The sequence below is a fragment of the Saccostrea echinata genome, unplaced genomic scaffold, assembly GCF_033153115.1.
Source record: "Saccostrea echinata isolate AGI-Se365-2 ecotype Australia unplaced genomic scaffold, CSIRO_AGI_Sech_v1 ptg000022l, whole genome shotgun sequence".
Taxonomy (NCBI): Eukaryota; Metazoa; Mollusca; class Bivalvia; order Ostreida; family Ostreidae; genus Saccostrea; species Saccostrea echinata.
In genome coordinates, this window is record NW_026889771.1 from 14,641,750 (window position 1) to 14,702,697 (window position 60,948).

General features: G+C 33.9%; 3 protein-coding genes across 9 annotated transcripts; all 3 read left to right on the forward strand.

Annotated features, from left to right (window-relative positions):
• Positions 1–17,895: 17,895 nt before the first annotated feature.
• On the forward strand, positions 17,896–20,121 carry LOC133190949 (uncharacterized). Its single transcript, XM_061326628.1, has 5 exons — positions 17,896–18,015; positions 18,181–18,260; positions 19,222–19,327; positions 19,593–19,696; positions 19,911–20,121. The coding sequence occupies exons 1-5, from the start codon at positions 17,910–17,912 to the stop codon at positions 20,076–20,078; spliced, it is 564 nt and encodes a 187-aa protein (XP_061182612.1). The 5' UTR covers positions 17,896–17,909; the 3' UTR covers positions 20,079–20,121.
• A 14,340-nt stretch (positions 20,122–34,461) lies between these two features.
• Positions 34,462–41,855, forward strand: LOC133190950 (peroxiredoxin-like 2C). Its single transcript, XM_061326629.1, has 7 exons — positions 34,462–34,714; positions 34,904–34,940; positions 35,520–35,551; positions 35,711–35,764; positions 37,107–37,218; positions 39,729–39,851; positions 40,390–41,855. The coding sequence occupies exons 1-7, from the start codon at positions 34,508–34,510 to the stop codon at positions 40,515–40,517; spliced, it is 693 nt and encodes a 230-aa protein (XP_061182613.1). The 5' UTR covers positions 34,462–34,507; the 3' UTR covers positions 40,518–41,855.
• Positions 41,856–45,319: 3,464 nt separating this feature from the next.
• Positions 45,320–60,693, forward strand: LOC133190497 (dual specificity protein phosphatase CDC14A-like). 7 transcript variants are annotated; one of them, XM_061326153.1, is made up of 16 exons: positions 45,320–45,660; positions 45,812–45,902; positions 47,524–47,599; positions 47,972–48,064; positions 48,309–48,388; positions 48,566–48,632; positions 48,845–48,907; positions 51,811–51,898; positions 53,260–53,490; positions 53,687–53,825; positions 54,041–54,212; positions 54,642–54,757; positions 55,076–55,267; positions 55,774–55,821; positions 57,090–57,222; positions 58,762–60,693. In XM_061326153.1, exons 1-16 carry the CDS (start codon positions 45,612–45,614, stop codon positions 58,786–58,788), a joined length of 1,665 nt encoding a protein of 554 aa, XP_061182137.1. In that variant the 5' UTR covers positions 45,320–45,611; the 3' UTR covers positions 58,789–60,693. The 7 variants fall into 7 exon arrangements, with proteins under 7 accessions (XP_061182137.1, XP_061182136.1, XP_061182139.1 ...); XM_061326152.1 differs by lacking the exon at positions 51,811–51,898 and adding an exon at positions 51,590–51,677 and having other exon boundaries at positions 45,321–45,660; XM_061326155.1 differs by lacking the exons at positions 51,811–51,898; positions 57,090–57,222 and adding an exon at positions 51,590–51,677 and having other exon boundaries at positions 45,321–45,660.
• Positions 60,694–60,948: the final 255 nt, after the last annotated feature.

A 60,948-nucleotide genomic window follows, 5' to 3' on the forward strand; every position in this document is an offset into this window, starting at 1 on the left:
TTTTAGCCCCACCCCTCAGGTCCAAGGGGGTAGGGGCCATGAAATTCACAACTTTTGTTCCTTTTACCGATAGATGCTATATGCCAAAATTGGTTTAAATTGGTTCAGTGGTTTCAAAGAAGAAGCTGAAAATGTTTAAAAGTTACCACACGACGGACGACGACGGACGAAAACAGATAGCAATAGGTCACCTGCGTAAATTCAGGTGACCTAAAAATAGTAAGTCATATATATTGTTTAATATCATTCATATGCAATATAAATTCAGAATGTAGATGGACACTGCGTCATATTCCTCATGCAGTAAGCCACTAATTAAACTTGGCTTGTAATTAGGATCCCTTCTGCATCTGCTGTAACCAGGGCAGTTTTTGATGCTGGTTCATGTAGTTGTCCACCACATTATCAATTAGGCCATGAAGCGTCTGGGAATTTTGTCCGCAGTTTCTTATGGCGTACTGAACGTGAGTCCTCGTCGACGAAACTTTGTCAGCAGGTTCTGACGATGCACCCTTTTCGGTCCCCTTGCTACTTTTTATATTTCCTTCTCCACAGACTTTGCTGCGTGCCAGGTGTTATTCTGGTTGATGGTTTCTGGGCGTTGTTCTCATAAATTTATTTACGCTTGTGTTTCTATTGTGAACATGATCACACTCTGGCCCGCCGATGAAGAGAATGTTGCTTTTAAAATGCTCATACAAACGCACGGTTCCTAACAGTTCATGCCGTTGGGTACACTGGTCATCATTGCTTGTAATGTTTTCCTTGCGGATGACTTTGTGGGTCGAATTCCCGATACAAACAACGTTCGTGTCCTTTGCGTTTATGCGACAGCCATGCCTAGCGTCTGTCAGAATACTGATTTCCCCACTATCATCAAAAGAGCTTGCTATTTCCTCTCGAATTACCTCGTCACAGGACTGCTTTTTTCCTCTTTGACTGCAAAAGAGTATTTTAACATTTGATCTTTGGCATCCTTTGGATGAAGTGGTCTGCATCCAAAGGCGTCCTGGAGGCGGGTGACTTAATTTGGCAGTACTCCAGTGCTGAAGGTCGCATGCATCCAGCGGGCATTAGCAAGGAAAGTCGCATTAGGCAAGGATCCGGAGCTAGACCAGGAAAAGGAATGTTCACAGACACAAGTGACAGCAAAAGCTGCAACACATCGGATAATAATGGTCCGTGCCGGCCTAAACATTAGTGTATGTCCACAGTACTGACTATGCTGGTAGGTGCAATTCAATAGGGGGCTATGGATCTGTCTACATAAAAAATATGACGGGTCGTAGGTACAGGACAGACTCTCAGATACATCAAGGTCAGTATGGCATGTTCGATCCTCACTCTCAGAGTGAGGATCGAACATGCGAAACTGACCTTTATGTGATGGAGAAGGCCCTAAATCTACTGCTCCAGAGTCTGGAGCAGTAGATTTAGGGCCTTCTCAATCATGTCTGTGTTGTTCAGGCGCTGCTGTTTTTCACGGAAAATGTCCTTCACTAACTTTATTTTCCTATGGATACTACTGAACACGGTCTCATTCCCGGGTAATTCCAACTTGGCGCGTTTACGGGCACTTCCCGGTGTCCTCAGAGTCTTTGGTGTATTTGGTAAAGTACCCATTAGAATAAGTTACAGAACGAGACACAACCTTTCTCAAAGAATTCAACAAAGCAACTGTAATGTGCACAGTTCAATGTGTACTGTTTTTACAAGGTAAACCCCACATCTTCTAGATACCACAACCCATGTAACGTCAGCGACTGTAGGATATTAGTTCCTATAACCCTCTTTCTCTCTCTCTCTCTCCGCAGACAATTTGTTATCTGTCATTGCGAAATTTAATTTTGTGATATATACTGCAACGCAAAAGAAACGAAACATCCTATCTTAGGGGGAAATATTATATATAGGATATAATTTTGTATCTAAAAAGTAAGGACATCTTCAACTTTGTAAATATCGGTAATTGAACGGTTGAATGATTTTCATACCATTACCGGAAGTTAAGTTTGAGTCCGCTTAACAGAAATCAAAAATTGCATGTTTAACAAAATATTTGGCAATAATATGGGGTTTTAAGAATTTGTATCTGTTCATCATAAGTAATGAAGCAATGTTACGAAAAATAAATTCTCCTTTCTTTTCCGTAAGCGATGCCAAGGCTTCCTAAAAATCACTTAAGTACGCATTTCCAGTGCCCTAGCTGGAAAATCTCAAAATAAAGGAGATGGAGAGTTGCAGATGCAAATATGCAACACATCACGCCTCAACAGGTTTTTACGTATCATTAGCATGAATGAGAGTCCTTGGACCGGAAGTCCAAGGGTTACTACACTGCGCTTGGCTAGAGAAAATTCGAGCTTTCCAACAGGCACTTTAAAATGGCAAAGAATATTTCTTTCGCTCAGATCTCGAGACTGATGAACCTACTGCATCGTAGAAGTCAAGCTGCAACATGTACATGGCTGTCTTGCACGCTGTAATTGAATGGCCGGGCCGCGTGGGGGTGTTTTCACATTCATGTGTTACTTTCCAAAGTTAAAAGATTATAATTTAACATTTTTATCAAATCTCTGATGTTTATAAATTTTACCTTACTGTATTCGTTTTTGAAAATCATTAGGTAAAAAATTCAAATATTTGTCGATTACTGCTTGTTGCTTTTCTTCTGCGTTTCAGTATAAATGCTACGTTAAAAAATGGTGGTTTTTATTTGAGTGTATCACATTGTGTGTAATTTTCATGTCAATATAAGGAATTATTTATACTACACTGGACCAAAAATAGACAGGGAAAACCCTTCGTACTGAAACCTGTGTGCAGGAGAAAGAAAATTCATCTACTAGGGAAAACCCTTCGTACTGAAACCTGTGTTCAGGAGAAAGAAAATTCATCTACTACAAGCTATTTCGAGGCATCTGAAATGAAACTTGAACCAATATCAGATTCACTGTGTGACATTGACATTGTACTGACAGATTTGATAAATGATACCCATGAATTTGATTCCATTTTAGGTACTGCAGATTTTGATTTTGGCATTCAAAATATGGGGGGGGGGGGGTCATATATTTCTGATACAAATGCACGGTCAAATGTCAGTACTTGTAACTCAGTGAGTAAGGGTGGACAGACCACGGTTACAGAGCACGTTGCGATGTCGAGAACATCTTTTCAGTCTTGCTTCAAGCCTTCCAGTTTTGACAGCTGTGAACAATTCATCCAATATAACAATCAATTATAATGTAAACTTAAAGTAAAAGGGTAAAAAAGTTCTGTGATAGACCTGACACATTAAGCTGAGAATTCAATATTTTAATTGTGCCATTTTTTCTGTTACAATGTGTTATTGTTGGAATTTCTTGTTAAAGCTTTCAATTAAAGCAAACAACAACAAAAATGTTTCCAGCTCCCTTATATAGAGCCACTTTTTTGTGTATGTGTTTGGTGCAGGAACTTGAACTAATTTCAGCTATCTACATGCAGTTATTTATTGTCATCATTCTTTGATCAATGCTTCAATTGTCCAATATAAGGTTGACCTTCAGCATTTGGGTACCATGCCCGGACTTGCTAAATGACAGTCTGGCATAATTTCCTTCTTGTATCCAGACATAGTGTTTTCGACGGGAGTCCGTGCGCACTGCAGCGGATTTTCTGGCGAGGTAACGATCATCTACCCACACCCCACAGCATTGTCCAGAATTTCTTATAAAGTTTCTTTCTATTTGAATTATTTTTGCGGGATTGTACAGAAGAATTTTCTGGACACCATAGTTGTCTGTGGGATTCATCCATTACGCATGGTCTGCAAAAACAGTCAGGGCATTCGGGGATTCCAACAGTTACCTCAATAAGTGGTCCCGGCGATGCGGGCACTGCATCAGAATTCCTACTTTCCTCTACAAGATCCCAATCCCAACCATTATATGCAAAGAGGGCCGTGATAGCAGCTAATTTCTCTTTCGATAGGTTTACTGTAACTCTAGTCGCCATGTCTCGAAAAGTTACGCTCATAATATTTCAACCAAATGAACACAAGATTTCAATAACGCTTATACATATAGTTAAGAGTATTGAGATACATAATTAGGGCCCAGCTCTGCGGGTGCCCTATAGTGAACAGTCTGTCCGTCCGAGATCTCGTGTTCGGAGAAAATCTTCTCTCTCCTTGGCCCAATGTGGCTCATTCTTCACTCACAGAGTGTTTTTGGATAAAGTGTGTGCATATCTTATCTCCACTTGGTCCAATGTGGCTCATAGTTCACTCACAGAGTGCCACTGGTCAATGGATGTGCAGTGACCTTGAACTAAGTTTTTAGGTCAAGGTCAAAAATAGACTCTTGTCCGGAGCATATTTTCTCTCTCTTTGGCCCAATCTGGCTCATACTTCACCCACACAGTGCCTTTGGGTACAGGGTGTGCAGTGACCTTGAACCATGTAACTAGGTCTAAGGTTAAAGGTTAAGGTCCTAGCAGAACTATATTAAAAATCCTTGTCTGAAGCATAACTTCTCTCCCCTTGGTCCAATGTGGCTCATACTTCACTCACTCACTTCACTCACATAGTGCCACTGGTCAATGGATATGCAGTGACCTTGAACGAAGTTTCTAGGTCAAGGATCAAGGTCAAAAATAGCCTCTCTGTTTAAAATCTTTGTTTGGTGCATAATGTATTTCCCTTAAGTCCAGTCAGCCTCAAACCTTACCAATTGACCTAGGGTGCGGAACATTTGAGATTTTCCTTCCATATTTCTGATAGAGGATATGCACAAGTTTTCATACAGGATATGCAGCATTCGTGATTTTTGTGCCGTTTTTTGATAGAGGGTATTGAGCACTCGTGATTTTCGTGCCATTTTTTTTTTATTATAACAAGGATAACATAGAAGCCCTTTAGACTCAAACAACATATCCCTTAATGGTACACGACTGTTCCTCTTCAAAATAAACCCTTTTCAGCTACCTTACATTTTCATGTTCGTTGCTGAAAGCGGAGCCCTTTGAGATGGCCACCATCTCAATGATGTCTAGTTATTAATAATATATATAATTACAAGACTATCTAATAATGAGCATCGGCAATTTCTGTATAGCGAATCCATGAAGGTGTAAATTATGTTAGAACGATTCAGAATTATCGTATTCCGTTTATTTCTATTCTAATTTAATTTTTTTAACAATATATTTATTTTTATAAAATATATTTAATTATTTACCAGAAATGAATTTTACTGAGCGAAAAATTATTTTCCTTTATTTCTTTCTTATCGCGCTAATAGATGCGGTAAATATAAAAAGACCGCAAGTTACTTTGAGGATCGGCATGATCGCCAGACCAGGTGTTCAAGGTATACACAAAAACTAGTAACGGAATGTCAATCATTTTCTAGCAACCAATCCAAGACTGTCATTATTTTGATTGACATGGGTTGTTAGACCAGGTGAATTTGAAGGCGGTGCTTATTATCTCGGGTTTAAGTAAGTTGGTCGTGAAGCGACATTTGAATTCCTAAGTTTTTCAATATTATATTTCTATCAAAAATTGAAAAAAAAATTACGCATGTAGAAAATGGCCTTCGTTGAATAATCAACTTTTAGTCAGCATAAACGAGCAGGACCAAAAACTTGTGTAACCAGGGTTATGTATTATTGAAATATTAAATGCAATTTGCGCTGCTTTCGTATATGTAAGTATGTGGTATGAAAGACTTTGTGTGAATGTGGTATTGTTATTTTTAGACACTGGACAGACGGTCACATGACTTTACAATTCCATTCACTAAATTCCCGCTTTCTTTTACTAACAACGGGCACTCCTTGCCTAGCCATTGAATTGGGTAGACGTAACTTCCAAACAGATAGCAATATTTGTTACTTTGCTTGTGTGTCCCGGTAAGAACTTTGAATTATAATATGCTTTCCTAAGTAAAGTCTAGTATGTTTTAATTGTCTGTCTAAATGTTCGTCTATGTGTTTAATGTCGTCTGTATGTTGTGTGTAATTGTACATTTGTAATATTGCAGGTTTTTTGTTTACCATGTTATTAAATATTTGAACCTGAACCAGTTTCAGTTTTCTGATATATCTACCACTGGCTACACTTGTAAAATAAAAACTTGTAAGACAAGCATTCTGAGAGTATTTCATTTATTTAGCAATACTAGTCCCCTACCGGCAAATGTAATCTGGTTCCCGTTAAAAATTGAAAATTCCATAATTCCGTCAAAAATCAATGAAGTAGAACGAAATGCAAACTTAATCTGTAACTCATCAAGGTAAAGTCACATACCAAAAATCAGCTCAATATCTTTTAGAAAAAAATTGCGGAAAACCCTGAAAAATTGAAAAGGCCGTAATTCCGTCAAAAATCATTGAAGCGGAACGAAATGCAAACTTGATCTGTAACTCATCAAGATACACTCACATACCAACAACAGCTCAATATCTGCAAGCGTTTAGAAAAAAGTGCGGAAAACCAAGTGGGACAGACTGACAGAGGGACAGCTAAACAGACAGACGGACGGACAGACTCAGAGGAAACCTATAGTCCCCTCCGGTTTCACCGGTAGGGGACTAATAAATACTGATAAGAACTGCTCATTCATAGACAGTTGGGTTCTTAAAGCAACAGAGAGCGGACAACAGTATTTTTACCAAAGTGTCATGCACGGATAAATCCTTTGTGAAGGTATATATGAGGGCTGTCCGGTAAAATCGTGGACAAAGCGTTTTTATCGAAAAAGAATGGACGCATTAAGCTGAGATTTTCAGCATATATTTAAGTGCATCTAATTTTTTTTTCATAAAATATAGACAAAAATAAAGATTTTATAATGCTTGAATGTCTTTAGGGTACATTCCTACGACGCACGATAAAAAAAAAAACAGGCTTTCATTGGAGAGTTCAGGAGTATTATTTCGAAATAAAAGTATTAAATTGATAATGCTATGATAAAAATTATCCAATTTTTAATCCACTATCTATTATGTCATCTTTTGGAAAATTTCAAAGCATTTGCTCAATTTTTAGCAATTTTCCGAGCATTTGAAATGGGAAAGTGGTAAAAACAACACACGAAAAATGGCGATGTTTGATGACGTAACGGTGCACCGGAGAGCAGTTCAATTTGATTTAGATGTAGTAATGACGCCCTAAGAGACTTTAAATGACTACAGAAGAAAAAAATATCACTAGATCTTTAGTATACAATGAAATATTGAGATAACGAACAGTATTCAAGTTCAATATTCATTAAAACAATACAAATTGGGAGCAGAGCAAACACGGACCTCCAAAAACAAAGGTGGGATCAGGTGCCATGGAGGAGTGAGCATCCCCTGCCGACCGGTAGCACCGCCGTTTGCTCCTTGTCATGATCGGTAAATAACGAAAAAATCCGTCGACAATTCAGTGGCCTAACAATTAGTATGGTAAACGTCAGTCAGCATATGACTTAATGATAGATTATATTTGCTGACAAGGTCATTGTATCGACTTACGAAATGATGACTTTAAACGAGACTGTTGAAATTCTTGTTTCATCAACTTATTTGTCAATAACTTGCCTCGTTTTAGAATCTGTTCATAGGTAGAGCATGCTCTTGCGTATCGAATCAACTGAGAGATATACACCCCATGTATAGATAAAGGTTTTATAGATACAGATAAGTGTATATTGCTGCATAAGTAAGGGAAGTTGACGATTGAAAAGTTAAAGTCATCACGTTTATCATAAAGCTTTGTTGTTAGATTACCATTAACCTCTTTTTCTATTAAAATATCCAGATATGAAACAGATGTGTTAAACTCTAGTTTTCTACGCGGAAGCTTTTTGGTCCCCCAGGTAGAACAAATCATATGGACAAACAGCTGCTGGTAATAGCGAAAGACTCTGTGTAGATCGTCGATATAAAATAGCCTATTTAGTTGAATGATAGTGAGAGTACTGTCCATAATGTACTAATAAATCTTCGGAAGGTTCCATGTGTATGCGAGATTGGTTCCTCGACAGTTTATTGAGGAATAAAGGAAAACTCAAGCATTTGCAACAATGAAATTCTCGAATTTAAGTTGGGCTTATCCAACTTTTATTTAGCGAAGAGGAAACGTAACGCTGCTTTAGACATGCACTTTGACGTTATCATCCGTGCGCCGTAAGCCGATACCACACATGAATTAAAATCTCATATTTTGTTTATTTGAGCATATATCTATTTGAAATTTGCTATGTATATTAATGAAAAATGTTCTAAAGAGTAAATATTTAGAACTCGGTCATGATTATTTTTCACTCTAGATAACATGTCCACGGTTTTACCGGACAACCCTGGTATTGTCGTTATGTACATATTGTCATCGGCGACAATAAGTACCTACCCTCACTGCACATACACTAGACAAAATTGCTAACGCACCACCTAAATAAATTAACATTTTTCTTTTCAAAACTTGTTGATGATGTTTTTGATATATAATTATGTTACTTTAATAAAAAATGAGACATTTAAATGTTTTAACTGATAAATAACAACAATGTTTACTGAAGCGTAACCACTTCATAGAAAAAATTAAAATCATGCCCATCCTTTTTTTGGTGGAATAAATTTTAATACTTTTCTTTGTGGTTGTGTTCTTTATGTTTGTACTAATTAAAAACTCAGAAAAATAGTTACAACGTATGCGGTGTTTGACTCTAGAAGAGCGTGCTAAGGCAGCCAGTATGTTGTCTGCAGTGGGTTCCGTCGAAGAAATTCGTGAAAAATTAAAACAATTAAAAGATTATGCATTTCTCCGATGGAAAATTATTGAAAATGAATAAACAATCATAAAAATGTTTACAATAGATAGCGACGGCATTAAGTAAGCACCACACAATAACTTCAAGATTGTTCCACAAAAATGGGGCAACCGGAAGTTGGGTGGATTTGGTAGGGACACAAAGGCACTGGATGACTACTAAGCGATATGGTAGTCAATCAGGATATATCATTTGATTTTTAAGTGAGAGACTGCTCCCATCGCAACCTCACGGACCACCATCGGTAATCACCAACTTCATATCTTAGCAAAAACGATGCGCAGTGCACGTCGAGAAATTGGTTTTCGGACAAGAAGATCCTTTAAGGGTCTTGACATGACACCAAGACATTTGTCAATCCAACTGTTTTGGAAAAGATGGCATATTTTATATATTAATACCATTCAGGAAAATGATCAATTCACAAATAAGAATAATAAGTGGTGCGTTAGCAATTTTGTCTAGTGTATTGTCTTCCATCGGTACATATTGTCGCCGTCGACAATATGTGCCGAGACGAGCCTTATTTTCATCCTGCATAAAGGACGACAAAATGTACAGTCAAGCATTTGCACATATACATGTACTATGAACATTTGCCGATATATTGTTTCGACAAATATTTACTAGGGTCGCGAAAAGATAGATTGAAAAACACATACACACACCCGCACGGATGGAAACAGACAGACAGCATGTCTCGCAATTCTCTCTGATCAGAAAATTGTATCCAGGATCGGTATACACGACTATGATGTAAAAATATACTGGAATACTTTAATTAATGAGAAAAAAAGAAGATTCTGATTTATCAGTTAAATCTTACAAAACAGAATATCCTTTTTTCTCATTATATAAATTTCAATGTAACTGTGTTCTGTAGTAATAATAATTTAAATAATATTTTTGTGTTATTTTCATTCATGTACCGATATAGTTGTGATGGGAGTCCCCATTTTAGTTCACCTGAGCTGAAAGCACAAGTTAGCATTTCTGATCACCGGCGTCCGTCAAAGTTTTTCATACAAATGCATAAAAAAATATATTCTCAAGAACCACTGGACCAGAAACGATGAAATTTAAGTGAAAATTTCCTGAAGTAGGGTAGATTCTAAATTGTTCAGATCATGAACCCTGGGGTTAGGATGAGGCCACAGTAGGGAATGAAAGTTTGACATTGAAATACAAAGGAAAAATTTTGAAAGATCTCTTCTCAAAAACACAAGACCAGATGAGCTGAAACTTACCTGCAAGCTTTCTAAGGTTGTGTAGATTGTAAATTGTTCAAATCATTGTCCCCGGGGCTAGGGTGGCCCACAATAAGGAATCAAAGTTTTACATGGAAATGCATTGGAAAAATCTTTTTAAGAAACCCATAGACCAGAAAAGTTAGGAAGCTTACTACCGTAATCTAAGTTGTTAATTTTTCAGATCATGGTCCCCGGGGGTAGGATGGGGCAAGAGTAGGGATTACACAGAAAAAAATCCTCTTAAGACAAGATGTGTTTGTAAAACACTGATGCCCCCGTATGGCAGCTTATGGCGAAAGTTAAAGTTTCTTAAATGCAAGTCAAACTCCAGGTCAAGAAATCAAAAATGTTGGTACCCAAAGAATGTTTTGTCTCACGGAATATACCTGTGAAATACGAAAGCCCTAGTACAAACCGTTGAAAAGTTATGGCGAAGGTTAAAGTTTTTTCAAAGTAAGTAAAACGGCAAGGTCAAATGGTGCCCAAGGGAAGTTCTTCACAAGTAATACACATGATCATGAAATGTGAAAGCCATAGAACCAAACGTTCAAATGTTATGGCCAATGTTAAAAAATTTTAAAAGTAGGTCAAACTCCAAGGTCAGTGCCAAAATTGTTGGTATCCAGATGAAGGTCTTGTCACAAGGAATATACATGTGAAGTATGAAAGCCCTAACACCAACTGTTCAAAAGTTATGGCCAAGGTTAAAGTTTTTAAAAGTAAGTCAAACTTCAAGGTCAAGGATTCAGAGTTGTTGGTATCTAAAGGAAGGTCTTGTCACAGGGAATGCATATATGAAGTATGAAAACCCTAACACCAACTGTTCAAAAGTTATGGCAAAGGTTAAAGTTTTTCAAAACTAGGTCAAACTCCAAGGTCAAAGGGTCAAAATCGTTGGTATCTAAAGGAAAGTCTTCTCACAAGGAATGCATATGTGAAGTATGAAAACTTTAGCACTAACTGTTCAAAAGTTATGGCCAAGGTTAAAATTTTTCAAATTTGAAGTAAGTCAAACTCCAAGGTCAAAAGGTCAAAGTTGTTGGTATGCAAAGAAAGGTCTTGTCACAAGGAGTACACATGCAAAGTATGAAAGACCTAGCATAAACTGTTCAAAAGTTATTGCCAAGATTAAAGTTTTTTCAACAGTAGTTCAAACTCCAATTTCAAGGTCAAAGATTTTGGTATCCAAAGAAAGGCTTTCTCATGAGAAATACACTTGTGAAGCTTGAAAGCCCAAGCTCTAAGTGTTCAAAAGTTATGGCCAAGGTTAAAGTCTCAAAAGATTTTGCAAAAGTGGGTCAAACTCCAAGGTCAAGGTCAAATGTGATGGTACCCAAAGAAAGGTCTTGTCACATGGAATACACATGTGAAATATGAAAGCCATAGCTCCAACCAATCAAAAGTTATGGACAAGGTTAAAGTTTTTGCAGACAAACAGACAGACAGACGGACGGACAGGGCAAAAACTGTATGCCCCCGAATCTTCCATTACGGGGGGTATAAAAAACAAAGATAAATCATACTAAAGTGGAAGCATTCTCTGAAAGAATAGATTTATTTCTGTTCAAATCACGGTCCCTGTATATAGGGTGGGGTCAGAAAAGGCGTTTAAAATTTTACATACGAATATCCGTATACTGGGGAAACATCTTATGCAGTTCCTTTGGGCCAACGCTCCTTGATCGGAAGCTCGTTAGTTTGAATCACAGCCGCGATTACTAAGTCGATAAAATATAGGTAGCAACTGTTCCTTTGCTAAGCCCTCAAGACTTTTGAGTGAAATTTGCGGGTCTTTCGGATGAGACCTTAAAAACAGAGGCCCCGTGTCACGGTAGGCGTTGGCACGATAAAGATCACTCACTGCTCAATGGCCCTGAGTGCCGTAAAGGTCAAAATTTGAAGCCCTTCACCGGTATGTGGTGACGTCTCTATATGAGTGAAAAATTCTCAAACGTGACGTAAAACAACACCCAATCAATCACCTTTGGGACAAAGTGTCTCGGGTGAGTGTTGTGGTCCATGAGCCTCTTGTTTAAAAGTCTTGTAATTAAACCTGCTTCTAAAGAAGTTATATGAAATTGGTTAAAAATTTTAGGGCACCTGCATATCAGTATATTTCTAGAATTTAATAAATAATAGAATGCAATTCGAAAATAATTTAAAATTAAAGATATCTGTACATTATGTACAATTTGTCTGCAACCTATGCTCCTTAACTTTCTTCTTCATTATTATTATCTAAATATATGCAGTAACTCAAATCTTGTCGCCAGTGAAAATATGTACAGCCTGCAACAATATATACCGACGGAGGACAATATGTGCAGTTATGGGAGGAACACAATGTTGACAGCGACAATATGTATAGGACAACATATACCGTCACAATTGGCTGCATGATTGATTGATGTTTTATGTTGTTTTACGTCCATATTCGAGAATTTTTCACTCTTATAAAGACTTCGCCATATACCGGTGAAGGGCTTCAAATTTTGACGTTTACTGGGGGTAGGCACATAATGTCGCCGGCGACAATATATACATGTGTAACTTTTCAGCCGACGACAATATGTACCGAAGGACGCCATTATATGATGTGCAGCAAGGGTAGGTACATATTGTCGCCGACAATATGTACCGTCACAAGTCCTATCTTTTGACTAGCTGCCATAGTTATATTGTAATTACTGTATAATCAACTTTTGTCAGTTTCTTACTTTCTCTGATTTGTAGAAAGTATATACTAGTATTTGTGTTCCGTTTGCATACTAACGATAAACTAAATGTAAGTCAATATTTTTTTATAATATGAATTTTAATATGGTAAAATAGAAACAGGATTTTTATTAATTTCAAGTTAAATTGAAGCAATTTAAGTATTCGATAATCCGACTTTCCCAAGACAACATGTTTAATGAGGTACTCGTTGACAACTCGATATATGTATATATAGGACGACAATATGTACCTTCACAATTGGGCTGCATGAAATAGCCTACAAGATACGTCTGTGAAAATTAAACACCAGTTACATTCACAAAACTACAAAAACCGTTCACGGTGGCTCAGTCGGTAGAGCGCTCGCTTCGTGGTCAGGAGGTCGTGAGTACGAATCTCGGCCGCGAATGACCTAAGTCGATAAAAAATGGGTAGAAACTGTTCCTTCGCCATGCGCTCGGCACTTTGAAGTGAAAGTTGCGGGTCCTTCGGATGAGACCTTAAAAACCGAGGCCCCGTGTCACGGCAGGCGTTGGCACGATAAAGATCCCTCACTGCTCAATGGCCCTGAGTGCCGAGTAAAGGTCAAAATTTGAAGCCCTTCACCGGTATATGGTGACGTCTCTATATGAGTGAAAAATTCTCGAATGAGACGTAAATCAAACATACAATCAATCAAAACTACAAAAAAAATCCTTAAGCAACTCTAACTGGGGCGACAATATGTGCAGTAGGGGTAGGCACATAATGTCGCTGGCGACAATATATACATGTGTAACTTTTCAGCCGGCGACAATATGTACCGAAGGACGACATTATGTGATGTGCAGCAAGGGTAGGTACATATTGCCGCCGACGACAATGTGTACAAAACGACAATATGTTCCATCACAAGTCCTATCTTTCGACTAGCTGCCATAATTATTTTGTAATTACTGTATAATCAACTTTTGACCGCTTTTGTCAGTTTCTTACTTTCTCTGATTTGTAGCAAGTATATATTTAAATTGTGTTCCGTTTGCATACTAAAGAGAAACTAAATGCATAGTCAGTATCTTTTATACGAGGGTTGTTCGGAAAGTTCGTGGACTCCTGTCATATCTTTTTTTATTTAACGTCATATTACATCCAAATTTGGTAGAAATATTTTAACAATAAATTCATATGATTTGTATTTAAAAAAATTAAAATATCTTGATTTATTTTATTTTAAACTTATTAGGAGTTAAAAATTGTGAAAATTGGTTCGCGGAGCAAGTCAGAATTTAGTAATTTAGAAACAATACACTAATTAATGCCTGTAGGCACTGCCTCTGTAAAATGGCTCAAAATCAAAAAAAAAAAATCTAGACGATCAATTTAAGAATTGTTACATCGTTTCACATTCCAAATTATGAATTAAAAGTTTGCTTCATGGAAAAGAGATCAATTTCTGAAGATTGGTAGTCCTCAATGAAAAGGGCAAAAAAGTTGACGTCGTAGAAACGTCAAAATAAAATCTAAAAATGTTGTAGGAAGCATGAAATATCTCAAAATCCAGTCATCCTATGTGTTTGTGTGCAAATGGCCCAGGCGGTATTTGAATGATATGGACTTTGCATTAGACGAGGAAACGGGTTATCTGTAAAAATCTAACCAAAAACGTTCAGTTTGTATGGTCTTGGAAAGAGAAAGGCGCTTCACGGTTGCTGATCTTTTGAAAGCATAGTTAAGCGATTAAAAAAACCAAAAAAAGAAAACTGACAAACAAAATTATGCTACTGGAACAATTGTTAACAAAATGAATTTCAATTGATAGAGACATGTTTTAAATAGCAGATATTGGACCAGACTGTTTGAAATGTATAGGGAGAATACGCTATATTTTTGACGTTAAAATGTTGTAAAGTGTGCTCCAGGGTTATCAAACATGTTGATTTTAAAATGAAGTAAATTGATTTCTATGAAATCGAAGTGAATGAAACTTCACACATCAACAAAATAAATATTTTTACATATAATTATGTGCTTATTTTAAATTTCTTGAAAGTGGTATAACAAAGATTGACATTGTCCACGAACTTTTTCGAACAACCCTCGTAATTTGAATTGTAATATGGTGAAATAGATTTTTATTTATTTCAAGTTAAATAGCAGCAATTTTGGTATTCGATCATCCTAGTTTCCCACGAGAATATGGTTAATGAGGTACTCGTTGACAACTCGATATACCAGAATAAAATATAATTCAGATAATGACCGTTTCGAAATGCTGCTTTTTTGTTTTAGTTAAGATAATTTTATTGTTATTTCAATATTTATACCAAATATAGTGCATGCAATTCCAATGTAATAGACATAATAGGTGAAAGGTATAGTTAATTACAATAATAAGAAAAGCTGGTAAGAGTACTCGGAAAAAAATCTTGGTATAATGAGAACATTAAAATAAAAAGCCAGACTGGCCTAAAGATCAGGGGAAATATGCTCAGGGAAAAAATGAACATATTAGACATGTTCTAGCCTTAGCGTTTGATTTTGAAACTTACTTAAAAAATTGACAGTGAAGTATGTGCCAAACCGGTCCTAAATACATGTATATCCTTGATTTTCAAAGCAAAATAAATAAATAAAAAATAATGATAATAAATGTTTTTAGACTAACGTCGATTTTGATCTTTGAAAATTTGGTGCATATTAATCAATGTTTTCTCAAAGGTACTATAATTGTAAGAACCAGATTAAACAAGATAAAAATTGCTACCGACATGAATTTTACACAAAGAGCTGTTAAACCCTGATATGTACCAAGAAGCTGGACTAACGTTTAGTAATTACCCACTTCTGTATGAGTGAAGTCTGAGCCAAATTTGGTCAAGAGGAGAGAAAATTTTCCTGGGATAATGATTTTACATAGAGACAGAATTGAGACCTTTTACCATGAAACTTTTGTTATGGTCCCTCTGCACAACCACTATAGGGTACCAGCACCGTATCATACTGTCACATAACTTCGTCATACCAGAATTTTTGCCACGGGTGACAGAAAGCACTGAAGTGTAATGGCATCCGATGCAGAAAGCATAAAAAATATATGGTCATCAGAATTTTCGGGTCAGAGGACATAACATTTATTTTTTAATAATATTTTTAGAGAGCATAGGATTCGACTATGAGCAACTACTTATGGACAAAAAAATTACATATCACACTTGATATAAAGGATACTTTTGACAAAGTGTTTAATCGACATGAATTAAATGACTATATATTCCCCTTTATGATATACAACCATCTTAATTACTCCTACCCCGATAAAGTACTAGTATGCATGACATTTCTGAAATTTCTAATAATTTATTTAAATGGAGTTTAAAATGAAGGAATCTAATGTATACCATTTTAAACTAGACCACCTTCCTTTGTGAATAGTATTAGAGGAGCAGAAAGATAATATCTTTTCCGCATTGTGTGTATTTGATTTCTCATCATCATAATAAAATTTAATGTGAATTCACATAAGTCAAAGCTAATTTGAAACATTAATTGAGTAAACGAACTCTAAATTCCCTTCAATAATTTCAAATCTGCTGCGTAATTTGACATTTTGTTCAAAACAACAGAAGACTGAGTTGACAATCATGATTTTTTTCTCTATGGAAGACATGTGCCGCCAAAATCAGAAGTAGAACCACACCTCTTCAGCTAGGGCGAAGTAGGTAAGCACTGTGGTCGATACTGCACTGGTAACCAACACAACTCTGTCAGGACAGAGAAAACATGATTCCGCACAGATGTCCTCGAGACAAGTATTCACCTTTTGTAAGCATTCCAAGGTGTTCCTATAATGATTCAAAAACAAATGCCACAAGTATACACACGTATCCTACATACCTCCAAAGTTATGATATGGCAAATTCGTCCCATATTACTAATATGGAAGTCACATATAAAATACTCAGTTGCAATTAAAAAGTTGACACACATTAATTGGTGACATTTACACATTAAACCACACAAATTTCGTGTATTTAAGAAATTTGAAGAGCTATGAAATGGACACCATGCACCTGTCAAGAGGAAGCATGAAAGAACAAAGGGCACTTGGAGGAGGACAATTTAAACAGAAATGAAGAGAACAGGGTATAACTGGAACAACATCACCAGAATTGCAAATGACAGAAGCGTATGGAGAGTCCTTGTTACGGTCTTATGTGTAGAAATGCATAAAGAAGAAGATTATAAGTAAGGAACTTTTAAACAATTAATAATTATTTTTCTATGTAATGACAAGGTGAAGATAACGAACAGTGATCAATTTCATAAAAATCTATAATCAATTAAACACGGTTATTTTGCATGTTGACTATAATTATTATCTTGCATGTTGACACACTTTTCTCGCATGTTAATAATTTACCTTGCATGTAGGGGGCAGAAATATGTCATCATAATTAATTCCTTATCTGAAATATGTTCAATCAAGGACATAGGATACACAAAAACATTTGTTATAGAAATAAAACAGCTTATGCAGATTTTATTGACGCTAAAACGCATAATAACCACGAAATTTACTATCAACCCAGACTTACTTTTTCATTATCCCCAAATCTTTAATTTTATATCTACACTGAAACTCAATGCTAAAAAACATGAAAGAACAAGCTTCCCGCAAATAAATATAAATTTACTCTAGTTTTTCCAGAAACAAATTAATTTGGATATATAATTATACAATAAAATTTAGAAGCTATTTTTTAAAACCTAACTTTCCCAAAATTGTAGTGCACTATGACCTTAAAGTACTTAATTTATTTATCCGAAATCATCTTTCTTGGATGATTATTTGAGGAAAAAGGAAGATACATGTATAAATAAAAAAAATACACAAGATTGACTAGATGTAGAGACATTAAGAATGAACAATTCACTAAAACTGTATACTTAATGAATGCAGTGTCTCACCATATATTTTGTATTGCTGTATTTCGACATGAAAATAATCACTTAATTGTCTAATTGCGTAAAATTGGTTGCAAATGATTCATTTCGTGTTCAATGCGTAATTTTTGATCGTGTTTGAGGACCCATATGTATATAAGTGCAGTTTCCCCTTTAAATTTCATCTAATTAAAATTAAACCCCTGATACAACCATGCAAATCAGCAACGTTTTGTTAGTCTTAAGCTATGTCAAGTTTGTTTTTGGATGTGGATCATATGTAAGCCATGATCAGACCCCGTTCTGTAACGCAGTTTATGGTAGGTTTATGGAAGGTTTAATGCTATTTAAAAAAAAAAAACCTGTATATTTGAAATGACTGCATATAATTGAAATGAAAAGATTAAACAAAAAACAATATTCAAGATTATGTATTCATATGATTTTAAAGTATGTGGTAATAATTCAGTTTTATTTTCTTACAGCCGTCGTCGGTACGGTACAAAGTTCGTGGGAGTCGGATTTTGAGTCTTCGTTTCGGATACAAGTAGCAACAAATATTAAGGTAAGGGTTGGTCAGTACTGTGCCCCTTAATAGGATGTGATATTTTATTTAAAATTAATGTCATTCGAATGAAATTTGATAAAAACATACTATCAGACAGTAATTTAGTTTAAAATTTTGTAAATCATATTTATATTTCATTTGCAATATTTATTAAAACCAAAATAATCATATAGCAAATAAATATTTAATGAAAAATAATACTGATTATTAAACGATGAACTGTTTTGTTAAAAAAAAAAAAAAAAAAAAAAAAAAAAAAAACAAGAAAAAAAAACAATTTAAAAAAAAACTAAATACTAAAATATGATTTAAAAATTGTGTATCGTTGAAATGACGATTAAATTAAAGCAGGGTAAAATAAAAAGCTTCTTTTTCTCACCAAGCTATAAAGGTTAAACACTAAACATAATAAGGACAAATAGCCCACAAATTTTATGAAAACGTTCTTGAATGAAGAAATACCTGAGATGGGGGATACTAGTCATAGAAATTCATGAAATGATAAATATATTAAAAGTTTCTCATTAATTCTCTTATCAGAACTTAATTAATTTTAAATGCTTTGATTTCTAACATATAATAGTAAAATGATGGAATAGTATCTAATGTCTGTGATGTTATGTTTACACAAAAAACTTTGTAACTCTGTAAAGTAATATTCAAAATACTTTAAAATTCTTGAATTTTCTGATATAGAAATATAGCAAATAATTAAATAAAATAACATAAGGATAAACATAAACAAAAAATTTAAAAAAGAGAAAAAATAAGGAAAAAATAAAAAAAAAGACAAATTTAAAAAAAACACAAACACACCATGAAAAAGAACACAAAAAATAACAAAGAAAATCAAACAAATAAAAAACAATAAAATAAGCACAATTTTTTAAAAAAGTTTTTCTAGTGTACGCTTAGACACAATGCAATTCCATTAATATTTCTTGCATGTTTTTCTAAGGGCGCGGTACCCTCCAGAGGAGGGATAATCACAGTTTCCGGTACAGGGAGGATGCATTCGTGTGGCCCTACAAGATTGACTCGTAACAAAGCATACGTCCTATATCGCAAGTTCATTTATTTTGTACTTTGAAAACTAATACGGCAGTATATAAGGACCTCTAACATTAAGCTTGACTATCGAATCGTTAATTGTGAAAATGCCACTTATTATCAGTATTCGAACTTTTGGGATTTATAGTCTGAAGTTTGACCTCCTCTCTTCTGTTCAATGCAAAAATTGAAACCTGTCATATTCTTGATTCCTATATTTTTGAAAGCATTCATTGTAAGCATAAAGCTTATTTGATTTGAATATATAAATTCATACAGTTTCAGTTGACGATGATTCACCCTACAAGTTGAGAATCATCGAGAAAGAAGAGTACAGCTTCTCTACTTTGCAGAGGATATGGAATTACGACTGCTCTTGCAAGGTAAAATTGCGCCACATACACATTTTACACTTCTAGAAAAACATTTTCCCTTCCACATTTCTGGTAGAATTTTAAAATTGGTCTTCAGAACAATAATGTTGATATTTTCAGCAAAAAATCAATTTTCTACTTCAAAGACTTCGTTTTGGGTTTTGCAGTTAAAATTTTTGAGTAAATATACTTCCAGCTAGTTAAAATCTTTAAATTATTTCAGATTGAGATCAACCTTCCACAACAATCAGTCCCTAACAGTGGAATTCTCGCTAGAGACAAATGTGTGATCACAGAGCGAGAATTGGGTTGTACATTCCAGAACGGATACTGCACCAGGCGAAACTCACGTAATGTGTGTCAGTGGGTTCCAGGCGTGTCCAATTGCTGAATGGTGTAGAAGCTTTAAAACTTAAAACATAATTGTGGCATAACATATTCTTTCTTCGTTTTTAACGATTTTTTCTCAGACAAAATTTACTAGCCCTCAAATAGATTGCATTTTGGACTCCAGTATGTTACAAACTGACAGTTTTAATAAGAAAGAACAGATATCAAATTAAAAACAAGATGTGTTTGTGAAACACTGACGCCCCCGTATGGTAACTTATAGCAAAGTTAAACTTTCTCAAATGCAAATCAAATATGTTGGTACCCAAAGTAAGGTCTTGTCTCGAGGAATGAACCTGTGAAATATGAAAGGCCTATCAGCAACCATTGAATAGATATGGAAAAGGTTAAAGTTTTTTTTTTCAAAAGTATGTCAAACATCAAGGTCAAATGGTCAAAATTAATGGTGCCAAAGGAAAGGCCTTCTCCGAAGAAATACACGGGTGAAATATGAAAGCCGAAGCACCAATCGTTCAAAAGTTATGGCCAAGGTTAAAGTTTTCCAAAAGAAGATCAAACTCCAAGGTCAAAGGGTCAAGCTGTTGGTATCCAAAGAAAGGTCTTGTAACAAGGATTACATATGTGAAGTATGAAAGCCCTAGCACCAACCGTTCAAAAGTAATGGCCAAGGTTAAAGTTTGGTAAAATTTTGCAAAAATGGGTCAAACTCAAAGGTCAAAAGGTCATATATGGTGATACCCAAGGAAAGGTCTTGTCATAATGAACACTCATGTCAAATATTAAAGCCTTACCCTTGACAGCGCAATAGTTAGTTGACAACAGACAAACAGACAGACAGGACAAAAACAGTATACCCCCCCCCCCCGGATCTTTCGATCCGGAGGCATATTAAACTACTTTTCTTAATAAAGTTGCCAGAAGGTTCTACTAACAAATAAACTGCTTTATAACATTCCAATGAGATGGACATTAGAAAGTCATTTGACACTATATTTGCGAATGGAATATTAATAGAAACTAGTAGACTAATTGTTCTCGAACAATTAGAGGACTTTCCACCTTCTTTCAATTTCATATATTTTTCATATTTTACTCTCTAAAGTTAATTTTTATACAAAAAGAATCCATAAATGGCTTGAAAGATAGAAAAAATGAAAATTTTAAAAATTTTCAAATGACCTTGACCTTTGACCTTGAACAAATGTTAAAGGTCAAAGGTCAAGGGTCACATTGCACTTGACCCCATGCTTCTACGACTTTTAGTTTTAAAGTTATAAGGATTAATAATAAGCGCAAAGACGTTAAAGGGCGATAACTCATATAAGGGACCAACAGATCCTTTCGCACTGAATAGATTGAAGTTGTGTCTAAAGACCCTTAAGACATTAGTGAAGGTTTGGTGTCTGTACAGTTTACGGTTTCGAAGGAGTAGCGATAACAAGGTTTTTAGTGAAAGGGGCAATAACTTTTAAAGGGGTTAAACTTAGGGGACATGTATAAAATCTGTGAAATGGTTTTAAGGAGACATATCAAAGATGTAAAGATATATAGTATAGGTTGAAAGACAAAAGAGATATAAAAAGAGCTTAATTTCTCATATTTTGAATGACCTTGACCTTTGACCTTGACAAAAATTTTAAGGTCTGAGGTCAAAGAATCTAATGCAGTTGGTTCCATGTCTCTACGACTTATCGTTTTGAAAATTTTTCATTATACGTAAACTTCATAAACTTTCAGGGGCAATAACTCATTGAAGGGATCGACAAATCATTTCGCAATGAATAGATTGAAAGGTCTTCTCATGTAGTCCAGGACATTGATGAAGGTTCTGTATCTCTACGGTTTCCGGTTTCGAAGGATTAGCGATAACAAGCTGTTCTTGCGAAAGGGGCAATAACTTTGTAAGAGGTCATAGGTCAAACACGGGGGGTCGTTTTTCAGAATAACTTTTAATATCCAGTGTCATGAACTATAAAGTTTTTCGATAAGTCTTGTGGTTTCAAAAGTCCGGGAAGAAAAAGAAGAATAATAATAATAATAATAAACATAAGCATTTCAAGAGGTCTTTCCACAGAAAGGTGGAAAGACCTAATAATAGATTCATAAAAAGAATGTAGAACAACATTACTGACAACAGGCTTCTGAAGTACAACATAAAGTCTCTATCTTCACAATAAACAGCTCAGTTATTTTAAAAATGGAAGAAAGTTTGTGAAATCGGTAAAAATGAAGTTGCTGGATAATCGGTCCCCCTACCAATCGAGTATCGGTAATTCTATCGCCAAAACGTTTATTTGTACAGTGGAATCATCATTGCTCGATCGTTGGGATCGACGTTTTTGAGGGTAACCAAAGTTTGACTGTTTCGTGGGGACGTAATTTCGTGGATAACTTGCATTTTATATTTAATAAGATAAGTAAATTAACTGTTATAAATGTGTGTTTCAATTCTCGTGGGGACGTTAAGTCGTGGATAAGGGCTATCCACTAAATCCACGAACATAATATCCCCACGAATAATGATGATTCTACAGTGTACTTTATTCATGAATGACAATGACCAGCACTGAAATTAATCATACATTGTATAGTTCAAAATTTTGTTTCTACCACATGTATATACATGATTATTTCTTTCTCCTACAACTGACCTTTTACTTCTTTTAATGTCTGTCAATAATATACATTTATTGACAGGGTTCGAGGGCAAGAACCAATCGATTTGCGTGAGGCAGTTATTTCAAAAGCAAACATTTAGTTCGAGGGGTCAGCAAAACGCAGTTTGCCCGAGAAGACATTCAAAAACTCTTTTGTTAAAAAGTTGACTTTTTATTTTGAAATATATTGCGCTAGCTTCCATGTTTGCGATAGATGTAAATTTCGTGTACCCGCACTGTAGATTTAACTCGATCATTTCCATAATGAAAGCAAATAGTATACATATGTAGCTGCATACAGTGTGACGTAAAAAAAGGACAGCGGTCTAATATCTCATTCAGTACTAAAGCCCAGAAGGCTCATTCGAGTTTCGAAATACGAGATTCGAAAATCGAGATTCGCTATTTAAGATCCAAACGAACCAATCAAAAGGCGGATTCAATATTTGATTACTCCCTTTATTAAGTTTTTACTATCAAGAAATCACTGAATATATTTATAACAAATGGTTCATTTGCTGATATAATAATGCAAGAAAAAATGTTATATGTATAAGAACAAAATAAAAATGAAATTAGGGTAACGTTTTGAAATATATGTTTAAAATCTTATTTTCCTCATTAAAAAAAAAAAAATAGATACATATATAATATTATGTGGTCTTATCGTTGAATAGCGAAATTAGTTGGTCGATAAATTACTTAATAATTACATTGATGAGGGAGAAAAATTTTTATTGATATAAAATACTAAGGATCGTCTTTACACTGAACAGTTATTAATTTAAGGATACATTTCATTACATCTAAGGGTGCAGTTGTGCAGATAGACTGATTTACTATTTGATAGGAAATAGAATTAGTTCCAGTCTGTATTGTACATTATATAATTTTTTATTAATTCAAGTATTCAGAGCCTTGACCAAGAAAAGTAATTGAAAACTTAATTTTTATGTACATTGTATCTCTCCTATTGGAAAACAGTGGTGTATATTCCCTTCTGCTAATGTGTAGGCTAATGTGAAGTCAATGATTTCACCAAAAGCGCATCATTGCCGAATTGCGGATAGGCAAGGAGGGAGTCGCCTCCTCTCAATAGAAGGGGAGGGGGGGGGGTGGTCGGAGGACCACTTTCTGCGATCTTGGAGTGGAGACATCTACCATTGTCATTTTTCCAGTGAATATAATTATAAATCATTTAAACATATTTTTATGATACAGAAATTTAAATCTTCATGACCACTCTTAATAAAATTGAGAAATTTTAAAATCTTTACACAGTGCTTGGAAATTATGGAAACTTCTTTACTGAATAATCTAAATACAATTTTTAAAATATTTATGTTTGACTTCCTACTAAGCCAAACATTTTTCCTAATTTGTATTCCTTGTCCTCATCGTAGACTCCTGTTGCTGTCATTTTTAATAATCTGATATCTTCTTCAAGGTAACATTTCAATTTTAGATTTAACCAGCTATAAAAATCAAAAGTTTTGTATACTGTAAAAATTGGATAGGCATAAAATTGTGGATTGCTAAAAATACTTTAATTGCACTTGATGAAAATATATTCTAGTAACTGGTAAATAAATAAGATTTAATTATGATCAACTTTTCCCCATTTTTCAACCTAATACATGTATAAATAAATATTTTTACATCAAGAAAATGATGGTTAGGCTACAGCCTTTTTGCCTACATGGAATATGCATCATTTGGAAAGCGAACTTTATCACTACTACGATGCCTTTCAAGGTTTCCTGTGTACACTAAAAAGGCATACATGAACTAAGTAATTTTAAAACTTACTCCTTTAGGCCATACGATTTTTTCAAAGTCCTAAAGGTGTATAGAGGGTCCATTGTTTTGTTAAAATAATTAATTTTTTTTTATCATTATTAAATACTTATAACTTTTTTTTTCTCTATGACCATTGCATCATGTATTGAAACTTGTGTATTGATTGGTTATGTATCTTGCGAGACCGAGCAGTTTAAAAAATTCCTTATGAATAATTATCGAATATATAATTATTTTGCCCATGCATCGCAAGATTGACACTGATTGTTGATAACCGAACATTTGTCTACCGTTGTAATAAATAAACAACATAGCCATAGGACCCTAGGCACGTGCCCCCCCCCCCCATTCCCCTTATATTTTACCGATATGATATACAATAGAAAACATAGCAACTTTATGCTCGTGTCCTTTCAAAAATAACGTCTAATAACCGTGATACCCCTCTGTTGTTGTTTTTTTTTTTTGGGGGGGGGGGCTTTACATTACATTCTTATTATTTCCTACGGGCCTGAATAAAGAAAAATCATTATCTTTATCAAGCATGTATATTTCAGCCATCCGTACTTAAGGAGTTGTCTCTTGTTCTCACAAACTAGGTTACTGGTCACTTTCTAATACGTTGTCACAAACTATATCCACTTTGAAACCCGTATTGGTCACTGGTCACTTTCTAACACTTTGTCACAAACTATATCCACTTTGAAACCCGTATTACTTTTTATCATTAATCGCTAGTCACTTGTTTTATTGCACACTTAACTTTGAAACCCGTATTAGTCACTGGTCACTTTCTAATACCTTGTCACAAACTATATCCACTTTGAAACCCGTATTACTTTTTATCATTAATCGCTAGTCACTTGTTTAATTGCACACTAATAATTCTCATCGACAACAATACGCCCCCCCCCCACCCCCTGGCTCTTTGAATTCTATAAACAATATTTTTTATTATGACATCAAACAAAGTAGATAATACGATATTGATATTCTTGATATAAATGTATTATAATATTTAAGAAGTTATAAATTTAAGCATATTTTGCAGACCAAAAACCCTACCTTTTTTCTAATTTCGTTCTTATATATAACACTCTTTCTTGCATTGTAATATAATCAAATGACCTCTTTGGTTTGAATATATTCAACGATTTCTTGAAGGTCAAAACTTAGCAAAGGGGAGTAACTGAATCTTAAACCGCCTTTTGATTGGTTAGTTTGGATCTTGAATCTCGAAACTCGAATTTCGAATCTCGTATTTCGAAACTCGAATCCCGAATGAGCCTTCTGGGCTTTCGTACATTCAGCGATCCAACATAGATTTTTTAATGTTCGGTAAAATGCTAGACTTTTTAGTGCAGTTATATAGAAAACCATAGGTATCTAAAGATACAACAACCAGAAATATTTTCGATTTTTAAATTAATTTCTGTATCATCTTTCAAACACTGAACTCCTCGCGGTGTTCTTTAACTTTGAGATTGCTTGGCATTAATTTCATTTAAACAAACCTATTGTTCTACTCATCAAGTGAAATTTACCAAAAATTGTCAGCCTATTGCAGGATAAAAAGAAACATTTAATTTTTATCTATCGATATATGACATCTCTATAACGGTGAAGTATTCTCGAAAGGGACCTTAAACATACAATCAATCAATCCTTTGAAATACTGATCTTGATAACTTTAATGGAGGAATTATTCAAATGGCAACTCGCTGCTGTCTTGGGAAATGCATATCTTGCTGCCTTATTACAGTTCAAGGAATCCTCAGTGTCAAATACTAAAGCTGTTGGTAATTTTTTTTTTTACAATGGGGGTAAGGGGTTGGGGGTAAAAGTTCAGGATGCACAGTTTGGAGAATATGATGTTTAGCAAAAATAAAATTCTATTACGATGTCTTGGGTGATTTCTCCTTTTCTGTTAGACTGGTACGTAAATGTTTCTCTGAATTAAGATGGTCCCTCCAGATTAATGAAGTTCTGAAAGTATTCTCCTTCTCCACAAAGTAGCCAATACAGAATTAATGGACTATGCCATTTTGTGTTCAGATGTCTTGACATTGAACATCAATTTTACTCTTCAAATCTTAACAGACCGACACGGTAGCTCATTCGGTAGAGTGCTCGCTCTGTGATTGGAAGATAGTGGGTTCAAACCCCGGTCGCGAGTGACCTAAGTCGATAAAAAAAAAAAAATAGGTAGCAGCTGTTCCTTCGTCAAGCGCTCGGAACTTTGAAGTGAAAGTTGAGACCCTAAAAACCGAAGTTTTATAGTGATCAATATCTGACGCCAGCAAAAACGCTAAGGCAATTGCTTCTGTAACAAAAGATTTCCTCATAGTATAATAATAACATAAGGTATCTAACTCCAAATTATATAGTGTTCCCCTTCCGAGAATATGCAGTCACTTTTTCCGTTCCTTGATGATGACGAGGAGCACACAGCGGGTGTGATCGGTCAACTAGGGATGCTTCCTCCTCCATGGCACCCTATTCCACCTCTGATGTTTTTAGAGATCCGTGTTTGCTCTGCTCCAAATTTGCATTATTCTAATGGGCTTTAGACTTTGATTACTGCATGTTCGTTATCCTCATATTTTATCACCAATAGTTGCATTCAATGCATATTTATGCAGATTTATAGTATCTATGGCCAAAAAAAATTCTACATTTATTGCACAGTAACGAAATTCTGTTGTCTATGGGTATGGCTTCCCATCCATGATATGTTTAATCAAATAATCTTTGGAAATGTTCTTGTTGAAGTTCTCCAAGAACTAAACACTCTGTTCTTTGAGCATCATCAATGTAAGATGCAATTTTAGTGTCTTGTTGGAGTCCTTATCACCCTAACAGAAAATCGTTCAAACTGCTCTGTTTCAAGTCCACCGGAAATAGAGGGTTCAGTACTGATTTTGTCATCAAAGGTCTTACCACATCCCAATATGGTTCTAATGGTGAAAAACATACAATATCCTCATACGTCTTTATATATATAGTTTCACAAAGCTACTGTGGACCAACGATCAATGTAAGTTGCATAACCTCAGTAATGGAAGAGATGATCCCGGTACAGTAGTCAGCAGGATTTCTTTCTGTAGAATGTAACTCCATTGGTCAGAACTAGAGATGTTACAATGCGATCAACACGATTACTCACATAGGAACAGAGGCGACGAGTACGACTGCTGACATATCCGAGAGCCACTCATACTACAGTGGAATATCTAGCTGTATCGATATTATCTGTGCTATTTTTGTAGCTAGAACCGCAGTACAGAGTTCTAGGCGAGGTACAGTTTGTCCTCTAGACGGTGCTAAATATCCCTTCCCGTCAAAAACTCTATAAATGTTTGTCCATCATTGTCCGTCACTTTCAGGTATGTTAATTCGGCTATAGCCTTTTCTGATGTGTCAGAAAATAGATGACCTCTTGCAGTCTTGGCAGGGCTAATGGGTATGTGCGATAAAATCCGGGGAATATTGACATCTTCAGGTCCTGAAGAAATGATAACAACTCTGTCCATTTCTGAAGATGTTCTGAATGTAAAGTTCGTCCTGCAACTCTTGTAGATGTCACTTCTCTCAGAAGAATCTTTCCACTTAAGGATATTGGAGCGATAAATCCGGGGGGTTCAAATAAACTATTAACATTTGACTGTAGACCACGACGGGTAAATGACTTTTCTTCAATTGGCACAGAGAATCTAAACGTGTCATCACTTAGATTCCAGCACAATCCAAGATTTCTGTGAACCATCCCGTCACTGTCTGTTCCTTCCAAGTTTTCACCATGGTCACTTGGATCAAAGTCTTGAATAAATGATGATTTTGTGCAATCTTAACTTGCCTTCTTTCTTTAAACTGGGTACGTTTCTTAAAATTACGGCATCAGATTCGCTATGAATCCATCGTCTACATAAAAATTGCGATTAACAAAGTCCTTAACGTCCAAGTCAACATCCTCAACAGTTTTAAGAAGGCCGTAAGTCGCTATGGCTGGAGACGGGTTGTTCTCAAACACAATACGTACATGGACTGTTATTCTGTATTCTAGCAGGGTGCCATCCGGATTGTTGTTTCTGTACCAGTAAAATCGTAAGAAGCCACTGTGTTTCTCGTCAAATTGATAGAATATTTGTTCAATATCTGCTCTGATGGCAACTCCTGAATCAAAGTAGGATCCCCTGAAAGCTATTAACCATATCTTGGACAAGACATGAACTAACCGTTTAAGGAAGTCCCTTTGAAGACCGTTAATGAACTCAAGACTTTTTCGGATTGCTTACTCCAAATAGTGGTTGATACCAGCAAGGGCCATCGAAAGAAGAGGGGGCTTCTTCCGCAGCTCTTCTATCTAGTGGTTTACGAATAAATGCTACGATTTTTATTACAGAATCCTTCTGCAGACAAAGTGATGTATTTGAGCAAAATGATAAGCTTAATGTGTGTTGTTTGGTAAGTAATCAGGAAGTTGTCTGAAAGGTAGAGAGGCTGTCCAAACACTTTCCTCTTTTCTGAAGATTTTGTTCGATCTTCAACTGATAGTATAACAAAACCGTCGCCCGCGTGGCGCAGTGGTTAGAGCGTCTGCTCTAGAGTCGCGGAGTAAGGAGTTATCCGTGGTGAACGGTCCTTCGGAAGAGACCGTATAAACCGAGGTCCCGTGTCGCAGTAGGTGCTGCACGAAAAAGATCCTTCATTGCTCAATGGCCGTAAGTGCCGAGTATAGGTCAGAATTTGTAGCCCTCCACCAGCAAGTGGTGGCGTCTCCATATGAGTGAAAAATTTTCGAGAGGGACGTTAAACAACAAACAATCAATCAATATAACAAAACCGGTCATAACTTACTGTGTTTCCAGAACATGACAGGTGAGGGTATATTTGGTACGTTCACTTGTAATGTCATGGCATTGGATAACTTATATGTTGCGAAAAATCGATTACTTTGGTCATCCAGTATTGTGTGCATGTATAATGTCGTATTTGGAAAGTCTAAGTGAAAAACATCTACAAGAAGGGTTTTGCTTTCTAAAGGACTCCTCACCACAGAACTGCGTGCACGTAGTTGACACTGTCGTTGCTAAAGATATAAGTAGGTGTGTTATCAGTTGTTGTATCATTGCTGCGGTGTTTTTCCTTTGATGTCCATTGTCCACTGTGTTTTTATTTTTGATACACCATGACTAACTGTGCTCTAACAACCATGCTCTATTAAAGGACTTATCGCATGTTTCTAAATTATTTGAAATTAAAAGCGTATTACGTTCCTTATGACCACAATTTATAAATTCTGTGTTTTTACTGTGGATAAATCGCGGTAATTAACCAATTATTGACTCAAATGAAAACCCCTGAATTAAAAATCTAAGTTAATTAGATAGTGATCACGTGACCCTGTGACGTCAAAGGCGACAATGGCTGATCAGCTCTTCATTAATCTTACTAAAATATACGCGATACAACCTGAATTTTCTGCGTTGTGGAGACCAAATCACTTATTTTATCGATATAAATTAAATATTCAATCTTATATGTTAGAATTGTCAGCAAGAAAAAATCTGAAAAATCTGTTAACTTTGTAAAAATAGCAGCGACGATAGCGAGGGAGACGCAGCGAAGACGAAGAAACTCGCCATAACAATGCAATTTGATTTGTCATCTTATCACATGTATTAACTTATTTGATTCACAAATTAAACATTATATAACTTTGTTATTCTTCGTTTTGTATATAACATTAATTTATGCAAGTCTTCATATGTTTTTTAAAGGATGGCGATCTTGAAAAATAATTTCCCGATCTCGAAACATTGCTGTAATTAGAGCTACAGGTTCTAAATGTTTTGAATAAAAAACGAAAATATCTTAAAAGCCTTATACCTTAGAACAAATTAATGTTCGATAGTAATTGAAAAGCATATAAGGAATTAATTTTTTCAGCATTTTTCGTAATTAAGCTGCATTTGTCGTTGATAACTCCGTAAATAGTGTGCATATTCTCATCTCTCTATCACCGAATTGTCGCCTATGACGTCAGAGCAGTATTTCGGCGAAATCCGACTGAAATATGCATATTGCCGTATTTGAATTTCAACTCTCCATATCTCTTAAAATATGCTTTCAACAACGTTTATTGTATTCAGTATTTTAATAAATAAGGTTATAGATAATATTTTTCATAAAATTACGATTTTTGAAAGATCATGCGATAAGTCCTTTAAGATTTAACACGCCAAGGTAATGATGCAACAATTCCAATGACCCTTGACCTTACATTGATAAAGTAAAAGAATATAAACAAAGTAGCGGACTTTATAAGTAAAATACAAACTCGTGTAAACATAGTGAAGTTATACCTTTCCTAGTAAAAAAAATTAAATTTTACATGTCAATTTTTAAATCCAAATTGGAATTCACAAAGCACATTTTTCAATGAATGTTTTCGTCTCTCATGAACTTGAAACCACACACAATGTAGTACAGGGAAAGAGGTAGATATTGCTTGTTTTCTAATTCCAACACAAATCTCTGCATCCAGTATAATAAAGAGAATCGATGTTCATCTTGGTCAAAAGTGGACATCTTTCCGTGCGGCACGCCACTCCTTGAACGTTTTAATTGCCCATTTGGTATTTTTACGAGTAGATTTTTAGAGAGCCTATCAAACGCCGAATTTCATGATCGGACACTTGTACAAACCGTTCATTTTTCGTCTTTGTCTCGACCTCGGGACTGGTGAAATTGATGCACCCAACTCGGTCTCCATCATGTCTAAAATATCTCCTATATCGAAATCCAGAATAGGTTCAATTTTTTAGTTCCGGTAGATCAAACGTCATACTTCCCAAAGAATCTTCAGCCTGTATTTGGTTTCCTAACTGATCTAAGGAATTTACATCATAATTTCGGTTCAAACCGTGTTTAAGAATTGCGAAAGCATAAAATCACAACCGTCATCCATGGCGTTCAGACTTGAATGGGCGAGGTAGAAAGTTCAAGAAATACAGCGCGCTATACTTTTCGAATCACGTGCTCTTTTTTCATTGGTCATATAAAATGGTATGGTGAAATTTTGATAGATCATGGCTAAGTCGGTGCAGTAGGTTCAGTGGTTAGAGCGTCTGCTCTAGAGTCGCGGAGTAAGGAGTTGGTCCTTACGTCGCGGGTTCGAATCCCACTGTGGGACGTGGAGACCGGTCCTTCGGGTGAGACTTATAAACCGAGGTCCCGTGTGTCGCAGTAGGTGCTGGCACGAAAAAGATCCCTCACTGCTCAATGGCCGTAAGTGCCGAGTATAGGACAAAATTTGCAGCTCTCCTTCGGCAAGTTGTGATGTCTCCATATGAGTGAAAAATTCTCGAGAGGGACGTAAAACAAGATACAAACAAACAAACAAACTCAGTGCATGAGAATATAGTTGAATCACGTGCTATTAACATGAAATTGGTAGATCATGGGTGACTCAGTACTTGAGAACAATGATACAAAACATATAGAGTACCTATTAACTCGTGCATGCTCAGATGTCAGACTCGGGGGACAAGCCACCTCGTCTGATATCTGAAGATTCACTCGTTTAAAGGTACTCTATACATTACTTGTCACCATTGATTATGTAGATGGAACTACTGTGTAGACAGAGGAGATGCCTCGGGTGGAAAACGATTCGTCTTCACGCAATGAACACTCTATGTTGTTTACTTTTTTGAATGGTGTATAAAAAATTATTCCAGATTTTCTTTTAAATAATATACTAGTATTCTGACAATACAGCGCATTGTGATTTTAATTTGATATATCTGTTTTAGTAAGATAAAGGAAAAATTACAGAGCACCTTAACAAATACATCGCAACTTAAATCGCAAACATTATTTATGCATAAATATTTACATTTCCAATGTCTTTGTCCGAGATAAAATTACAAATTGTAAAAATACTTTATTTCTACATAAATCTACTGGTTCATCGATAGGCGCGGTTAAAAAAAAATCACGTGCGGGACGGGACACATAGAGACAGAAGCGGGGCTATTAGCACGGGAATTTGCAGAATCAGGAGCATGTAAATATAAGGAATAACTGTCTTATTTTTTGGATTCATGACGATGATCAATCGATTGGCTTGCGTGATAATTTTATGCATAAACGCCTTCGGCGTTTATGCAAATTATCACGCAAGCCACTCGATTGATCACATCATGAAACCAAAAAATAAGACAGTTATTCCTTAAATAATTTGAAGATTTAGAAATACAGGAAAAAATACAGAGCACCTTAACATCACTTACAAACATTATATTGCATAAATAAATTAATTTGAAAAATTAGAAATACATAGAAATTACATAGATGCAATTGCCAAAATCAGGTCTTGAGGTGGAGAGACCCCCCCCCCCCTTCTCCGATTTTGCTATTTATTCGTTTACAACTTCAATCAGAAAAATTATTGATGGAAAACAAGATCAAATTAAGGATAAATAACACAAACAAACTTTTTTTTCAGAAATCAAAAATATTTCTCATAGATTTATATTCAGATAAGTAACCCGAATGATACTTACCAGGTAAAGTGGAAGAACTTTGCAAGTGTCGCAATATTAAAAATAATTGTGCAAAATTTTGTATAGAATTATATAGAAATCAAAATAAAGTCGCATATTTAAGCACCAAAGAAAACTTACGATTTCTTTATATTTTAGGGATTTATTATTTTTGTCATCTCTTTTCAAAATCGGTCAAAAAACATATATCAATCCAGGCATCAAATGTTTTTGTTTGTATTATGTCTACTAATCTTTCATGCCTCTCTGGGGGCCCTTGATTGGAAAATAAATATTGTCTATTGTAACCTTAAAAAATCCTGAGATGCAAAAGTAGACGGTGTCATGGAAAAATATTTTATTTAAACAAATTTAAAATCCGTTTGGGGGTACGAAGTGAGGGCGTTCCCAAGTACCTGTGGTTGTCCAGTATTAATGAGTATAGTTTATCGGTAAATGTAAACACGGTGCGCAATGATTTTATGAACAGCTCACTGTGAATTCCGGATAAAGATACGGTTTTGTTTGAATGTTATTTAATTGAGGATCCACAAAACGCTTAAAATACATCATAATCGTATATGTTTATTTGAGCGTGTTCATGACATTGATTTCGTATCTAGACTGGTACCCTGACATTGGTTAACGGGCGCAAGCGCCCTGAAAAACCAACGACAGGTAACCACTGCCATTTTATCGCGTCACAGGAAACGGCACTGATGGTAAAATTCTATATTTAGACTAGCGTAAATCCAGAGTGCTTTGAAGTAAACAATGCATGCCACACTGCTATTAACCAAGAAAGAAGACAGAATTTAACTATCTATAAAATGTTACGTAGTTAAAATCATTTGCAATAGGGTCTAAATCAGTAATTCAAGTCTTTGATTATTTTACATTCACTTGTCATCCATTGACCCAAATATTGTAAATCACTTAACACGGCACATTGTCGTTATTTATGCTTTTCAAGTTTACAGGTAATAAAAGCCTTTTACTGGCCTTTCTAACTACATAAATCAGGGCACTTAGCCTCTGTGTTATGTATCAGGTTCACATTATATAATTACACAGTTAGCTTGGTCAATGACTTCATTTTAACGTATTGAACTCAATCAACACGCACGGACACGTTGTTAAAAATTTTCCACATATTTTTTTTTAATTTTATACCTCATTTTCAGTATGTTACGTTTTGCTATCTCAGTTTCTCAATATATCTTTGGATCCACCAAACTATTCTTCTCTGCAATATGGATGCTATTAATTTTATTTTTAGAATGCGTAATTGCTATGCGCGACAAAGCAGTGAGTTTTTCCACTGTCATGGCGGCGGTGGTTACCTGTCCTTGTAATTCCTAGCGGCAGCGACTGGAATCAAGGGTAGAGAACCAGCGCTAATTTCGTATCGACAGCAAACATCACAGTTACTAAACTAGACGAAACACGTTTAGCTTGCCAAAATGTCGAAAACGGAGGAACAAGGAGAAACTCAGGTTACAGAAGAAATAGATAATTTACAAATGTCAAGAGGAGAAAAACCAGAACCATGCGACTTCAAATTCAACTTCACAAAGGCAAAAGAAAAGTTTGTCCTGGATGAAGGAGGCAACAAAATAAAGTTTGGTGATATCTACAAACACCAGAAAACGATAGTTATTTTCACGAGGGTGAGTTATTTTCACTGCTTGCGTATTATCTTCGTCTATGCACATTAAGGGTGGATTTTAGGCTAATTTTCATACCAAAAAAAAAAAAATGGTTCAAGTCTGTTTGATAATTTCTTACACGTATATTTCAAAATAAATACATTTTCTTTTCTTAATGTCATTGTTAATCATTCTACTTTTTCCTTTCAGCATTTCCTGTGCTTTGTATGCAAAGACTACATTGAAGGTATGAAACTATAGCAACAAAGAAGATTAATAAAACAATGGGAAGAACAACTCAAATTAATGTAATAATATGTTGACAGTGTGGCCATTAGGGCTAGTGCAGATTTGTATTTTTATTGGATACCTATTCATTTTTATAAAAACTTAAATCTCCTCTTCAAAGCGCACGAGACATTTGAAACATCTAGACTCTGGCATCACATGACGTCATGTTTTCGTTGTATTATCATTTATAACGAAGTTTGAAAATGCAAATTTTAACAAAGAATGTTTAATCTACTACATTGAATATTTATCTGCTATTGAATCAAGGTGAATTCATTTCTTTTTGAACTTTCGTTGTTATACATAGTTAGCAATAAGATGCATTCGCGTTGCATTGTGGGTCTCAAAGTAACTGCGGAAAAAATCATTTGGATCAATGTGCAAAGTATGAATTTTCTCTTCACACAGGCATTGCTTTAAAAGCTTGCAGTGACGAGTGCTGCACTTGCTATAAGAATTTTGGTAATAATCCCAATTAAGTATATTTTGAGTGATTTATTTATCTTATATATTACATACAATTTTTTTCTTTCAGATTTAGCAAGAGTTCCATTAGAATATTTACAGGTATATTACGATTTTTAAAATTTTTTGAAGTAATGTAAAATTTCTTATGAAATCATTAAACATCATTCTTGTACTTCTTAGAGCTTAAGTTACAATAATAAATTCAGACAAAGAATCCTCTTTTGTCAGTTTGAGCATGTATTAAATACAATTTTATAGGAAGCTGGCGTGAGAATAGTTGTGATTGGTCCTGCTCCTGACAAGTTTATACAAGTAAGTGTCACTGTGTTTGGTATATCTTTATGTAAAAATAATAAGTAAATATAATAAAGTTAATATAATATAGTTAAAGAGAGGGAATAAATGACCTAACAACATTGAAATGAATTAACCTCTGCAAAAGAGTAGTTAGTGACAAATATTGGGAAAAAAAGTATTCAAATATTTGGCCATGATATTTTAAATCACGTACCATTTAAAGATAAATCAATGGAGTTATACATTTATCTTTTAAAAGGTGCGCATATTATTTCATCTTTTAATAGTACAAAAGTGCACCAATCTATATATAGTGTTTTAAGAAGAAAACAAATTGTAGGGTCATTCCAAACATTTTTTTTCAAAAATGAGCATGATAGTTTTTTGCAAAATAGAAACAAATCTGGAATTTTTAATTTTTTATGCTATTAGGTGTAGAGTTGTAACGATACAGCGATATATTGATGGTATTGATCATGTGTGCCAGTGATACACGTATCGTATCGTCATTCTGAAATCATGATACCGGAAGTGGTTTTATACTTAACAATAAAATTTTTAAAAAAACAAAACAAATGGTGTCCCAAACGAGCGTGGTGGAATTTCTCTAGTGAGTGATCGAGTAATCAAAGTGTTCTTTTCCAAAATATACAATAAATTGCTATTATACACATGAAGTTATACTGTTATATCTTTATTATGTCATTATACAGAACAAAAGAAACCATTTTCTGCTTTAAATTGTATATTCAATTGTATCGTGATACACATTTGTATTGTGTCGTAGTATCATGATACGTATCGTATCGTAACAATACCCACGATACTCAAGCCTAATTAGGTGTTGGACTATTGTCTGTTATTGTTATTGGTAGACTATTGTAGACCTACTTAAATCATTAAATAATCACACTTTTTTAAAAAAATGTTGAAGACAATCCTATAGGAGGTATTCATACTGAACTACATATAAATAAATATCTGAAAAATAAATTCTTCATTGCATCGATCTAACATGGTGTAAAATGATCTACTCTTGTGTATTTTCATACCCTTAATAAAATTATTTAAAAATATTAACATGACATTTCATTCATGATGGAGGATGAATTTTGGTCTTTTAGCTGTTTTAAAATACTTCCTTGCATGTACATGTTAATAGCTCCCACCCCCGGTACACACACATACATACACACACACACACACAATCACACAGACACACACACATACACCTGAAAAAAAAAATGTTTTCAGACTTGCAGTAAAAGATAAAAGAAAAACATATGTATGTAATTAAATTGATCAGCCTTAGATTATGTACCTGGTATATACAATTTTGCATTTACCTTTTTATCAGTCCTTCAAGAAAGAGACAGGATATATGTTTACCATGTACACAGATCCAGACAGAGAGCTTTACAAATTACTGGGTATGAAGAGCAACCCAGAGTATGGAAAGAACACTAAAAGTAAGAATTATGTCTAATTCTTTTATACTTGCAAAATGTGAAAAATTAATGTAATCATTTTGCTATGAATGATATTTCTAGAAGTGTAGTCTTGTTGAACTTTTCACTAAAAAATCTTATGATCAGTTTTCATCTTATAAGGGAAAATGACCATGAAAATCCTAATTTTAAAAATTGTATATCTGTCATGGATTTCTTCATGTAAGAATCACCAGTAATGTTAGCCTAGTGGTAATCCATTGGCCTGGAAGTCTTGGTTCAGTTTTCACTTGCCTCATATCTAAGACACCAAGCACCTAGCATAAGAAGTGAAAGTTATGGGTCATTCAGATAAGACCTTAAACACTGAGGTCCGGTGTCACGGTAGGCGTTGGCACGATAAAGAACCCTCACTACTCAATGGCCCTGAGTGCCGAGTAAAGGTCTTAATTTGAAGCCTTTCACCAGTATATGGTGACATCTCTATATGAGTGAAAAATTCTTGAATGGGACATAAAACAATATACAATCAGTCAATCATATAAGAATCTGCATGCTTTTGAGAAACTGACTTCATATCTGTTCATTAGAGCATAAAATATTGTGATGATCAGAGATAATTTGAATTAGAAATTAGGAACTCTCTAGTAGAAAGAAGATTACATAAAGTCAGTAGCCAATGAAAATTAAGGATACTAATTAGATAAGCGCTGTCTTCTTGAGGCAGGGTCAAGGTCATTTGGATAAATAGCTTATATCAACAATTTATGTAGTTTTCAATGACCTTGACCTTTGACATTGACCTTAATTTCAAAGTCAAGGTCAAATGATTGAAAGCAGTTGGTCCCATTTCTTTACAACTTATCATTTTAAAAATTTTAATTATTCGTAAACATCAAAAACTTTCAGGGGCAATAACTACTCAAAGTGGTTTATGAATCCTTTCGCAGTGAATAGATTGAAGAGTCTAGACTTTGTTGAAGGTTTTATATCTCTACTATTTATGGTTTCGGAGGAATAGCGATAACAAGGTTTTTCACACAAAGGGGCAAAGTCATATTTATGTGCAAGCATCCTCAGAATGTGTAAATTCAGATTTGTTCAAATCATGACCCCTGAGGGTAGGGTAGGGCCACAATATGTGAACAAAGTTTTACATATTATTATATACCCAACTGTTTGTCACTCAGTTTTACTGTTGAATTTACGCAATCACGAGACGATGTGATCCGACGTTCCGGATCACCACACTGTGGTTTTCTGAATCCATATCACCCCTCTCTGAAACTGATGACGTAGTACACAGATAAATGACGTTTTTATTCTCACGCATCAAAAAGTTCCTTGACAAAATGGTTTGTTTAATGGATAAAAGTTATGTAATTGATCCAAAAAGTTTTTTCTTTTATCATATTTTGCTAGTTGTTAAGGGGTATATAATAAATTTATCATTATAACAGTAACTTGATCCGAAGAGCCGTATCACGTCTCGTTGACAGGCGCGGATCATCAGATCAAACTCGACGCTTCGCGTCTCGTTTGATCTGATGATCCGCGCCTGTCAACTTGACGTGATACGGCTCTTCGGATCAAGTTACTGTTATAATAATATATATGTATCGGGTAATACACAGAAAAAAATCTTTAAAAATCTTCTTGTTAGGAACAAGCAAATGAATGATTAGGCCTAAAATAAAATAGTGTTTGTTTGGAGTTGCCTACAGACCCACTTAAAAAATTTTTTTAGCCATTTTCTGAGATTTTTTTTTTTTTCAGAATATTGAAACTGATTCATTTTCTATTTTAGATTTTTGTTGTTATGAATCAGTGGCTTATATTATAAGTGGAGCTTATTAATTTTTAGTAACCCTATGAAAATCTCTATGATTTGTTCTCTAACAAAAAGCTGAAAATTAAAATCTTTTTTTTCCAAAAAAAAAAAAATACTTACCTACCTACCCACTCTTAAAATTATAGGATGGAAACTGCAAACAAAGAATTTTTTAAGTTTGGCCTTACTTATATTCATATGGTCTTTCTTAAAGACTCTGACTGTAGGACAACTCTTGTTTGAAATAATGTTCATGTATGTGAAGTGATAAAACCCCTGTGATCTCTGTTTCTGCTCTTTAGATCAAATAATAAGCTCAGTAACAAATACTCCTGGTGCTCAAGCACCTTTCAATGGGTTTACTTGTGTTTCATTTCTGGTTCTATACTGTAAATCACCAAATTTTTGTGAAACTTTGTTGTTGCAAGATAGAAATGCTGTATGTAAAAGCGAGACAACGTTTTCACAAATTCTGGTTATTGTTGTACATAATCTTTAAAGTGATTTACAGTAACCTTTTTGCAATATTTCACTCTCTAAAAATGTTTTTTCTATTATGCCTGAATTTCTATTGAAGACTTTCAAAGTCATAAGTCCTTTTAATATTTTCACAATTCATAAGATTTTATTGAATTTCGAAGGAAAAAAATTTAGCTTTCTTATATATTCATTTTTTGATTCCTTAAGATTTTTTTTTCAGAGAATAAACACCTCAAGCATAACATGATATCAGGAATTCTAAGTAGTACATGGAGGGCCATGCAAAGCCAAGAATATCAGGGGGATGTCCGACAGCAAGGGGCAGAGTATATCCTTGGACCAGGTATATAAAGGAAATTATATTCATATATGTCTTCTTTTTTTTTTAAATATTAACTATAGATTACCCAATTTTTGGCGACACCTTATTTTTGTGAGGTAGTTTCATGTATTTGGTATTTATATATGAGACAAAATTTTCATGAATTTTCATTTTTGTTGTATATAATCTATTAATTAAAAAAAAAAAATACAAGGGAGAATAAAATTTTTATGACCAGACCATCTTGCTTGATTACACAAAAGTGTTTGTGAATAAAAAATGATTTGCAGTTACTGTACTAATTCTAGTGCGAAAAAAAAAACTGCTTAGTACAATCACATGTAGTCACATGATTACCTGGTACTTTGCAGCAAAACATGCTTTTAGTCTGACACATATTTAATTGTATTATAACATTGAGTTTTCTTCTACTTCAATGTAAGCAATCTGTCATAAGTGTAAGTGTTAATGATACATGTATTAGTTCAAATTCACTCCCAAATACTTTACGTCATTTTCATTGGATATCAGAATTCATGTTTTTAATTTCATTTTGCAGGAGATGAAGTCCACTTTATGCATCTTTGTGAATGTTCCACTGACCAGACTCCTATAAATGATCTTCTACAGCTGGCTGGAGTCAAACAAGTCAGTTTTCCTAAGGACAGTCGAGTCATTGATGTTTAACTTGTATTTCCAAATGTGCCTATGTGTTCAATCAATGTAAAATTTATGTCCAGTTGTGTCATGATTTCATTTATTATCACTTGGACACTTTTTTTGTCATTAAATTTATGCAGTGCTATGCATTATGACATCATCAGTTGTGTGAAATCGATGTAATGCTCAATTCAGCATCATTATGAAGGATGGATATTAAAAAGTTATGTTTTTTTTGGTTCATATTATGAACTCTGTTGTATTTTTCTCTTGGAATTCTTGTGAAGATTTCCATCTGAAAGCTGAAAAGGCGATATACAATATTGTTATTTATAATCATGTCTAGAACTATATACTCTACTGATCATGTCAGGACGTATATACAGTTGAATTTCGGTATCTTGAACACGGATATGTCGAATATCATGGATATGTCAAAGTGATTGGAAAATCCTTACCATGTATTTCTTAAGTATTTTACCCTCGATATCTCAAACCCTCAGATATCTCAAAATTTTTTCTCAGTTCTATCGAGTTCGAGATAACGGGGTTTGACTGTATATATTTATAAGTTTTTTATAAGGAATTGTATGTTAATACATGTATTTCTACACCCTTGTTAAGTTTTACATATACATGATGTATATATTACATATCATAAAAATTTTCTTTCACTTTAACCTCTGTTGACAATGTTTGAAATGTGATGCATATAATTATAATGTAATTTTATGTATGACTATTTTCTGCTAACTTTTTTTTCAGAGTATTAACATTAGTGTATATCCATTCAACAATTTTTTTTAATGTTTTTTGACAGACTTTGAATTGATTTAATATTTTGTACATTACTTAATTATGTATAGTAACTGTTAATTACACTGTTTCTCAGGTAAGAGTTTGAAAGAGATATAACACACTTAGAGAAAAAACTATAATTATTAATGGAAAGTCTAGATAAATATGATTATCTTTTGTTATTTATGGAAATAACAAAAGGTTCAAACTCCTGATCTGCAGTTTACAAAGCCAAAGCATTCAACTACTCAACTACCCAGATTGTCAATTTATTGAAATGGGTATTAACATCAGACTGACCTTTATCTCTAAAGTTGTAAAGTATCTCTATTCTCTCTCTACAGTTGTGAAGTATCTCTATTCTATCTCTACAATTGTGAAGTGTCTTCTGTATATACAATTGTGGTCTATTTTATCTCTACAGTTGTGAAGTATCTCTGTTCATCCTCTACAATTGTGAAGTATTCCAGTAAATTGTGACACTGTGATATTCCATCTTCAAGAAATCATATACATGTATATATATATATATATCCACTGTGTTACATTGTCTGCTTATTTTTATGACTGTAAATGTATTTAATAAATAAAATATTTATGATTTTGTGTTTGGAAATCACAAATTTTTTTAATGAAGTCAAAGTAATTTGATTTTTTTAGGTCACCTGAGGCAAAGGCTGATATAAGCTTTTTATCAAAGTGTGCTGACCATCTGCAGTCATTTTTTGTTAATTTTTCACATTTTCAACTTCTTCAGTACCATTCAGCCAATTTTAATCAAACTTGGCTCAAATCACCTTTGGATAAATGAGATTTAGGAAACTTGATACTTTTAAAAGTTTATAATTAATATTCATTTTATGAATAACAATTTTTTTCATTTATTTCTAAGGCTGCTTCATGGTCCTGTGATCTTAGTCTCTTACAAAGGCGCAGTAAAATCTTATACAAATTAATGTAATTGTCTTTTACAGAGTGCGTTTAAAGACAATATTTTCAATCTTCTTTATTATTTTTTAAAGACAATATTTTCAACAGTGTTAGCTTAGATAAGATTGTAACAAAACAAATATTAATTAGTAAAAAAAAAAAATTTTGCCAGTATTTATTTTAAAAATGTCCTGTTCAAAGTGAAACCCAACTTTCTGAACATTATTCAATTAATTATTGACACTAATTAATTATGTTTATTTAAATTAAATTAGCCCCTACGTTTTATTATTTGTTATGCTCATTAAGGCAATTCTTCAGCCTAATTAAAATAATTAAGCGTAGGAGCTAATTTTAATTAGGTGGCGCAAGTCTTTAATAGGAAAAAAAATCATTTTATTGAGCTATAATTGTCTATCTTGTAAGAGTCTGTCTTATAATGGCCGGAATACATGTACACCTCTTTACATAGAATAATGATATGCAATGATGCCATTCTTCACGTATTAAAGGTTTGCAACTAGCTTATTTCGCTGAAGTTATTTTTTTTTTATCGTTGAAAGGGATTGGAGAAATATACTTGGGGTCTGCAACATACTTGGGTCTGCAACATCTCATTCTTACTTGGATGTTTTACTGAATATAGACGTGAATGGCCATTTTAATACCTAAACTATACGACGAACATCGTAAACTTTCCCGATTTATGTAGTAATTAATATTTCACTGTCCGCTGCAGTGTGTTTACCGGGGGAGGTGTCACCAGACTGATTCGATACTGCCGAGCATGTTATGGGTACGGTCAATTTTTAAACTGGTGCAGGCTACTAGCAAATAAGTTGATGTAGCAGGGTTTTCAGTATTTGGCATATTTTGTGGTCGTTAAAATGACCATGTTTGCAAATATTTGTACAACCTATCGTTGGGTCGTACTTTGACTGACGTTTCCCACCAATTGTTAGGCTTTTTTTCGTTTCGACTAGGCCGGGTTACTCCATTTACTTGATCAATGCAGAGGGCTCAAAGCGACCGGGTGTGCACACGGTTGACTGGGTATGATTATCCCTCCTAGGCGCTCGTTCTCTCCTCTAGGGTTTCCAGGGATTTGTGTTTTGCCTTCGTCACGATTCGTATTCTTTTTACTGGAGTATGAGTTTGATCACTGCTCGTTATCTTCCTCTTTTTCATTGTTAATAAAATTGAACTATTTTGATAATTGTTGTTATATAGTAGTTTTTTAGAAAGTCTACATAATGATAAAATCATGATAATCAAAGGTAATTTAAGGGAAATATGCAATGAAGAATGGCAAATGGCACACAGTGGAAAGACTGTGTAAGGAACTTTTTCCCTCTTTTAACCATGCAAGGCTGGATCTCCACTCTCCAAAATATATGTGCATGCGGTAAAACGCATTCTTCCCACGAACTCAGTCAATAAAAGTTTTGATATACCTCTAAAAATTGTTTCTTATGTACGTTGTTTCTTATCCAAACCTTTTGCTGGCCTTTATGTCTACAGTGGATTTTTTTTAATATTTCACTTTCCTGCAATGAGGATTTATATCAGACATTTCTAACACCAACAAATGCAAAGATCATACATCTTGAATCATGTCGGATGATCCCCCTACGCCGAAGATTAAGATTGCAAATTGAGTGTGACGTTAAAAACGTCATAGCGGTCCACCATCTCGCAGTAAACGAACATGTTGTATTAATTGACTTAAAAAAGAACAATTTAAAGGTGTAATAATACCGGCTGTGCTAATGAATTCCAATAAAAGCTTAAGTTTCAATTCTTCTGGCCCACTAGTTGTTGATAAGATTTTTTAAACGACCATACCCTATTCCGTTTTTCCTGTTTATCTCACCTTGAATGGGGGCATAGCCCTTCATTTGAACCCCCATTACTAGGGATGCACGATTTTATCGGTATACCGGTATATCGTGATTTGTTATTGCACGTGATACATATCGTAATACGGAGACTAAAATACCGGTATTTGGTACATAACTATAAATTCAAGAAAATTTTCATTTATTTCTTCTAACTATAAAATAACAATTGCAGGAAGTCTAAAAAATGTTGAAAAAAAGTTAAACTACGGCATCTAAACACGCTTAATTCACACTATATAAAAAAAATGAACAAAAAAAGTTAAGTAATGTTTTTATAGCGTATTTGTAAGAAAAATTATAGAAATTCATTTGAAATTGTAGTAAAAATTGACAGTTTAATTACCTCTTGCAAACAAAAAGTCGTTCGAAACACAAAGCCAAATAGATTTTAGAAATTTAAATTTTGCTAGTATGACGCGTACATTTCGTTCCTTATAGTGAGAAAAAATGAATTATGTTCCTAGAGACATATACATGACCCATCTGTATATGATCTTTTTGATGCATGTATCATGAGACTAAAAAATCAGGCCAGACGAGAACCAAAGGACACGGAAGGAGTGCATGCCCCCTCCCAATAATGTTGCAAGTTAGTATATATACTACAGGAAGCTACATGTAACTATAATGGATGTATACCTCCTTACAATATATAACGCCCTGATGAGACCTCAATCCCCTTTTCATATTCAAAGAATTTTTTTAAGGCCTCCTCACTAAATTTGTTAAGTTGTGTCCTCCGAAACTGATTTCAATGTGCTTTCTATATATGGGTAAGAAAATTAACGAGAAAGTTATATTTAAATTTTATATATGTCTATAATACTTTCTTTTATGCTAAGGATAGTATCAAATTTTTAGAAATATTTTGTTTTCATTTTCAATGTAAAAACAATTCATTGCGTCAGCGTAAAAAAATCTTTATGTGTATTTTCTATATTTTACCAATGTATGAGATAAATCTATAGAAAATGACGTAACTACAACGCTTAGAAATAAATTTCAAATTATTTTATTAACACATTTAATCAAATTAACCCCCTTCTTTCCAATTATGTTAATTGATGAAATTAATAATCATTGACAGATGTTGGTGTTTCCATTGAAAACTATAAACAAAAATTTCATTGGTCAGACTATGATATCCCCATGACGACAATTGTTGTGTAATCTACTATTGGCCTAGAGCCTGATCACGTGATCTTTTGCACTTAACTTTGCTCCAGTTCAAACATGGCCGTCAAGTTTGGCAACGATAAGGGGGGTCGATAATTTTAACAAATTCTTTTTATAAGCAAGTTTTACACGGATATTTTAACTACATGGAGACTTACAGGGTTTTAAAGAAACATTTTGTTGTGAAATAGTGTATTTATACTATCTGGAAAGATTTGAATTATACCAGGTAAACATAGAATAATTGCTAACGATTGCAAGAGGAAAATTGACCTATTCGGCTATCTCGAAAGGAAAGTGATAGCTTTATTGAAGAATGGCCGATGAAAATGATATTATTGGGAGTGCTTCCGAGTTCATTAAAGGTGAGAAGAAATTTATAAGCAGCAAAATTATTTATGTCATGAAATGATCTGTGCATTTTCCCTTTCAATCTAAACATGTCTCGACAAGGTTTCAGTGAACCTTGAAATGTGTATTTACTCACAGATGCTTAAGTTTTTGTTTGAATTTCAGATCGACTATATTTTGCTACATTAAGAACGAAGCCAAGGTCTACAGCACACACCCATTATTTCTGTGTAGACGATGAGCTTGTGTATGAAAAGTAAGTTCTTTTATTTAATTCTATGATATAGAAAACTTTTTTTAATAAGAAAAATTTTCTGCAAATATAATAATTATAATAATAATAAATATGCTATTTAGTTAACACCATGCTTGATGTACAAGAAAATGCATGTTAGGCTTACTAATAGTGGTCATATAATTTTATATGCTATTTCTTGATAGGCTGGTAATTATGATTAGTGTGTTTTTCAAAGTGACCGACCGTTCCTTCCAAGAAGGGGTGATAGCCCAAACATACTCTTTTTTCAATTTGTAAATATAACAACAATTCCAAAAACTTGAACCCCCAACCTTTAATAAGTTTATTACATCCAGGCATTAATATTGTCTTTTTAATATAACATCTTTTTTCCCCAATTGTTTCTTCATCCTTGTATTAACTTATTGATATTTTCTTTTAGCAAACTTTGAAAATATGTATAGGAATATCAGTAAAATATATGCCAATAATCTACTTCTGTCAAGAATTAACATTTGTCATAGAAGAATGGTAAAGTTAGCATCAACACATCAATTTATTGATAGTAGTGGTCATAAGTCATGATCATTGTTGAACATTTACTTTTTTCCTAGCTTTAAACAAGTTGGGACTTGACAAAATAGAATATAATAGCCTGTTTGGGTTACCAAATTCCAAATGGGATACAAATCATAGTGCAAAAAATTCCCATTTTGGTGAATGGTCCCAACCTGTTAAAATTATAATACTGATGAAGTTGTAATCTATATGTAAGTAAACTGTAATAGTGTACCCTTGTAAGATCTTTGAATACCCCTTTTGATTAACTCCTCATCTCTCCTTATAAATAATAGCAACAAAAAAAAAATTAATTTATATTGTAATCATTTACAAATGTTATAAATCCCAGATGTTTATGAATATATTAACATTTTTTTCACTGTCACTGTGTCACAGGATGATATAAAGTAGGAAGTAAATATGTACATGTTCCATTATTGCTTGATTTAATATTTCCTTGCTGTCTCAAAGTTTTCATGTGGTCATTATAAAAGAGTGAGGGCCAAGAGCATGCATAAGGATCATATAAAATGTATTAAAAATAACCAGTGTTAAACGAAGATTTTAGTTTGGCATTGTGCCAAAAACACTCCACACATTTTGGCTTGTTTTCAGTTAATATTTGTATTTTACAGCATGTTTCAAAAGATAAACTCTTTGGCCATCTTTGCAGTATTAAAAAAAATAAATGGATATGAACTTATAAGCCACTGACACCCTGTAATAACAGTTACACTAAATTGATTTTGGTGACTAATGGCTATAGATAGCTGGATTATATTTATGTTTAGTCAAGGAACTTATCACACTCATTATGCAATATATACATGTTTGCACCAACCTATTATCAATATACAATGTATTCAGTTACTTCTGTCACATAAATCTATCAATAGGTCATATTTTGACATAACTGCAAAGTGTTTGTGTGTAATTTGTGTTTACCTATACTCCTGACCTATTTATTTTCATCAGTGAAGGTACACTTTATGCTAATATAAATAATTGGGTTTAGGTCAAGGATTTCCATGTTTTTTGTGTTGTTGTTATTTTTTTAAGAGTCTGTTCTTTTTTCCAGTTTTTATGCAGATTTTGGACCATTGAATTTGGCACAACTGTACAGATATTGTTGTAAACTGAATAAAAAGCTAAAGGTAATTAGAAATTTGGATACTTAGTTTTTGAAAAATCACATATTATGGAGTTTGTTCAGGTAGATCAAAAGATGTAGAAGGTTAAAAGCTGATCATGATAATAAGGAAAATTTCAGAAATTTACATGTTACACATCATAAAAATAATCTGCTTTTGAGTATATTATTTTGACCAGAACAGTGTATAAAGTTCAGTATTGTTTACTAATGCTAAAAATAGCCCATGTAAACAAACTTAGCAGCTAGGGTTGTAATTGTGATGTTGCTGCATGAGAACAGGTGTTGGAGGTATGTTATCTGTTGGCAGAGAAAGCGTTCACCCAATTAATTATTACAAGATGCACCGACAAAAATGTATGCTTTTTCTTTGCAGTCTTTTTCACTTGCAAAGAAGAGGATCATTCACTACACAAGTTTTGATGCTAGGAAGCGAGCTAATGCTGCATTTCTCATTTCAGCATATGCAGTAAGTTCAAGTATTGAAATTCTGTAATAGTAGCATATTGAAAAACAGTTATTCATGGGTAGATTCACGGATAAATTAAATGGATAAACAGTTGAAATTGGAATTCAAGTTTTCTTAAAAAAAAATAATTTATTGAACTCAATATCTGGAAGAAGAAAAAAAATAATAATGTGAAAATGTTAACTATTTTTTGTATGTCAGTAGTAGAAAAATGAAGATGATTGGTTTTGTTTTTTTTTAACAGATAATATATTTGAAGAAAACCCCAGAGGAAGCTTATCGACCATTAGTAGCTGGTTCAAATCCCCCGTTTCTTCCATTTAGGTATGTGACATTAATATATTTTCAAAGATAATTATACGACAGTTCTAATGCAATAAATGATTATTTATAAAAATATGGCATATTTTTTCCTTCTTTTTATCCTTTTTTATCATTGACATTATTTCAATAAGGCAATTAACAATGGTTTTATGTTGATTAATTTCCTTATTAATACAGGGATGCATCATTTGGGGCCTGTTCCTACAATCTAACATTACTAGACTGTTTGCATGGACTCAGTAAGGTAAGCAAATTTAAATGTTTGTTTAGGGGCAGTACATTTAAAATTTGAAAATGGGGTGGTTAATGCAACTTATTTCAATATTAATATTTTAACAAAATGTCAGTAAAGTTAAATATTTTAATTTGACTGCTGATTGTGATAAACTTCATTTCGGCAAAATATTAGGGTACATTGTAAGTAATGTATTCCTAATTATTTATATTTCTTTCCAGGCATTGGCTAATGGTTTCTTCAATTTTGAAACATTTGATGTGGATGAATATGAGCATTATGAGGTAACTTTTCTGTTGTAAAAAAAAAAATCCCAACCCAACAAAAACTTTGCAACATCCAGATTGTAGAGCTGTATATATATTGCCAAAGGTTAAAGAAAACATATAAAATGGTAAAAAGAAAAGATTTAGAGACAAACATGCAGCTTTACAAATGTCATCTGTACACTGTCTAGGGGGCATAGAGCATAATCTGTGTCTGAGAAGAGATAAAATTCATGTAACATGTGTAAGGTTGTCTTTCTTCAGAGAGGTGTTTAATAATTTATGTAATAAAATATGTACTTTGATAAAATTATGACAAAATAATGGCATTATAGATTTCAGTGATACAAGTGCAAGTATTCCAAGAACATGACATTTTGATGTAAAGGGATTTTAATATTATTTTAAAGTAAATAGCAAATTTTTATCAGAAATTGCCAGAACTTAAGCATTTGAACATTTTAAGTGATGTGTTGTATAATAATACAAAGTAACATTTACATAAACTGCCACCTTTTGTAATTTAGAAATCATGGTGGAATAATGAGTTTATCAATGAATTGAATTCTCGCATCTAGGGGGAAACAAAGTAACTGTTCCTTTGTACCTAGAATTTATGATAGAGTTACCAATCTTGGGAATGAAATATTGTGTTTCTTTTTTTTTCAATTGTTTTAGTATTTCAAAAACACTTTTAAAATATTTCAAATAGATTTTTATGATTTCTTTTCAAATCAAAATGCACAATACTAAACTAAGGAGTTGTAAATGCATGTAAAAATAATTACTGATATTTCAATAACATACCCTATGACAATTTTGATCTTTGGTGGTGATCTACTGGCAGTGGTATTTAGCTGAATTCTTGTGATACAGTCACATCCTCATTGCCTAAACTTTCAAACTTTCACATTAAAGTAGCACTATTTCCAAAGCAGACTTTGTATCATAACTATCATTTGAAGTATGAATTGTTGAACCATTATCTTTGTTGGCGAATTTTTGAACACCTGCTTTTGCTGCAAAACCTTGACTAAACTGAAATCATTTTTTGCATACAGAAAACAAAGCAACAGTTCATACTGAGGAAAATGATCTTGTTTATTAAATCTTGAAATTGGCTCGTTTTTTTTTTTTTTTTTTTTCAACGAAAATGGTGGTGGATGGCAGTATGCAAAATTGTGTTAAACATTGAACATGTTCATGTTGCAAGATGTACCATTGAAAGGACTCCATTTTTAGCTCACCTGAGCTGAAAGCTCAAGTGAGCTTTTCTGATCACATTTTGTCCGGCATCCGTCTGTCCGTCTGTCTGTCCGTCTGTCTGTCTGTAAACTTCTCACATTTTCGACTTCTTCTCAAGAACCACTGGGCCAATTTCAACCAAACTTGCCACAAAGTATCCTTGGGTGAAGGGGATTCAAGTTTGTTCAAATGAAGGGCCACGCCCTCTTTCAAGGGGAGATAATTAGGAATTACTGAAAAAATAATGGCATCATTTAAAAATCTTCTTCTCAAGAACCATAGGGCCAGGAAAGATGAAACTCATGTGGAAGCATCCTCAGGTAGTGTACATTCAAATTTGTCCAAATCAAGACCCCTGGGGGTAGGGCGGGGCCACAATGGAGGATCAAAGTTTTACATAGAAATCTATAGGAAAAATCTTTAAAAATCTTCTTCTCAAGAACAGCAAAGTCATGATGAATCATATTTATGTGGAAGCATCCTCAGGTAGTGTAGATTCAAGTTTGTTCAAATCATGACCCCTGGGGGTAGGGCGGGGCCACAATGGAGGATCAAAGTTTTACATAGAAATATATAGGAAAAATCTTTAAAAATCTTCTTCTCAAGAACAGCAAAGCCATGATGAGTCATATTTACATGGAAGCATCCTCAGGTAGTGTAGATTCAAGTTTGTTAAAACCATGACCCCCGGGGGTAGGGTGGGGCTGCAATGGAGGATCAAAGTTTTACATAGAAATATATAGGAAAAATCTTTAAAAATCTTCTTCTCAAGAACAGCAAAGCCATGATGAGTCATATTTATATGGAAGCATCCTTAGGTAGTGTAGATTCAAGTTTGTTCAAACCATGACCCTTGGGGGTAGGGCGGGGCCACAATGGAGGATCAAAGTTCTACATAGAAATATAAAGGAAAATATCTTCTTCTGAAGAACTGCAAACCATGTTTAGTCATTTTGATATGGAAGCATCCTCAGGTAGTGTAGATTCAATTTTGTTCAAATAATGACCCGCAGGGGTAGGGTGGGGCTCAATGGGGAATGGAAAGTTTAACATAAGAACATAAAGAGGAAATATTTCTTCTCAAGAACAGAAAAGCTATGTTTAGTCATATTGATATGGAAGCATCCTCAGGTAGTGTAGATTCAAGTTTGTTCAAATGATGACCCCTGGGATAGGGAGGAGTCACAATGGGGGATCAAATTTTTACAAAGGAGTATATGGGAATTTTTTAAAAATCTTCTCAAGTACAACAAAGCCATTTGTTACATTGACATGGAAGCATCATCAGGTAGTTTAAAATTCAAGCCCCCCCCCCCCCCCCCTCCCCCGGTCTTTTCAATACTGAACTGATTTGTGCTTTTGCCTAGCCAATGTGCTCAGGTGAGCGATGTGGCCCATGGGCCTCTTGTTACATATTCAATGTCTGTTTTTCCATAAACAATGTTTCTTTTGTAGAAAGTAGAAAATGGGGACTTCAACTGGATTGTGCCAAACAAATTTCTGGCATTTTGTGGACCACACCCTAAAACAAAGATTGAGAATGGTAATAATACTAACCAATGTTTTCTCCACAGTGCAGATAGGTCAAAGCAGTTCAGGGAGGTCAGGGCGAAATTTGGACAGAAATAGTTTTGCTAAGTCTGAAGATATATTGTCATTTTTTTTTCTTCCTCTAGAGAGTTGAAAATGGGGACCTTAATTGGATCATTCCTCATAAAATGGTGGCTTTTAGTGGGCCCCATGTCAAGAGCAAAATGGAGGATGGTACTGATGAGTAAATTGTGGGGGGGCATCCACCCCCATTATTATACGTATCTAGCATAGCTCACATGGGGCCATACTCCCCTGTGTATTTCACTAGTTGCTATTGTAGTTTAGATTGTTCAAGCATGTCTGGGCAAGAAACTTAATTTTGTCTTAGTCTCTACTCTGTTATAGACAAATTTCATGCAAAAATAAAAGGGATATCTTAAAACAAATGAATCTTTGTAAAATAAATGTATATCATTATTATGCATATTCAAAAAAAGATTTATGAGGAATTGACGGAAAAATTAGGTGCATATTAGTTTTATTAATGTGTCACTGTGTTTAGATTGATTGAATTAAGTCGTGTTTTCACATTAATGCAGAGCTAGTTTTATTAATATTGTTAAGAGAACAGTTAGTCCTCTTCTAGCGTGAGATTATCCTTGTATGTTCTGACTTTTCTCATTGCTTTATATTTATGCATTACTGATTTACTCTTAAAGTTGTGGAGATGTCACTAATAAAAGTAATTACCATATTTGCCCAAGTAAGCACCCCAACTTGTGATTTTTAACTTTAAAAAAAATAGCCCTCACCCCACCCACTTAATATTGAGGCACATATCCAATTACAGCTAAACAAGTGCATTCATCAAAAGAATTGTCTATATCTCTTTTTATGTTTAGAATTTTCACTTCTGTCTATGTGAGCATGAAGAACACATGAAAGTTACAATTTTTATTGATTATTTTGCATTTTTGATTTAATTTCATCTCTGATATGACTTACCTAATCTCCAAGCATCATTGGACAAAGTTCTCCTTAAGCCTTTTTACTGTGTACTCATAAATTTCTCTGTACCACAGTTAACCACTATGCCTCATTAAGTTCCATCTCTATTGACTGTTACTGGGGCTTGCTTAGTAGATGGATAATTATTCATGAATAAAAAAAAGATGAAATTAATATAAATAAAAACTATGTACATATTTGATATCCCTAATAATTGTTATTGATCTCAGAAAATGCTGTTCACATGTTTTGAGCCTCAGTAAAATTTTAAATGATGGGGAACCTTGCTTATTACCCTACTGGATTGTTGTTTTATTACTGTTCAGTGTTTTCTAATGTCATCCTATCTCCTTTTTGGGACAGAGAACTTCATAACAAGCAAAAAAAATAAATGTCACCCCTTTCCAATTTTAAAAGAGTCCTTGACACTTACTTGGGCAAATATGGTATATGTAAAGAAATCTAAATTTAAAGTAATTTTGTTCTGGACCTATACCATTTTGATGTTGATTGTCAAGATTTTGCTTTTTAATATGGATTGTGTTTTTCTCTAGGTTTTATATTACTGCTTTTTTTTCTCACAGGGTACCCACTGCATGCTCCAGAAGCATACTTCCCATACTTCAGGAAGCATAACGTGACCACAATTGTGAGGTTAAATAAGAAGATTTACGATGCCAGGCGGTTCACAGATGCAGGCTTTGATCACTATGACCTATTTTTTATTGACGGGAGTACACCTAGTGATAATATAGTCAGGCAGTTCATAGAATTATCTGAAAATGCAGAAGGTGCTGTTGCTGTACATTGTAAAGGTATAAACAATATTGACACAAGTTGAAAAGATTTAATCAAAGTTTCAAAAATCTACTCGAACGTTTCAGCTCTTCATAAAATTATTTTAAGAAGATGGTACCTCTTGGTAATTTTCTAAAGTAAATTATATTAGAAAGTCTAGAATAAAGAGGGCCAACTTGGTCAAGAGTGTAAATAGAACATTCTTTTTTCCAGCTGGTCTAGGACGTACAGGAACTTTAATAGCTTGTTACATGATGAAGCATTACAAATTCACTGCTGCAGAGTGTATAGCATGGTGCAGAATTTGTCGGCCGGGCTCCATAATAGGGCCTCAGCAAAACTTCTTGGAGGAGTAAGTGCACTGTGTCCTGAGATTAATACATCCTTTTGAAATATTCAGATCTAAATCACTTCAGAAAATATTGAACAAATTAATTTTATGATCACTACTTTGTAAAATGAATTTTTTTAAAGAAAAAATTATGTAAAAAATTGGTGTGAAAAACTATTTTTGTTTTTACGTAATTGATTTACCTCAAGTAAAAGATGTATTATTTTTCTGAACAGGAAGCAGTCACTAATGTGGATGCAGGGAGACCTTTACAGGGCCCGCAACAAGGATGACAAACGACGAGAAAGACACCACAGTGTCTCCAAGATTCTGACCACAATGGACGATATGCGCATTCAAGATGCCATAGAGTTAGAAAACTATCGGTCAGACGAAAATGATGATTACGTAAGGATTTTAACACTTCTATTGTTTTTTTACCTAGATGAAACTGATAAAAGCCTATTTCTGGAATAGAATTTAGCTGTCAGGGTCTTGAATGAAGTCGTTTTACTTCTGCTGTCTTAAGCATTCTCTTAAGATTATGAACTCCAAGAACAAGAAGGAAGCTGTGTGAATATCAGTGGATTCAAAATAATAAATAGTTTAGTTTTGAAAATTGTGACGAAGGTTAGATAACCCCAAATAATGACATTTAATAATGTTAAGTAGCTTGTTTCCATCCTATCTCTGACTGATTAACAGATACTTTAAAGATTCAGTGTAGGCTTTATAAAATTTTTGTTTAAAAAAGTTGTTTATTGCATAACATTCTTATTTTTGCAGCTGCCAAATTATTGTATGCTATATCTGATAAAAATTTCTTTATTGTTGTAGTTGTATAGTGGTCCCATTACGAGAGGCAGCATGATAGAAACTCAGGGCGACAAACTAAATCAGATGAAGCTGCTACGGCAACACCACTCTCGGTCTGCGACCACTGGAGCATTAGGGTAAGGAAAAGGTCCGAGGACCACTGAATGTTTACATTTATCCCTCAGTCTTTCTTGAAAGGCATTTCATCTATCTTCTGCTTATAAAGTCTTAAAACCCAGTATCTAACATCCAGTGCTTAAAAAGAAACCTTATGTTTAAATTGTGAAGTTCTGTGGACATGTGGAAACAGATTTCATGTGCAATCTTTCTAGCTTTGTTAATATACATGTTTTTTAAATCCCTATACCCTCTGCATGTGGAAATAAAAATAATCACCACAATTGCATTTTTTACCCCATCACATCACATTTCCCATGGTGCTCTCTTGACTGTAGGCATGAAGATGGGAAAGGTCACAAAAGGTCGACCACCCAAGTCTACAGGACAAGCGGTACCAAAAGTGCTCACTCTTCAGCGGCTCCCATGTCTCCACTTAAAGCCTCCAAAGTTAGCACCGTCATTAACAACCATGCCTCCTCAGTCAAGCGGAGTACCAGGCATGGTACAGGCTCATCCAGTGCCAAAAGGTAGGACAGTGCCTCCAGCAGGCACATCAGCACACTTAAGTGTCCTTGTTCTCACCAGAGTTTCAAATATCCCTCTATCTGTACATTGTTGTGTTGGCAGAAGGAAATGCCAGCATCTTATAATTAAATTATGAATTTTTACTTTCAAACTTTTTTTAATATCAACTCCTAGGCAGGGATTCTGCTATTTCCATTAATTACTCTATTTTAAAATTCAACTGAAAAGCATTAATGCATGTAGCAGTCTTTCTTAGAGTAGTGCTTTAAAATGAAATTAACATTTTTAAATCAGATGATTCAATTCATGTCTCTAAGCTTGCAAATTTTTTAGATTTTTATGCGACTCTTTTTGTTGATAACATTTTCTAATTTTTGAAGAAAAAAAAGAAAGGAACCTCTCCATGAATAGATTAACACTTATCAAAATGTTCCAGTGTTTAATATATAATTTTTTTTTTTCAAATAGTAATACACAAGTGTGATTTGCTAATTCTCTGATTTTGTAGAAAATACCACTCGCATACATATAATCTGAGGAAAGCCTTGGCTGCTAGGTATGGCCTTGTTATTCTAGAGTAGGCCAACATTAACCGCCAAGTTTTCACATTTTGGTTTCACATCTAAGCATGCTTCTTATCTAATTTTTTTTTTCATTGGTAAATATATTATTTTATTACCACTGGCTTTGAATATTAACGGTAAAGCTTGATTTTTTTTTTTTTGGTTTATTTTTTAATACAGAAAAATGATCATCCGTTTATAATTCTTTTATTTTAAAGTTACTTCCCCCTTATCCCCAAATCTATAACCGTTTGTTCAAAATTTAAAAAAAAATACGATTAACAACTGGATTTCAGATATAAAAATCTGTGACTTTTCATCCTACCTAAATCTTTATTCATTAACATCTCTAACTATTAACACAATAAACAGCAGATAGACAAGGATTTCATAATATGATATTTCATATTCAAAAAGTATCGTATTTCTTTATACGATAAGCCTTGAAAGGCAGGAAAATATTGATAATAAGAAATAAAAATTGAAACCTGTTCAATGTTTTGTCATGCCATTCAATGAGTTTCATTTTATGAGAATGTTTATGTAGTAGGTCTGACTTCTGCATGACTTTGACATTTTCCATGACAAAAAAGAAACATCTTTGCTGGCGATTGATGTTGTCTGTATGTGCATTTGATGTGTATGTAAACATTGATGGTTTTCATTTGATTCTATCATCATTATTTTACCTTGGTCATTATTTTGTCACTTCGGTCTCATTTCACCAGTATTGTCAGTGCTAGTGTCCCAATTTTTTTTTTTTTTTTACCATCCATAGTCCTGCTGATTGTTTGGTTTTATCTTTCTTTTGCTGTTGTTTTGCTAACAGTTGTATGTGGTGTGGTTGTGTTGCATTTTACAAATGAGTTGGAAGTTTTCAAAGATACAATTTTGGATATATTTGAAAAAAAAGGATATAGAAGATTACTGAATACCATTGGATACTAAAATACTAAACAACAAAATAAGTTCTTTTTTTTGAATTTTGTATCTTCGCAAGAAGCGACATTCACCATGGCAATTAATAGCAAAAAGGCATCTCTATAATGGTAATTATGGAATTGAATAAAGCAAAATAAAATGTATCTTGCTTGCTTTTCTCAAATTTTTTTAATGCGAAAAGAAAGTACAATATAGCTCCTAAAGAAATTTCATATTAAAAGCGCTATGCTTGTCTGTTTCTTGGTGTCTGTGTATTGAAAGCCTGTTAACTGAGACCAACTTATGCTACAGTCTGCTTCATATTTATTTGCCTTATCAGCTCAAGCCGATATGATGACTACATAGATAATAGGCCATACAACAAGGATCATTATAAAAGCAACCTGTACAAAACTTCTGATGTCTTGGCTTCCACTGGCAGCGATTGGCCCTACAAATTTCGCTCCTCTACAGTAAGTGAACTAGTTAAGCAGCTCCCCCCCCCCTCATAGATACATATATTTACATACATGTACTACTACTACTACTACTACAGTACCATACAAAAGTTCTCTCCTGCTAACCCTGCCAACTTAACTACTATATAGCTCTATTAGTCTCTTGTATCCTTGCAAAATAGCTTTAAGCCTAGGTTAGGAAAAGAATTCACTAGATTACAGACTTCTTACAAGTATTGCATTCCAGCTTGATTGTTTTTGTCTATCTTGATTTGAATTGTGTTTTTGGATGTATGTAAACTGTCACTCAAGTGGTGTCTATTAAGTGTTTCTAATTTTGGCATTGAAAATGCAACTGTTGGCAAACACAGCATCTAATATTTACTTATCCAGTAAGTTTAATTAAGACTATGTGGAGATTGTAAGTGTGGCAAAATTGTGGCTTTTTATATTTGAGTGAGAAAATGTGTATGCATTACATAGGTGCTTTCAGTGTAAATATGCAATAAGGTATGCTGGTGTGTGTATTATCAAATGGTGACAACAAATTTAAATACCCAGCTTAAGTCAAAATAGTGGCATTATTGATGTTGGATTTGTCTGTTAATTTACCAGTGCATTAAATAATGCACATTTTCATTACGTCTTTGTCCTGATACTGTTGACCTTTAGGGATTTAGAATTGAAACATAATTAGTGTCATGATTCATTTGTAAACATATTTATATCACTTCAAAAAAATGTGTTGTATTGAATATGTCCAATAGCAATGCAGCTTTTGGCATGTGTTGTTTGGTAGGGATTGATTTTTTTGCATTATACTTGGGACCTGGCCAGAATATTGGTATTGGCTTGAATAGATCAAAGAATGCATTGAAATGCTTTGATTTTTTTCTCCATTCATTCCTCCAGCTGAGGGGATTGTATTTGCAAGATTATTTTTATTTGGTCATTGCCCTTTAAACCTTCCAAATTGTTGATATTTTTCAAATGAATTTCTATCTTTTTTTTCCATTTATACTATATTCCAAGTTCCTATTTATTAGGTTACAGCTTGTTAAAAATTTCAATGTTTTCCTTGAAAAGACAGCTGATATTTTTTTTCCTAAATGTATAAAAATGATTGTGTGTGATTTGATTTGTCCGGTGTGTTGTCTTACTGGACAATAGCATTGTGTACTGACAATGTTGTTGAGAACTAATGGTGGAGGAAAGGGCTTTGAAGTGACTGAATAGTATACAGCATTTGTACATGACTTTTTAACAAAAAATTAAAAGTACTATAGCTGCAGATGAAAACAATATGTATGCAGTAATTAGAAATTTTAAATAAAAATATTAAAATCTGTTACCCTCTGAAAAGAGGAACGGTTTCTTGATTAAAATCAGCTTTGCTGTCTGTGCTTCGATACTTCTCATTGGAGACAGGCCTGAAATTTCTTATCTTTCATACCAGCAGTCTTGCTCTTTCCAAGAGAAACTTTGGAAAGGTAAAAAAAAAAATTCTGTGCATCAAAAATTAATTATTTAATTGTGGTATTTTCTCTTTTCCAGATCAGTCCCTCATACTCGAAGTACTAAAGCAGCCGTTATACGATGACGCCTTGTTGGATTCTGAATGTTCATCTATCTGTGATAAACATTTTCTTTGTGTCTATGCAGGCCTGGAAAAACAAGGGGAAGTAGTCATTTCAGTAACTAAAGCCTGTTGCTGATTTTTTCTTAATAACTGGAGCAACGTGATAGGAAAAGGATTTTTACGTAACAGATGAATGGAGAATTTGTCAAATTTGTACATAATGAATTATTTATTGCCTGATTCAATATGTCACCTGTTATTGGAGTTTTGCACTGTACAATATGCTTTATTGATTGCATTTGAAAAAATAAGTCAGTACTATTTCTGTTCTTAAAGATCATTTTGCTGAATGTGATTTTACTGTGAAAATACACCATTATTAACCACTGTTAGAGGCAATACATTTCATCAAATGTAAAAATCTCATTGTTATGAAGTGAAACATTATTGTAACGTACCAGTATTTGTTTGACAGATGTTTTACTAAAGTCAAAATTCTTTGATCTTTTAATTCCTCATCTGACAACACCACTCTTTTTGGTGTTTCTGTTAATGTTTTTTAATGGTATTTGGTGTTGAGATTGTTTTTAAAGCCAGTAGATAAGATATGTTTTGCAAAGAAAATACCTCCGAAGACTAAGTCTTTCTAAATTGGAGTGTAATTAGCACCGTGTGTTGGTTGATATCTGGTAGTGCTGTTTTAATTTATTGTTGTTGATAATTTATAAAAAAGGGGAATTAAAAAACACCACTGAAATTTTTTATTAAAAATGTTGAAGCAAAAATTTACTCAGATTTCTTTTTTTTATGATAAAAAAAAAATAAAATGTATATTTATATTTATCTTACTGCTATGCCATTAATTAGTACATGTATTTGTTTTTACTTTTTTTTAACAGAAAGTGTGTTTGCATGAAATCAAACTTTTCTCCTTTTTCCTTCTTTTTATAAAGAACATAAATATTTCAATCATCAGAGATGACCTATATATAGATTTCCATTTTACATTTATATTGTATATGCCTATTTTTATACCCCTCTTTAGAATTTTATATATTTTAGGTTTACAACCACTTTGGCAGATTTGTTTTTTGTGAAGGTTGAAAATGGTCTTTCCTATACAAAGGCCATTTGTAATGAGATGCATGAGTTTATAGTCACAGTGTCTGCACTCTGCTCTTTGTGGTTTTTAGTTGACCCTTTTTTGCACCCTTGCTTAAACATTAGATGATATAGAAATTAAAACTATTTTTACATTGTTGAGAATACATGTAGTTTCATTTCAGCATTCTACTTCTGACAGCTAGTCAATAGGCATCTTGGTTGTAACTATGTGGTGCAGTTGTGTTAACATGGCTGAGCCAAAAACTGACATGATTCATTAAATAAAACCTTCTTCATTTTTTCCCCTCTCGTTTCATTGAAATTTTGAATAGAAACCCAAGTGTAAAAAGTCATCGAATTCATCTTTTTCCAAGCCATGTGTACACGGTATGTTATATTTTGTTGTTACACAGAATGGGTTATATTTATGTATTCCTCATGTTTTTTTTCTGTGTTCAGTTGTAAACTATTTGTTGATTTTAATTTTTGTAGAAAACAAAATAAGTAGACCACCATTTCTAACCTTTTCTCAACATTTTTAAGATAATATCTGTAAAAAGAATTACTATTTTGAAACTGAATATTAACTGTGACTAAAATTTCTGTCAGTCTGTATGTCAGTCTCGCTTCAAGATGATGCACCCGTAATTAATCTAAATAATTATAAAAATCATATTTATGCTGTAAATAATACAGAAAAAATTAAATATATTATAGTTTCAATGAAGAAGTATTTTATACAACCATTGTTTTAGTTATATGAAAAAAAAAAAAATGAACAATGAATAAAACACTTCTATCTAGTTGTTTGTTTGTTTTTTTTAAATTGGATGTACAAATAAAAAAAAAGGTCCTGCATGTTGTCACATCACACGATGATGTTGAAAGTATAGATGTAAGCATTGATGTTGAAAAATCTAGATTCATTTGACTGAAAAGGAGGAGATATCAATGAAATTTCCTAGGGAAAAAATGTACCTTGGAAAAGAAAATCTAGATGTTGACTCTCATAACTCCTTTTCATAAAAGCTTGAGCAAATTCCAGTGTTGAACTCAAA

Excerpts from the sequence above, each read along its gene's own strand:
- LOC133190497 (XM_061326153.1), top strand. The coding sequence starts at position 45,612 with ATGGCCGATGAAAATGATATTATTGGGAGTGCTTCCGAGTTCATTAAA. Across the intron at positions 48,389-48,565 it reads CCCCCGTTTCTTCCATTTAG|GGATGCATCATTTGGGGCCT; the intron begins GTATGTGACATT and ends TTATTAATACAG. Across the intron at positions 48,633-48,844 it reads GTTTGCATGGACTCAGTAAG|GCATTGGCTAATGGTTTCTT; the intron begins GTAAGCAAATTT and ends ATTTCTTTCCAG.
- LOC133190950 (XM_061326629.1), top strand. The coding sequence starts at position 34,508 with ATGTCGAAAACGGAGGAACAAGGAGAAACTCAGGTTACAGAAGAAATA. Across the intron at positions 34,715-34,903 it reads CGATAGTTATTTTCACGAGG|CATTTCCTGTGCTTTGTATG; the intron begins GTGAGTTATTTT and ends TTTTCCTTTCAG. Across the intron at positions 35,765-37,106 it reads CTCCTGACAAGTTTATACAA|TCCTTCAAGAAAGAGACAGG; the intron begins GTAAGTGTCACT and ends CCTTTTTATCAG.
- LOC133190949 (XM_061326628.1), top strand. The coding sequence starts at position 17,910 with ATGCAAATCAGCAACGTTTTGTTAGTCTTAAGCTATGTCAAGTTTGTT. Across the intron at positions 18,016-18,180 it reads GTTCTGTAACGCAGTTTATG|CCGTCGTCGGTACGGTACAA; the intron begins GTAGGTTTATGG and ends ATTTTCTTACAG. Across the intron at positions 18,261-19,221 it reads AAGTAGCAACAAATATTAAG|GGCGCGGTACCCTCCAGAGG; the intron begins GTAAGGGTTGGT and ends TGTTTTTCTAAG.